This window comes from Odocoileus virginianus, chromosome 13, assembly GCF_023699985.2.
Source record: "Odocoileus virginianus isolate 20LAN1187 ecotype Illinois chromosome 13, Ovbor_1.2, whole genome shotgun sequence".
NCBI lineage: Eukaryota > Metazoa > Chordata > Mammalia > Artiodactyla > Cervidae > Odocoileus > Odocoileus virginianus.
The window spans coordinates 10,206,599-10,278,687 of record NC_069686.1 but is presented as its reverse complement, the minus strand read 5'-3'; the positions used below and the strand labels follow the sequence as shown (position 1 = coordinate 10,278,687).

Here is a 72,089-nt window from a genome sequence, read left to right as displayed (position 1 = left end):
TTCACTTTAATGCACTGGAGAAGGAAATGGCAACCCACTCCAGTGTTCCTGCCTGGAGAATCCCAGGGACGGGGGCGCCTGGGGGGCTGCCGTCTATGGGTTTGCACAGAGTCGGACACGACTGAAGCGACTTAGCAGCAGCAGCAGCAGCAGTCTGATTATTATCAGTTATCAGACATAACTTGTGCATAAATTTTTTTTTCTCCCCTAAATCGATAGAGTTCCTAGAATACCCAAATTCTTGCCATGTTGCTGTCATTCTAGATTTTGCCATTTTGATCCATATGAGGGGGCAAAAACCATTCAATAGACTGCGGGTATTTCCCTGACAGGTGCCAGGACTCAGGGGCTGCCAGGCATGTGAATTCCCCCAAACAATGAATCTTTGGACTAATTTAAATGATAGACTCTCTGATTTTTGGGTATATGACCATGCTTCCATCTTACTACTAAGCAAGACAACAGTTTCTTAAAATATGCTTTTGTGCAAAACCTTAATTCTCTTTTAAAAATTAATTTATTTTTTATTGAAGAATAATTGCTTTACAGAATTTTGTTGTTTTCTGTCGAACCTTAACACGATCAGCCATAGGTATACTTAACTCCTCCATGAGACTATCTTGTTGGATTCCAGTAGCATAATATGTTGCCAATGTCACCTCTGAGAGGATAAACTGAATTCAATTATCACTATTTCAGAGAATGCTTTGATGATGGAGATTCTAGATTCCAAAGTAAGTGGTATGACTTCATGAAGGGATTTCCAGTCTCAGACAAGAGCTAGTGTGGAGCATTTAAAATAAGTAATAGAGACAGGGGAATTCCAGAAAGCCATGGAAATTTTTGTAAGTGACAGTAAGTAAGCAGTTAAGTGAACACTGGCAAAGGTGATAAATGCAGTGAGAAGACAGGAAAAGATAAGCATTAGGAAATAACAACAATAAAAATTAGAATTGGGGAGTGGAAAACCAATAAAACATTTGCTTAGGTAAATGTTGTACCCATTCATCCACCAACATTTGCTGATTGCCCACTCTGACTGGGCCAACAGCTGTGAATAAAATGCTACCTCAGAATTAACACTCTAGAGTGGAAGACAAGTTAAAAAATATTGAAGATCCAATATATTAAGCACTGTAATAAGGGTATAAAAATTCTGTGGGAAGACAATGGAGTGAGTAATTAATTCTCACCACAAGGATTAAGAACAGATCCACAGGATGGCATTTGACCCCAATCAAAGATAAAGAACAAAGATTATTTGAGGATAATCACTGAGCAAGTAATATATTCTTATAAATATTAGCCTTTTATACTTACTAAAGATTCCTTATTCTAGAGTGATCTCTGACTGATATGAATATGAAAATTATTTTAAAAAAGCAATTATTGTGAGCTAACTTCACTTTTTCTGATTCTTTTGATGGGAACCCAATTTTGAAAGATGACTTCTGCTCATATAATTCTTATAAAGATGTTTGACCAAATTTCCCTAAATTGGCCTAAACAAACAAACAAACAAACAAAAAACTCACTGCTCTTTTAAAGACCAAAAAATATATTTTTTCAAAAATAAGATTAGTTGTATTTAAATTTAACAACTCCTAGGGCATGACTCCAATCAATCCAGCATAATTTTAATTAATGCAGTTTGAATCTAAAATTCATAATATCATACTATTATCTCAGTTAAGCTTTGAAGATAATAGAACAAGTGATCAAACTACTTAAAGATAAAGACGTTATCATACAGGCTAATGCTTAGCACAGTGACTGGCAGGCCATAAATGTTTTCTGATTAAATATATAAACTAGAATATATCAACATGAACAATTTAATCATTTTAAATGAATTTACTATATTAATTGAGAATGAAATTGGTCAATCTACTTACTGAAATGAACTGATCATTTGTCTGGGTAACTCAAATAACTAGTCAGATCCTGTAGTCAAAACAATTTTCTATGTAGATGAAGATTTAGTCTCTATCTCCATGTAGAAAATAAGCACAGACAATAATGAACATTAATGGAGTCTTCCAGCGTGGGAAGGAGAAAAGCTCAAATCTTTTCTGAAAACCGGCACTTTGGTTCTCTAGTCCTCATCAGTTCGCTGCTGTTTTAAAAACCATTTACTTTACATCATCCAACTTAGAGGTAAATAAAGTAATAGATAATAAGCTAAATTTTCCCCATGATAAGAGCAAAACAAAAGAAAAACACACAGGAGTTCTTGGGAAAATAAAACTAACACAGAATAGAAAATTTAGAATGGTGTAAAGGTGTATGAGAGGATGGTGTAAGATGCTGGAATCTTTCTTTATATAATTCAATGCCTGTTTTCATTACAAAAGCAGATATTATGACAATTTCAGAACTCCCTTTGAAATCAAAGCCTAAAAGCTTCAACTTGAGCTTAAAATTTTGTTCCTCCAAGTTCCTTTTAGAAACAGAAAATTTGAGTCCTGAGCCGTTACTTGTTTCCAAATTGTATTTCAGTGTCCCAGCAAAGGAAAAAGGAGGGGAGAAAATTTATTTTCCAGAAACCATGACTGTTTGAACAGTTTGATGTTGCTGTTAATGACAATGAAGGACTGTTTGTTTAAGAGATACACAAGTATGCAGAAGCCGCTGAGAAGTCAAAGTCACCTGTCAGGAGATGGTCTTAATACCATCCTCATACAAAACAGCTGCTTCAGAGCACAGAAATATAACAATATACGTGTTTGGTGACATGAACAAGTAGTAGAGTTTTATTTTATCAATGATCTTAAGCTGTCTGAATGTTTTGAAATTTTAGAAATGGATCTGTAACAAATATTTATGTGTAATTTTGTTTGATCATGAAACTGAAGGACTGGAGAAGGAAGGAGTAGAATTTTTATTCCTCGTTCTGTCTAGAATCAGATATATGACCCACACAAAGCAGGTCAGTCAGATTTCTACAATGCTGTATCAGCTGCCTTCCCACAGATGTAGGTTAATGATTGTCAGGCTCTTGGTGAAAGCAACAGAGCCAACCAGCTGTCAGGAGTGAAAAGGAATTATTAGAAAAAGATAAATCCTGCAAATTGGAGGGAGGTTGTTCTGGACAATGTGGGAGACCCAGAGGGATTCTAGAAGTTAGGTGGCATGGATTTTCTGGCCAAGATGCTAACACTGCACACCAAATGTGCACACAACATTTGGACACTCGTTGTCATGGCTCACCACACCTTCATTCAAAGCCCTAAAATGTTTAGTTCTGTCTGCCGAGAGATGGGGAAAGAAAGAAATTTTCCCATTCAGCCTCCATAGCAGAAGCAGGATACCAATCCCACTGATACTACACCCAGTGCAGTCTTCCTACATAGGAAGATAGATATTGGGTTCAGAAACAAAAAAAGATAGTAAGAGAAAAAGATTTATAGCATTCTCATTCCCTCTTCTTCTCTAAGAAATATAAAAGATGGCGATAGGAGCGAGAGATGGAAACACTTCCTGTTTTGGCCATGTCTGATTATTAATACTGTCCTAGCCCTGGACCCAGTATGCATTTTAAAGACTAATTTAAATGACTGCAGTGCACTGGAATGTCTTAGATGAAAGACAGTTTCAAAATATCATTTCAGTCAACTGAAATTGCAATGAAAACTCAAGCATAATCTGTTTATACACATTTTGTAAATGACATGACACTAAACTGCTGGATAAAATGTGAAAGAAGCAATAAACTAACAGATGTTGTGTTAACATGGTGTCTAAATTTTTGGAAAGGTACAGCATGACTTTGAGTATGATACCTTATCTTAGGGAAAATCATTGTCACTGAAATAAATCTCTGATTTGTAGACATAAAAGATGGCAACATGAAGAGGTTAAATTCACAGGCCAAATGCATTATAATAAATAACATAGCCATCAAAATTGCTTTATGACAGGTAAAGTAAAATGAAAATCTAGTACAGCTGGAACCCTCTGGAATTAGTCAAAAAAGAAATCAACCCTTAGAAATTTTCAGTTTTTTTTTTTTCTCATTTCTCCATAAGACTGGTTTAGATGCCTAAGCTTGAAAATCTCAGCCCGGAATATAAAATTCAATCCATTTTCCACACAGGAACAAAAGTGAACTTTCTAAGACACAAATTGGAGCATGTCCTTTCTATTTCTTAAACTTTCCAGTGTCTTCTTATGTTTTTTAGAACATAACTCAGCACACCAGAGCCTGCAGTACCTTCTGCCTTCTGCCCTCAAAGCCTCACCTATGGCCAATTCTCCCCTTGTCTGTCTCCTGCACTCACTGACATTTCAGGTTCTTGAGCCAGCCCAAGCTCTTTCCCACTATAGGATCTTTGCCTACCTTGTTTTCTTTGTTTACAATGTCCTTGCTCTTCCCTCTCTTCCCTCCTCATGGCTAGTTATTTCTCGATCATCAAATCTCAGTATAAATGAGTACTGCACCCCCACAACATTTAGCAAAATGTAGAACCTTTATTTATTTAATGTCTAGCATCCACACAGGACTATATACATTTTGAGGATAGTGGACAAGCCCCACCACCCCCCCGCAACACTACCCTGCACATTTCACAGTACCTGACATGTAGCAAATAGTCAATTAATACTGGTTGTACAAATTAATGAGTGTTGAATAAATATATGATTCTATTATTTTCAACTTTTCAGAAAGATCAAGAATATTTCATATGAAATATTTTGTTGTCTTGTTCACATGAATTCTTTTTCAACAGATAAGACAAAAATATGAATTATCAAGTTCACAGGGCAAACTAGTCGGCTGCAGTTTCAGAGTAAGGAGATATCCTATAATTAAGACAGAGTTCTTAATGATATGGTTGCTAAGAGAGGAGCCCAAGAAGATAGGCTGATTGGGTTGGAATCCAGGCTAACCTATGTATTAGCCATAGAACCTTAAATAAGCTTCTGAAACTCAACTTTCTCATCTGAAAAATGGGAAAAATAATCCCCTCATTGGGTTGAGTTTAGGATTAGATAAAACACCATAAAAGAAGCATTTGAAATAACACTTGACATACTGTGAGGAATTATATCCAAGTAAAACCTCTAGGTTCAGTGGACCTTAGTGTATTGAAAATTGTAACATTTTTCATGGTCATTAGACCTCAACCCTTCCTAGTTACTTGCCTAGTTGCCATAAGTGATGAAAATCATTTTAGAGTTTGTGTTAAGCTACCTTTCTAACCTCGTGCCAAAAAAGCTCTGGTTACAGGGAACTTCATCAGTTACTTGAGAGCATCTGCCTTAGCCAGTTATTCTGATCTGTTTCCAACTTTAACATATTTTGGTTATTTCAAATGTTGACGTCAACATTTTTAAAAAGAAATTGAACCTTATCTGCACCTGGCATTATTTATTACTACAAATTATTTAAATCTGATCCAACTTCAAGCCCCCATCTGTAAAAAGTGCTGGCAAACAGAGAAAAAACATATGAAATCATTACTTGTTATAATATACTTTCTCTTCCTCTCAAGCTCTCATCCCCATGACCCATAGAATAATTTCAAAGTTATGTGGAACATAGTATCAATCTAATTATCACCTACTCATTGTTATTAAATGGTTTTCAGGAAATAGCAATAGATTTATGATATAAAAACTAAGGAAAACAGACTGAAAGGTGCCTTTTTTAATGAAAAATGAAATGGCTCATTACCTGAACTCCTAACAGATGATCATGGTTAGTAAAGATATATATATATATAACTACATATGCATATTAATAGCCCCTTGTAATCCTTGTCAGTAAGAGTTCTATAATTATTGCATCTTCTTTGCAAATACTCTGGAGCCCTCCTCCAGCTTATATTTAGTCTTATTCTATGTACTCAGCTGTTTCAACCAGGAACTTATTAGCAATATTATTAAACAAAACACTGTTAACCTGTATCCTTACACTTGAAAAATACCTATATATAATTTTTTACTTGTGAGTAAGGAAAGAAAATTGTAGAATCATAAAATGTGGACTTCAGTGGGGCCTTGAAAATATTCTAACAGCCTTTTAGAGACTTTTGTACAAAGCGCTCACAACTTACAGCATTACTCACTCTATTTGTACACATTTTTGCCAATGGAATTGTTTGGTTTTAATTAGATTCAAATGTGCTTCCTAAAACTTTTGTATCTGCCCCAGAGAGCTTCACAGATTATATCTAATCCTCTTCCTATATGACATCCCATAAAAAAGAGAAGTTAGCAATTGTATCACCCCTGCCCTCCAAAATATTTTAGTCAGTGTTTGAAATATTGGATTTATTATCTTCAAAAAAAAAAAAAAGATGGACTCAGTCTGCACCCCCTGAGTTTCCAGTTTTCATTTCCAGGATCTCAAGATCTTTAGGTCTTTTTGTTGGTTGGCAGTTCATTCATATTCTTGCCTGTCATTCAACAAGTGGAGTTAAAGAAATAAAATCTATTTAGGTTAATGTTATTTCTCCTTTATTTTCAGAAATCTGTATTATTAGAGTTTGTATCGGCTCTTTTTGGCACCGCAGAAGATAGGTACCCATCCTAACCCCTAAAGCCAGGGAAGGTGACTTCTTTGGAAAAGGGGATTTTGCAAATGGAATTAAGTTAAGGATATTGAGTTGAGAGCAGCCAAGATTTAGAGTGGGCCCCGATTCTAATGACCCGTATCCTTATAAGGGACACATGGAGAGAAGAGATGGCCCAGGAGAAGTCATGAGAAGACAGGGGCAGAAATTGAAGTGATGCCGACATAACTCAAGGAAAGCCTGGAGCCACCAGAAACTGCAAGAGGCAAGAAAGATTTCTGCCTTAAACCTTCCTAGGGATCATAGCTATTTCAAACTTCTAGACTCCAGAACTGTGAGAGATTAAATTCCTGTTATTGCAAGCCACCCAGTTTGAGGTAATTTATCAAGGCAAACCTAGGAAACTGACACAAAGTTGTCTCTCATTCTGCATTTCCAAATCTATTAACAGAGCAACTGCCAAGTGATGGTCTGTTCTTCTTTTGTCTCAGAATAACTTTATCTCACCTCCCCCTGGTTTTCATTTAAAATTGATTTATTTCTGATTTTTAATCTCATTTTTAATGCTTGCTATGGGGAAACATTGAAGAAATACCCTTGAATTCAAGATGCTGACTAAAGCTCAGATGAATCTGGAAAGTCAAAGCTGTATGCTCTGTGTCATAAGATGATAAGCATTCATGAGCTGAAGGTATCATGAGAACCCAACAGTTACAATTAAAATGTGACAAATGTCAGATTAGAGGCTCATTTTTTCCCATCTCTCTTGATTACGCTTCTGCCACTAATTATGAAAAGTGGGTTATTAGAGAAGGAAATTTTGAAACTGTGCAAAAAAAAAATACATATATATGCCAACAGATGCAAACACACACAATTTTATATACACTTTTATGCATCAGTTATTGACCGAACAAGAGTCAATAGCTCTGTATTAGTTTGTCAGGGCTGCCATAACAAAGTCCTATAAACTGGGTTGCTTAAAGAACAGAAATTTATTTTCTCACAGTCTGGAAACTAGAAGTCCAAGATCAATGTGTTAGCAAGATTGATTCCTTTGAAAACAGTGAGAGAGAAACTATCCATGCCTCTTTTCTAGCTTCTAGTAGTTTGCAGGCAATCTTTAGCATTTCTTGGCATGTGGAAGAATTACCCAATCTCCTCCTTTATCTTCACATGGTGTTTTCATTATGTGCTGTCTATTCCCAAATTTCCCCTTTTTATAAGGACACCAGTCTTAATGGATTAGAAGTCCATCTACTTCACTAAAACCTCCACAATGACCCTATTTCCAAATAAGATAGAACTTAACATATGAATTTAGAGGGGACACAACTTAACTCATAAAAGTCCCCCAAATTAAATACCCTGGAAATATGAACTGTGTGTTCAGAATTACACTCCTTGTCATATGAAGCAGAAAGAATGGTGCCATGATCTCTATTCTCAAAGGATCTCCTTGAAAAGGCATGTGAAACAAAGATTGAAAAAAATAAAACTATTTAATTTGTGTAACATGAGAACAAATACTCTATGATTCCACTTGGATCAGGTATCTAGTCAAATTTATACAAATAGAAAGTAGAATGGTAGTTCCCAGGGCTGCAGAAGGGGTCAGTAAAGAGGGAATTGTTGACCTGTTTAATGGGCATAGAGTTTTCAGTTTGAAAGATGAGAAAGCTCTGGAGATCTGTTTCACAATGATGTGAATATATTTAACACTACTGGGCTGTACACTTAAAAATGGTTAAGATGATAAATTGTATGTTATATATTTTCTATAAAAATAAAAAATAATATAACTGAAGCAAAAAACTGAGAAGCTGGGTGCATGAATAAATAAGACTGAAGTATGAGGAAAAAGTAGTAAGAGTGACAAAAAGTAAGATTTCGTGAAAGTCATGATAGACAAGAAAAAATTGAGGAAATATTAAAGGCCAGAGACGAGTGAAGAGAAATCACTCCCAACTTCAAGGGAGATTCTGTATCAGAAAAAGAACATTAGTGCAAAAACTGGTAAATAAAATTAATTACTGTTTAAAAATAAGTTTAGTTAATAATATTGTCCCAAAGTTACATTCCTATTCTTGATAATTGTTCTACCTAGTGGCTCAGACGGTAAAGAATCCGCCTACAGTGTGGGAGACCTGGGCTGGATCCCTGGATTGGGAAGAAACCCTGGAGGAGGGGACGGCTACCCACTCCAGTATTTCCTGGAGAATTCCATAGACAGAGGAGCCTGATAGGCCCAGTCTATGAAGTCACAAAGAGTAGGACATGTCTGAGTGACTTTCACTTTCTGTTTCAAGGTCAGATTAGTTAATGTTAGAGAAAAGAGGGATTAGAGCTATAAATTCCTCCTATGACTTATTTTTGCATTTTTTCTGTAAATCTAAAATGTGTTCATAATTTTTAAAACATAGACGTCCAACACAGTATAAATTGTTGTATTCAAATTTGTTCAATTGTATTCAAATCCTTCATAGATGTGTGAATTTGAGAAAGTTACTCAACCTCTCTGGCACTCATATTCCTTATATGTAAACTGAGAATACTACAGATACACTTTGCTTGATTGTTATGAATACTAAATGAGTTAATATTAGTACAGTGTCTGGCACATAACAAACACTATGTAAGTGATACTATAAAAAAATTAATTACTGCTAAAAAGAGGTGCTGGCTGGTTAAGAACGTTATTAAATAAACTTGAAATTGGTTAATAAAACATCCAGCGTCTCTGAAAAGAAGGCAAGGAGAAACAAGTCATTGAGTCTAAGAGACTTGGCTTTGCACAACATGTGTGTGTGTGTGTTAGTTATTCAGTCACGTCTGACTCTTTGTGACCGCATGGATCCATCAGTCCCCTCTGTACACAGAACTCTCCAGGCAAGAACACTGCAGTGAGTTGCCATTCCCTTTTCTAGGAGATCTTCCCCACCCAGGGGTCAAACCCGGGTCTCCTTGCCTTGCAGGCAGATTCTTTACCATCAGGGATCTCATTGAACAACATAAAGGATACTTTTTCCACTGAGGCTGGAGGAGAGACTATGGGAGGGTATAAAATAATGTTTATCACTGAAAATAGGAAGACAAAGGACTTCCCTACCTAAAAGATGTTTACATATTTTATAAAACAAAAATGAGAATTCTTGACTAAATATGAAGAGGTAGAAGAAGTTAGAACTGTTGGCCTGTGTGTGTTTATAGCTATGGATGGAGGAAACTTCTGGGGAAGGAAAAAAGTCAGGTGATCCTTGTGGAAATATTGATAGCAGAACACCTTGTCAATAGATCAATGATATTTGCTAGGAGATCCCTTATCTTTGGGATTCTTTTAACAGGATGTTCCTATTTTAGGATTGTTCATGAAAAACAGACCTAGGTTGTATGGATTTATGGAGCATAGCTCTCTGGAAAATTTTACGCAGCAAAGTGACTACTTGGGGTCCAAAGTGTAGCTATTTTGTAAATGAAATGCTCCTACTTTATGAAGTAATAATCCTTGAGCATTTATTAGAGACCTCATCTATTACTCTGGACCACATACTGCATGTCTAACGCAGGGATGATGGACCTTGAGAGCTATGCAGGATGTCTTAGACCACTCCAGGCTTCCCCTATGCCTCTTGATTGCTTATATTCTTGAAAATTTTAGTAAAGCTTGATACTAGAGAAGATCTCTCATTTAAGTGAGCCAATTTGATAATCAAACCTTTTAGTTTAGCTCAATGAATAGGAAATAATGGTGCAGGAGGTATAAGGAAATTAAATTTGGAACACAGAGGAGAGGTGATAAAAGACACATAACTAAAGTGTTCAAGGCCCAGCTGGGACTAGAGACAACGAATGGGTAGTGTTACCAGTCCTCATGGACATGTGTTTTCTCCAGGAGTGTTGGCAACCCAGATATCTATATATCCTATATAGATATCCTACATCTATATATCTATGTATCTCTCTATATATCCTATATATATCCTATATAGGATATCCTATATCTCTGTTCCAGATATAGGAACAGAGATGGTGGATGGCTCAGCTAATGAAACTGTATCATTTTAAGGAAGGAGCTGACAAAGGTGGAAGATAAAGGAACTGAAGGCGTTGGAGAAGGTGGGGAAGAGAGAGAGAGATTGAAGTAAGGTATTATAAGGTCAAGGTTGAATATGGAAGGGAGTGGAAACAAGAGCTGTATGGGATGGGTTGTGGAGGAACTAGACCTGAATTTGAATCATTATCTTGCTTCTCTTAAACTTCAATTTCCTCGTGTGAAATGGAATAATAATTCCTATTTCATAGGCTTGGTGTGTGGTTTAAATGAGATAATATGGTAAAGCACTTAGGACAGTATAAGTGCACAGTAAATTGTCATTTTTACTGAAGGTTAGTTGAAAGAGGAGAGTCAAGGAGATCAAACCTCTGATGAAGTTAAGATGTGATTGGCAGGAATACATAAATGAAAGGATTGAAAAAACTCTGAGGTTGTTCAGAGAATGGAATGTTAGAGTTTACAATTTCAAGGATGAAACAATCCAAGGGAATAGAAAGGTGGAGGATGGGGACTCAGGGTCACATAGGTAGTTAACATGCATGAGTACAGTGGTCACTGACTTTAATGGAATCCCAAAACTGTGAGGCTTCTAAGACAGATCCCAGAAGAGTCAGTTTTATCATTTTTGCTTTTCACTAATGTAAGCATCATGAACCTATAATTTAGCCTTATAAATTCTTAAATAACACTAAAATTTGTGTTGAAAATATACTGATTTGTTTTTTTTTTTTTCCATTTATTTTTATTAGTTGGAGGCTAATTACTTTACATCATTACAGTAGTTTTTGTCATACATTGAAATGAATTAGCCATGGATTTACATGTATTCCCCATCCCGGTCCCCCCTCCCACCTCCCTCTCCACCCGACTGATTTGGTTTTGATTCTTTTCTATGTAATGAAAACACCAGTGAGGAAAACCGTGCCTCTCTTATCCTGTTAACCTTAGTGCATCTCATTCTGCTGTTTCCCCATGAACAACACATTATCTGAAGTCCATGAAGCAACAAGGACAATAGAAGCACTATTTATGTAATGGCACTTTTCATTTAAACTATATTATAAACAATATTCCATTTGGCTAATTTACAAGATCAAAGCATAATTATTCTACACAGTTTCTAAAGAACAAGTCAGTCCAAATCACTAGCAGATTTACTGAAATTGGTTATGTAATATAGTGTTTTAGCAAAATAAATGATTTAAGCTAATATAGCTTGCTGAAGTTAATAATAACCCACTTGAGAATAATTCACAGAGATGTTTACTCAAAGGAAAACGTGTAAAGATGGAAACAGACAAGGTTAGAAATATACTAACATTAATACTAATGACATCAACATTATTCTTCTATATTTTAGTAATATAACTAGTCCAGAACACATATAATAACCAATAACTAGAAAGAAATTAGAATTTACGATAGCACAAGTGCTCTTGAATATAATTGTGAGAAATTATAAAATGACAGGTAAAGCTCTAATCCTAAATATTATATCCATGTAATTTAAGTTCAGACTGGGATCCTATTCAGAAGAATAATTTTATTTCTATTTTGAGTTTTCAAAAATGTTACACTATATATACAAATAAGATTTTTTTTCTTCAATTTAGCCTATTCTGCAAAATAACAAGTATTCAAATATTGAGGAACATTGATATGGCTGATTTTTTTGGTTTAACATAATGGTAAAGTATAATAGAGTATATACATAAATGTAGTAATACAATATTACAGTTTTATGTTTCATGAAATTTTAGTTGGTAGGTTTTTGTCATAAATTTTCATCAGAATGGTTGCTTCTTTCCAAGTGAAAAAACGAATGGTCTGACAGCTATTTCTACTATCATTGTAGACCAGTAACCAAATCCATTCTAAAGTTACAGTGAAGATAAGGTTTCTGTCGTTTAAATCTGTCAAAAAATAGTATGTATTTGTATAACTGTGAGTAATTCATCTCAAGGGTTTAAATGCACTTAATCTTCTTCTCTCACATCTGTGCCTTTAGAGCAAGATTTGGCCAAGGTCCTATTCTCTGGCTTCTATTTTCTCTCCTCTAAAATAAATTATTGCAATCAAAGTAATGCATTCTTATTACAACTACTCAAACTATCGAAAAAAGCATGATGGAAAACAACGGTATCCCTCTACTTTTCTACCAATGTCACTTCTATTCCTCAGGACGAACTCTTAGCAATTTCAATGTAATAACTAAATAATATGCTTAGATAAGCTTTAAGTTTATTGATTTGACAACTCTGTACTACTGATTCAGCACTATGAATTTTGAGATTTAGCATATTTATACTCTCTTCTTTCTTTCAATGTTTATAGTTAGATCATTATCTTTAATACTCCTATTGCTTGCATTTATTACATTAACTAATATCCTTGAAATTCTGTCTCTTGTTCTATTAATTTCAGGCAAGATCCCCTAACTCTCCACTTAAAAAATAAAGATATTTGGCTCCATACCCTTCCTTACGCTTTTCCTCCATCTACCATGTACTGCGGAAAATGAGTATTGGGGGATATATAGCATAAGAAAAAAGGCATGACAGCAAGAGTCAGAAAAATAACTTGGAAAATTTTGTTGTGTGATGTGGCTGAAGTTGTATATGTATGGAACAATATAGAAGGAAGTAAGACTATAAAGCAAGGTTAATAAAAGCATTAAATAAGACTATGAAGCAAGGTTAATAAAAACAAGGTTAATAAAATTAATAGAACAAGAGACAGAATTTCAATTTGCAATTCTAACTTTTATACTATTTTATTAAAAATCAATACTTGTGAATATGTGTGTATATATAAAAATGTATATAAATGGGTATAGTTTTAAATATAAGAGCCCATAATGCATATATGCTTTTAACACATACATTTTAGGATATTAGGTAGTAGCACTATTCTAAATAACTATATATTCTATTTGAAGAGACTTAATATACTTATAAGTCACTTATAATATTTAACAGTCTGTTTATGCTTTTTAGTATTTTCAAATGTAACATTTTTGAGAGTAAAAGTAGCTCAGTTTTTCTCTTAAAATCATGGTAAATAGTGCTGAAGTTCTTCTAACTCACTTCTCTTTGTTATAACACTCAGCATCTTTCAAATATTGATAAATCTATTGTGAACATGTTTTTTTCATATGTAAGAAAAACTAAGTGAATTTTTTAGCAGCAAAAATCAGGTCATGGGAGAAAGAGGAAAGATACTGATACAGTCATCCTAAAATGGCAAGGCAAGTGTAAAGGAGAAAGTAGAAGGTTATGTAAATGAAGGAGGTTAAGACCCAAAAGGTTATGACACAGTTGGATCACTCTCATTACAGAAACATTAACACAGATGAGTGCAATCTGCAGACCAGCTAAATCCAAATTGCACAACAGTACCCAAGGGAACTGAAATGATTTCAATAGTTTCCTTAAACATAGAGCTAAACAATTTGAGTTTGAAAGGGTTGCTAAGTTATTTAGAAGAACTGTTTAATCTTTAACTGTGAAATATTAAACCAGAGAGATTTTTTTGATCTATTACTTATTTCTAGAGCACAGTAAATTTATTATTCACATATTCTGAATGAGCTTGCTTCAATCACTATAAGACATTCTATCAAATTCATCTTGAAAAATGAAATGGCAAATGCATTTAAATTCAAGAAAGCCAATTTGGAACAATTGACTATAATTAAGAATGTTCACTGGGATGAGGTCTACTAGACTCATGAATATATAGAAAGAACCTTGAAAACACTAAAAGTTAAACACCAGTACAATCGACTAAAACACAAGCAGAGTGTGGTGAATGCTGAAAACTAGATTCAAAGGCATGGGTGTTCAATAAAGGCAGAGAATAAATATATTCTCACTTCTTTCACCTTCTGCAGTAATAATATGCTTCCAGTGACCTGCTCTTTCCCCCACCACCCTCCATTTCAGGGCTCATTCCTTTCCTGCCCAGCACAGACGTCAGTCTCTGCACCATCAATTTCTTAACCTTTTTGTCTCTTTACTATGTCCACTCTGCAAATTCTTTACTAGGCAACATTCCAAACTTCCAGTGCCTCTATTCCTAAAAATAGACATTCCTTTTTTTTTTTTAATTGAAGTATAGTAGATATACAACATCATGTAAGTTACAGGTATACAATATAGTGATTCACAATTTTTAAAAATCATAGTCAGTTTATAGTTGTTATAAAAATATTGACTATATTCCTTGTGTTGTATAATATATCCCTATAACTTGTATTATAAATAATAGCTTACACCTCTTCATATCTTTAATAGGTACAAACTGTTCTGTATGAAATAAGCTATTCCTATCATGCCCTTCCCCCTTCCCTCTCCCCAGTCGTAACCACTAGTTTCTTCTCTGTATATGTGAGTCTGCTTCTTTCATGTTATATTCATAAGTCTATTGTATAAAAATAGGTGTTCTTGACGGAGAACTGCGTGTAATTGTAGAGAATCACTCCACCATTACAAAATTAAGATGTCTAACCTCAAATAGGCCTTTAGAACAAGTTATTAATTCTTTGATTTTCTTTAGCAACTTCTCCTCTCATTGTTTTCAGCAAATATACAGAACCTCTAGGAGTCTCTGTAAATCTTCTATTCAGTTCCTCACCCTCAGCAAGGTTGTCTGAAAACACAGAATCAAAGTCACTGAGTGTATTTCCTCAGGTTCTGGTTCTCATTCTTGCTTCCTAAGGATTTTTTTCTTTTTTTCTGTCATACTTTCCTATCCAGGCCTAATTTCCTCATCAATGCTCTAGAGCTCAATCAGTCTCCTCCAAAACCTTCCTTCAGCACTTTTTAGTCCTTCTCATCTTCAATTGGTTCTTCTCCACTGATTTTTTCCTTTCAGCCTGCAAACCTATGTAAATCTTTCCTTCTTTGCAAATAATCTTCCACAATACTGTGTGCCTCTTAATCTTTTGACTACACTTCATTGCTTTTTTTCAGATTGTATTAGTTCTCTACAGAATATTTGAAAGTTCCAGAAATGTGTAATGAAATATAATTTCTCCATAAATTATTTTAGTTAACTCTAACATGTTGGTATAGTCCTTTCAGTATTTCATTTTGTGCATTTGTATGTCTGATTTGTTTTATTTTTTTAACACAATTTTAATTTGATTTTAATAGAGGTTAAATCCTAATGTTTTCACCTTATTATATTAAGAATATTGTCTTTATCACCAAGTATTTCTTGAGAAATAATTTTAATGGCAGCATATTGGTCCATTCATTGATGTAGCATGCATTTATTTTTCCCACACTGTGGCATTTACAAACATTTTATAATAGCTATGTTTAGTGGAAAAATAAATACTTATTTATCTAAATATGTGAGAATTTGATCATTGGAAATATGGATATTATTTTATCTGTGGCCATTTTGTCTTTAACAAAATGCCTGTTGATGTTTTTGCCCGCTTTTCTATTTGCAATTTTTTAAATTTTAGAGTATTAACTCTTTGTCATATGCATACTAATATTTTTCTCACTGTTATGTACCTTAATTTTTTATTTTTAATTAATTTTTATTGGAGTACAGCTGCTTTACAGTGTTGCGTTAGTGACCGCTGGGCAGGAAGGTGAATCAGTTATACATACACATGTATCCCCTCCGTTTTGGGTCTCCTTCCCATTTAGGTCACCACAGAGCATGGAGTGGAGTTTCCTGAGCTCCACGGTAGGTTCTTGTTAGTTCCCTATTTTCTACAGAGGACACAGACATAGAGAACAGGCGTATCTTAATTTGTATGGTGTTATCTTAAATTTAAAATTCCAGAGTATTTTTCAGATTTCTTCTGTTGCTTTTATGCACAATAAGTCATTCCCCCCCTTCTAAAAATCTACACAATTTTCTTTCTCATAGAGACTTACATTTAACTGTTTCATACTTCTATAATTTATGTGGAGCTATAGTCTGAGGTGAAAGCTCAGTTTAACTTGATAGCTTTCATGGTATAAGTAACAATGATATGAGTAGCAGTTATTAAATAATTATTCCTGTCCCCACTGACTTGTCATGTCCTCTTTATTCTAGGTATACATCAAACAGAAATATGTATACATGTTCACAAACAAACATGTACAAGAATGTTCCCACTGCCCCTATTCATAATATTCTTTGTCTGGGAACAACCCAAATATTCATCAAAAGAGAAAGAGACAAATTGCATTACATTCATGTAATGTAACATAAGAATGAAACGTCAAATTACTGAAATGACTCAAATGTAATGTTGAGTAAGAGAGCAGGCACAATAACAATATACTGCTTGATTCCATTTGTATAAAGTTCAAAGATGAGTAACATTAAGCAATTTTGAAAAAGTCACAATAGTATTTACCTTTGAGGACTTACGATTGGAAAGGGACTTGAAGGAGGAATGATTTCTGCACTCTTTTGTTTGTGTGATAAATTTTCATTTTAGAAGTTTAAAAATGTATAAGGTAGATCCATATGTATTGACGTAGAAAGATATCCAAGTTATGCTGCTAAGCTAAATAAAAGAGTTACTGGAGTGTACATAAAGAAAGAGTCCATATGTGTTAAAAAAAAAGAAAAGATTATTATATATGTGTGTGTACGTGTGTATGTATTCACACATGAATATATGTTTATACACACACACAAGAGAAAGTAAGAGAATGAGAGACTTGATTCTCCCCAAAAAAGATGAACTATTTTTATAATAAAAATTATTAATAAAAATTCAATGAAATATCTGTGCTACATTGTACTGAAACTATAAATTAATTTAGGAAAATAATTCTGATAATGTTGTTTTCTTCGCTAGAAATATGGTACATCTCACCATGTGTTCATCTCTTTCTCTACACTCTCCAGTCAATATCCTTAACTTTCTTTCCATAAGCCCTGCATGAATCTTAAGAGGTTATTCCTATGTGTTATTTATTTATCATTGCTCTTATGAATTAAGCTGTTTAATAACAAAGTTTCTCAAAACAGAAATCTAGCCTTCCATTTCCTTACTTCCCGTTCATTTCTAACATGCTCAACCATAATGAAGCTGTTTTGGCAGAGATTATCAGTTGCCAAGTACAACAGATGGCTTCCATTTTTTAGCATGAAACTTTCAGACAGTTATTATTTCATTAATTCAATAAATATTTGTTGATCACTTGATGTATGCTAGACACAGTGCCGTGGAGAATCTTCTCCATTGTGACTGGAGGGAAGGGAGGCAAGAGAATGTGGCAGGAGCTGGGAGATTTGCAAATTTGGGGGAAGGAGTTTGAGGAAAGTTCCCTCTGACATTGTCTATTTTCTCTGTAAATTGTCTGCTTTGAGTGAAGAGTGGGACAGAGAGATCAAAGGTTTGAGGAAATGTTGAAAAAATGTATTATGGAAATTAAAAAAAAGAATGATTAGAGGAACTCAGAAAATATACCAGGTAGATTTCAAGACCCAGTTCTTCCTGAAACTGTCAATTTGCCAGGCCATCCATCTATTATTTGTGCAAATTTCCTCTAGCAGTACTTAGTAGCCCAGGAAGGAGAATGGAGAAAGTGGGCAATGAAATAGGGTGACATTCTGGTTTTGCCTGTGGATACAGGGGAAGGGAAAGTGGCAAGAGTTGAGAGAAACGGCAAGAAAATGTTGCTGAAAACTGATTTTTGGTGGGTGTCAAGCCAAAAGACACAACTAAGCCAAAGGAGCAGAGAAGAACGGATTTATCATTTGCAGCAAGTAAGCACTGCTTCCTAGAACAGCAAAACTGGGGAATTTTTAAGCTAAGGGTATGTGCATATTCATGAAGGGCCTTGAGCAGACAACAGAGTCCAAGCTTTAGTTGATTGAAGTCATCGGAGTCAGTAAAGGTCAGCAGCAGCATCCTTTAGGTTCCAGTTGATCTGGTGATTGAGCATTTCAGGCTAATCTTTATCAGTGAAACAGAACTGGAATCTTTACAACCAATATAGTATCTTTACTGTACTTCTCTTGCCTGACAACAGTCGCTTGTTTTTGCATTCTTTTGTTCCCTTAAGATTGTTAACTACTAAAATCTGTTCAAGGTCAAGTATTGTGGCCAAACTTAGATCACAAAGTGGCTTAGGGCAATAATGACTTCTCTTGTATCAGAAAAGCCATGCCTGGTTCTCTCTTTCTGGGGACCCCTTATCCTATTTGGTTACAAAAAAGGGTTCAAAGGGAGCATAGACAGCAAATAAAGTGAAGAAAGGAGGGAACCATGGATTAAAAATAAAGGGAACAAGAAATTGTAGATTGTGATGAGGTTGTGAAAGAGTGGTGAGAAGAACCAGAAGGATAAAAGTTTGTAATACATGGTCACATTGGTGAACATAATTCTAAAATAAAATATTGGCAAAAAGAGATTTCAAAAATATCACTGCATCCCATAGAAGATAATCACGTTGAAAAGGTTCCAGTTCTAAGCCCAGAAGAGCTTGAAGCAATCAAGAACCCAGGTTCTATAACCAATCAAATTGCAGTTTTGGAAGCCCAGTGTCATGAAATGAAACCCAATCTTGGCGCCATTGCAGATTATAAAAAGAAGGAAGAATTATATTTACAACGGGTAGCAGAATTGGATAAAATTACTAATGAAAGAGATAATTTTAGACAGGCATATGAAGATCTTCGAAAACAAAGACTTAATGAATTCATGGCAGGTTTTTATATAATAACAAATAAATTAAAGGAAAATTACCAAATGCTTACTTTGGGAGGCGATGCTGAGCTGGACCTTGTAGACAGCATGGATCCTTTCTCTGAAGGAATCACATTCAGTGTTCGACCACCTAAGAAAAGTTGGAAGAAGATCTTCAACCTTTCAGGAGGAGAGAAAACACTTAGTTCATTGGCTTTAGTGTTTGCTCTTCATCACTATAAACCCACTCCCCTCTACTTCATGGATGAGATTGACGCAGCCCTTGATTTCAAAAATGTTTCTATTGTTGCATTTTACATATATGAACAAACAAAAAATGCCCAGTTCATAATAATTTCTCTTCGAAATAATATGTTTGAGATTTCAGATAGACTTATTGGAATTTACAAGACATACAATATAACAAAAAGCGTTGCAGTAAACCCAAAAGAAATTGCATCTAAAGGACTTTGCTAAATTTGCTTAATCTGAAGATTTTTCAAAATCTTACCATAGATTCAACATATTGTATTTACTTTCTATTTGTAAAGGATATAAATTATATAAAATACCTATTAAATTTTATCATAGTTTCTATTTTATGCTCTTAATTAAGAGATGTTACAAGTTTAATAAAATATTCTCCATATGCCTGTTTCTAGGAGATTGTAAGAATCTGACAATTTTGTACTATGGAGAAAATAAGATGCCTGGACAGTCAGATAACTTCCCCTTAGTTCCACAGTGCTACCTGCAGAGTTAAAAGTACATTCTTGATGAATAGTACAGTTGTAAACTAAATCTTGTTAAACCAGTCATTCTGAATTGTAAGAATGAGAATTTGAGTATTATACATTCTTAAACTAATGTGCTTGACTATTTAAACACTTGTGAAAGGGCCAGCAAATGTCTGAAATAACTTGAGTGGGTTGAAAAGGAAAAATACCCACTATAGTTGCTTCAGAAAAAGAATGATTTAAGTGTATAAGGGTTAATTTCTTTTGTATAAATGGAAATTAGGTTGCAGTACTGTTTGTCCATCAAGTTGTCAGAAGGCTTTCTTGTTACTGTTACACTGCATTAGCTCAAGAATATACTACTGGAAATATGATGGCAACCACTTCATTTTCAGAAAAAATCCTGGTATTGAATCAGAAGTCTGGTCTAAGCTATTCAGTTTCTAGATAGCCTGAGAATTAAAATTTAAAATAACTTTGTAAAAATAACCTTGTTATTCATAGTGCATTATTGTTTAGGTACTAAAACCCAACAAAGACAGTCTGTATCATAATCAGTAAGATGTAAATACATTAGCATGGACTTAAATAAAGTAAGATCTAAAATTAAAAAAAAAAAAAAAAGTTTGTAATACAAGAGCAAGTTGTGAATATTTCAGAAATGGAGCACTTCCTGGTAAAGTCTGAGTTGGGGCATGGAAGTGGTGCCCTGAAATGGTGTGAATGTGATTATCGGTGTAGGGGACAATAGGCTAACAAGAAGTGAGGCTGTCCTCTGAAAGACCCAATGATCACTGCAGTTAATGCCAGAAAACAACAGGATTAGGATTAGAAAGAGCAATGCATCAGATGCCAAATGTATAATGAATGAAAGTTAGTGACCTGGGAGCTTATGACAACGTAATGTATGCTGTAAAAGTGTCATGAACCTCCAAGGAGGAGTGAGATGAAGAATTATAAGATGTCTGGATGTGGCATTGAGGTGTGAGTATTTTGAGCCTACACCCACCTCCCTAGCTTGGAGTGAGAAAATGGGAGTACCCAGATAGAGAAGCCAGTTTTCAGTGAGGGTCAGAGAGTGGGGTCAACTGTCTAATAGATGGTAGAGATGTGGGAGAGGTAGATTATGTAATAGGCATTGTGGAGGAAAGTTGGGAATGGGGAGAATTGGTGGGATAGAGAAGTCCCTTCATCCTGAGGGTGAGAATATGGAAAATACGCAGTGAAACACTTTAAATTAGATGCAATGACCATAACTGACACAAACCTGAAACATGATGAGATTCACCAACCCTCATTTTAAACACTTCATGCCTGAACTACAGTAATAAACTCCTGACTGGCCACTATGCTTCCAGCTTTGCTCTTATAAATATATTTTTCATTTTTTGAATACATCTGGATTAGATTATATAAAATGTAGTTCTAATCCTGTCATCCATCTCCCTGATTAAAATCCTCCTCTGTTTTCATCCATCTCCAGTGCTAATTGCAAACTCCTAAAATCAGGAGTTTTATGCACATCTCTACAGTTGTCTGGCTCCAATCCATCTTCCTAGTCAGACCTCCTTGGAGGCCCTCAAATGGACCTTGTCCCTGTTTTTCAATGAAAGTGTCCAATTCTTTGTGACCCCATGGGCTGTGGCCCCACCAGGCTGCCCTGTGTCCATGGAATTACCCACGCAATAATACTGGAGTGCATTGCCATTTCCTTCATGAAACTTCCCCAAATTCCACACATGCTAAGTGGAGATATGAGAAAAGAAAAAAAACAAAAGAGGCATTCCAGGTGGAATAAACAGTCTGAAGAGAGATATAGAGATGAAGGCATTGAGAAGGTCAAGAGATACAATTTAACTGGACTCCAAAATATAATGAGATGATAAGACATGAAAAGTAAGAATTGTGCATAGCTATGATTCTTGAAAAAAGTATTGGTTCTTTGAAATGTGTTAGAATGTAGATTGTTTTTAATTTTTCTCAAGGAGTTTAATTTTATACATCTACTAGGTTAAATATTTTTGATTAAGATACACTTGTGTGATACTATAATTAATAATTACAATATACATGACATTTTTCTCATCTTTCCAATTATTATAGAGTCAGAAATTTTGATGTTAAGAGACATGCTGGTTCAGAGGTACTTTTCACAGCATGTAACTCATAACAGACACCTTGCAAAAATGTGTGTGAGTTTGTATATTTCTCAAAGATAATGAGGAGAAAGATTTAAAATCTGTTCAAACATTTTCTGGCAAAATGTACATGAATCGTGCCAAAAGGAATTGCATATTGCATGCCTTCAATCTGTTTTTGAAATATTTGTAGATACAGGCAACATCTGTTCCACTGGACAGAGATATACTACAAGTGCTAATAACTTTGGAAAGCCCTGATTTTAAAAGTTTGGACTTGAAAATTAAATATTTTTAAACAGATACATGCTGAAGTTCTCTAGGTGAACTTAAAAAATTTTTAATCACACAATTATAAAGAAACTGTTTTACAGAATAAACCAGTCTAAAACTTAAGGATCTTTCTGAATGGTCTCATTATGTCTCCAAAATCACTGCAGACAGTGACTGCAGTCATGAAATTAAAATATGTGCTCCTTGCAAGAAAAGCCATGACAAACCTAGACAATGTATTGAAAAGCAGAGACATCACTTTGCCAACAAAGGTCCGTAGTCATGTATGGATGTGAGAGTTAGACCATAAAGAAGGCTGAGCATCAAAGAATTGATGCTTTTGAACTATGGTATTGGAGAAGACTCTTGAGAGTGTCTTGGACTGCTAAGAGATCAAACCAGTCCATCCTGAAGGAAATCAACCCTGAATATTCATTGGAAGGACTGATACTGTAGCTCCAATACTTTAGTCACCTGATGTGAAGAGCTGACTCATTGGAAAAGACCCTGATGCTGGGAAAGATTGAGGGCAGGAAGAGAAGTGGGGGAAAGAGGATGAGATGGCTGGATGGTGTCACTGACTCAGTGGACATGAGTTTGAGCAAACTCCGGGAGATAATGAAGGACAGGGAAGCCTAGGGTGCTGCAGTTCATGGGGTCACAGTCAGAAATGACTGAGCAATTCAGCAGCAACAACAGGCAAAATATAATATTGCAATCCAGCTCTATGAAGCCTAGATGGCTGTGGGGTCAGGTGGTAAGGGAAATAACTGAGGGAAACATCTACAAATATGTAGGAGATCCCAATTTGGGGCAAAAGCAAAACCTATGTAGTCTTGAGAGAACATGAATGTGAGTAAAAGCAATAAAATCCAAGTGTAAAGAAAGTGTTGAAAAAATATCACTGGACTGCAGATAAAAGGAAGGAGGGAGTGATTTTGGTGGAAATTTCTGCTCTTGCCAGCACAAGTAAAGACTGGACCTGGTTTAGAATTAGTAAATAATATAACCACTGGTGCACCAGCAGTGACAAAATTGTCAACTGCAATAACATTGTTTCAGAAAAGTATAGGTATGAATTAAAACAAATGAAAGAAGCAGTAGACATTACTTTTTATGGCTATTGAACAAACATCTTTGACAATGTACTGATTGTCATTATACTATAGTTTTTGAATTTCAGGAAGCCTTACGTTAATGAATCATGAAATCCATTTGTGTGGATCATAACACTTTTTAAATGAAAAATAAAGAAAAATAGGACATTGCATCACATAGCATAGGGATAAAAATTGTTTCAAATGTGTATATGTGAGAAAGATAGGAAATACACTTCTCATTGTAGATCACAATCTTTAAAAAAGGCTTGAAAACCTTTTTTCAAAGGGTTTTGCAAAGGGAACAGGGAAACTCTTTGGAGGCAAACCTAGTTGCACTTCGGTCTTAAGAGCAGATCTAAATCAGAGAAGATCCTCGGCCAGATAAAGTCTTGGAAATTAGACTCCTCTGAGGGCTAGAAGTACAAAGAGGCCACCTTAGCCCGGAAAGAGTCTAGGGGAGGTGACAGAGAGATTGGTGGGATCGCAACAGTTATGCTTCTCCTGTCCTTACAACTGGGAAAGCCCAGACTGGGCTTTGGATAAAGAAGGGTGCTTCTGTGCTATTCTATGAAATATTAACCCATTTCTTTGGTGCACATAAGGAAATAATAGTAAGGGAATACACAGCTGGTTTGATAATCAACAAAGAAAGTGCACCTTATTAACATTGTGGAATCAGTAGTTCAGAGTCCGTAGGTATAGGTATTGGTCCCTCAGAAACTAAATATCTCATGTGATTTAGCAATTCACATACCTAAAACAGAAAAAAACCTGCATAGCTCATGAGTTGAAAAGTTGTTGTTGTGTAATTGAATGACAAATATCCAATATTTTTCTTATCTAGCCTGATCAGAAATGAGACATTGAAAGACTAGTAAGGAAGTTAATCTGGGGAGAACTAGGTGGCCAGGTGATTAGGAAATAAATTAGGAAGGACACACTTTTCACTGCACACACTTTTGCAGCTCTTGCATTTTAAACCAAGTGCATTTTATCAGCTTAAAAAATTACTATTTGTATTTGGGAAAATAAAGTAAAATAAATATCAAACATTAGTGAAATTTTCAGATAAACAAAATTAGTTCTGTATGGAACATCTTATAGGTTGTTTAGCCAATAGGCATTCTCCTGGGTCCTTTTGTGAGAAAAAATCCCTGATTTTCTTCTGGTGTTAACACATCAAAGTCCCAGAAGGTGAATCAAGGTTAGCCTACATCAGTCAAGTGATGTCAGGAAAAATCAAACCAGAGAGGGGTGTTGCTTCAAACTTAGGAGCATGGATAGCCAGCCCAAGAGAGGAAGCTGAGGCAGTTAGGAAGCTGTAAAGATGCTTGTAAGAAGAAAAGTATTAAACCACAGCTAAAGCAATAAATCTAGACACACACACACACCTATAAATGAAGGCAATGGTAATCAAAATTAGCTTTCATGGACAGGTCTTCTCAAATATACAAATATGAATACTATGGAAAAAAATCACAAAACATTTGAAGGAAAATCATTATGAAAGGAAACAACAAATAATTTAAAGGAATAAAAATATTTAATGGGGGATATGAAAAACTATCTCATTCATGAAAGAAATAATGGGCTGAATTGTAAATTCTGAAAATAAAAGATATATGGTCATTGGTACTGAAGGAAAAAAAGGACTGATGGGCTGAATAATAGAATGATTACACCTGAAAAGTGAATTAGAGAGCTGTCACAGCAATGGCTTCTGAAATACAGCTAGGTGGGAATGGGTGGGGGGGAGCGGGGAAGGGGACACAGAAGAGAGACCCAGAACATCCAACATTTAACCAGTGTGAATCTCTGAAAGGACTGATGGGATGAAACCGTCAAAAATAAAATGGAATAAGGGATGCTCAAAACTGAAGAAATATAGACATTTTCTGTTTAGAATAGACCATTCAGTCTAAGCAGGATAAATAAAAAAGGCAACCACCTGGAAACACTTAGGAAAATGCAAAAGAGAAAAGACAATTTGAAAATCCTTAAAACTTAAAGAGGCAAAGGTAAAAATTTTAACTACAAAAGAATGCAATTAAGATAATAGACTTCTCTTTGGTATTAAAAGACAATAGAACAACTCTGAAAAGTTCTAAAGGGGAAAAGAGTATGAAACTAAAAGTTTATGCTAATGAAAACCTTTCATATTAGAAAGAAAATGTTGAAGTAATGGATAATAGGGGAGAAAAAATATATATATACAAAGAAGTTTTGAAAAATAGAAACCTTCAAAAAAGTATGGCAAGAAAAGTCCAGACACACCAGTTAAGAATAATATAAATGAGATAGATGTGTGCTGCTATTTAATGAAAGTCAGAGATTTTTCAAATTGGGTAAAAATAAAATATATTTCTAAATACATCATATTTATAAAAGATTTATCTAAAGCAATATGATATAAAAATATTTGAAAAGAAAAATAATGGAGAAAATTGCTAACAAACAGAAAGCAGATGTAAAAATGTTAGTAGTAGACATAATAGAAATCAAGACAAAGTATGAAAAAGAAAATATGATTTTATATAGTGATGAAAGGAACAATATAAAAATAATAAATGCTCTAAACTTTACCTTAACAGAAAAAATATATAGAACAAAAATGGAAAGAAATATAAGCAAAATTAATAAACGCACATAAAGTTTTTAATATCTTGCTTGTAAGTGGACAGATCAAGTAAACTGAAAGTAATTATAGCTATTTAGAATTCAGTAGCACAGACAATTCTCAACATTAGCTTTATAAATAATGAATATATAAAGAACTTTGTACCCAAGAGAACATTCATTAAAATTTACCAGTGTTTAGCTGTCAAAAGAAATCTCAGCAGGCAAAATACTCTGATTTCAAAGCAGTAAAATCATAGAGCCACTCATATTTATGAAGTGTTTATTATGGTTGCCAGATTTAGCAAATAAAGTTATGGTTGCCAGATTTGTTCTAAGCTACGGCTGCCAGATTTAACAAATACACGATACCTAGTTAAAATAGAATTTAAGATATACAAAGAATAGTTTTTTATAGATTTTTAGAAATCTTAGAAAATTTTAGAGATAAACTTTCAAAGCATTGTGGAAAAAATAGAAAAATCTTTCTATGTCCTTCTAAGATAATTTTAAACTTTGATACCTAAACTAGACAAGCATGGCATAAAAAGTAAAACCACAAGCCAAATTTACTTTTAAGTATAGCTGCAAAGTTTCTTTAAAAAGTTAATAGATTAAATATACCAGTGTATTAAAAGCTGTTTGATGCCAGAAATGCAAGGTAAACACTATACAACGAACACTATAAACAAACAAACACTATAAAACACTATACAATATTTTAATGCAATTTACTTTTTAAAATATTAAACAGAAAAAAGACAAAATCATTTTAATAAATTCAAAAGCCCACTTATTAAAAATGACTCCTATTTATGATATTTTTTATTTGGCAAGTATGTAAGCAAGAAGAAATTTTTCTAACTTGATGAGGCATACCTATCAAAGCATCAGCAATAGAAAGTTTAGAAAATGTAAAGAAAAAAGAGTTAGTCATAATTGAAAATGATAGAAAATTCCTAATACATGAACTGGGAACTTCCAGATGTTCAAGCTGGTTCTAGAAAAGGCAGAGGAACCAGAGACCAAATTGCCAACATCCACTGGGTCATCGAAAAAGCAAGAGAGCTCCAGGAAAGCCTCTATTTCTGCTTTATTGACTATGCCAAAGCCTTTGACTGTGTGGATCACAATAAACTGTGGAAAATTCTGAAAGAGATGAGAATACCAAACCACCTGACCTGCCTCTTGAGAAACCTGTATGCAGGTCAGGAAGCAACAGTTAGAACCGGACATGGAACAACAGACTGGTTCCAAATAGGAAAAGGAGTATGTCAAGGCTGCGTATTTTCACCCTGCTTATTTAACTTCTATGCAGAGTACATCATGAGAAATGCTGGGCTGGAGGAAGCACAAGCTGGAATTAAGATTTCCAGGAGAAATATCAGTAATTTCATATGTGCAGATGACACCACCCTTATGGCAGAAAGTGAAGAAGAACTAAAGAACCTCTTGATGAAAGTGAAAGAGGAGAGTGAAAAAGTTGGCTTAAAGCTCAACATTCAGAAAATGAAGATCATGGCATCCGGTCCCATCACTTCATGGCAGATAGATGGAGAAACAGTGGAAACAGCGGCTGACTATTTTTCTGGGCTCCAAAATCACTGCAGATGGTGATTGCAGCCATGAAATTAAAAGAGGCTTACTCCTTGGAAGGAAAGTTATGACCAACCTAGATAGCATATTAAAAAGTAGAGACATTACTTTGTCAGCAAAGGTCCATCTAGTCAACGGTATGGTTTTTCCAGTGGTCATGTATGGATGTGAGAGTTGGACTATAAAGAAAGCTGAGCACCAAAGAATTAATGCTTTTGAACCATGTTGTTAGAGAAGACTTTTGAGAGTCCCTTGGACTGCAAGGAGATCAACATGTCCATTCTAAAGGAAATCAGTCCTTGCTGTTCATTGGAAGGACTGAAGCTGAAGTTGAAACTCCAATATTTTGGCCACCTGATGCAAAGAGCTGACTCACTGGAAAAGACCCTGATGTTGGGAAAGATTGAAGGCAGGAGGAGAAGGACAACAGAGGATGAGATGGCTGGATGGCATTACCGACTCAATGGACATGAGTTTGGGTAAACTCCGGGAGCTGGTGATGGACAGGGAGGCCTGGCATGCTGCGGTTCATGGGGTCACAAAGAGTTGGACACGACTAAGCGACTGAACTGAACTGATGTAGGAATAAAACCTATGCAAATGTGCAATATCCATAATAAAAATATTACTGTAAGATATAAAATGAGGTATAATTAGTTATAGGAACATATCCTATTCTAAATGGAAATAAAATTTACTAAAAGTAGTTATTCTTCACTAAATAAGTTACAAGATAAATGCAATGTTTCAAAGCCTAAAAAGATTTTTAAATGAAACTTGACAGTTTAGTTCCCAGAAAAGATACAAAATAGCCAAAAAGAACTTTATCAAAAGAAGGAAAGAGAGAATTTACACTATCAAATTTCAAAATATGTTATAAAAATATAACAGAATTATATGACACTAATACCTTAATATACATATAGAAATGGAGGAGAACAGAATCCAAACTGCTGAGAACAGGACTGAACAAATGGAGATTTAAAAAAATGGTTAGATTCCTAACTTGGTGCCAAGACAAAAAGCAACATATATTTGAGGTAGATTGAAAGCATAAATATCTATTGAGTATAAACCTGTGGTTGCCAACAGTGGATTGGGAGTTTGCGAGTAGTAGATGCAAGCTATTGTATATAAGAATGGATGAACAATAAGGTCCTATCATATTGCACAAAGGACTTTATATTCAATATCCTATAATAAACCATCATGGAAAAGGAAATGAGAAAGAATATGTGTGTATAACTGAACCACTTTGCTGAATACCAGAAACTAACACAACATTGTAAATCAACTATACATCATTAAAACATAATATATCTAAAATAAAGCTACAAAAGCTTCAAAAAATATATTTGCAGTCTTAGAATATAGAAGAACTTTGAAAGATATAAAGTACAAAGCCATAAAAGAAGCTATCCATAAATTTGACATTAATATTTAAAACATGTGCATGAAAGAAAGAATAATACTCCTACCAACATTGTTCATTTTTACCATAAGGAAATTTAGAATTTTCGGAAGAAATGGCTCAAAACTAAGAAAGTTAAAGAACCGCCAAATGTTCAAGGCCTACTCAGTAATTGACTGCATGCTGGGGGTTTGACAGACTACCTCATTTAATCTCAAGGAATCCTCATCAAACCTAAAAGGATGTATTACTATCATCATGTTGCTGAAGAAGAAACGTGTCTTTAATCACATATCAAGCAATTGGATGAAGTGGAATTCTAACCCAATGCATTCAGCGCCATCTTGACTCCATGCTAATAAGAAGGTATAAGGAATTATACAGTAACTTACATGAGTGCTAAATGGCCTGTGAAAATAGTGAATCAATTAGGATTGGTAGATTAAGATAAAAATAATTTAAATGCACTCGAAGTTAACAGTTATTTAGTATATCATGTGGAGGAAACAAAGGATAAGAAGAAGGAAGTAGGAAACTCACTGAGAGGCTGTTGAGATGGTTTAGTAAAACACTGAGAGCCTGGACCAGTCAGTCTTCCAAGCCATGAATCCATAAAATGTTACAAAGTGCTGAAAAACAGCACATTAACACCAGATTCAGCTGTAAAAAAAAAAAAAAAAAATCATTTTAATCTCCTTCGAAGGTTCTAATGAGATGGCTGATGCGCTGACAGCACTGGTACTGTTTGCTGGTAAAGAGCAGGGGTGGCTGGCTAAAAATATGACCAAAGACTGTCTCTTGTGCATGCATGCTAAGTCACTTCAGTTGTGCCTGACTCTTTGCGACCCCACAGACTAGTTCTGTCCATGGGATTCTCCAGGCAAAAATAATGAAGTAGGTTGCCATTCCCTCCTACAGGGGACCTTCCCAACCCAGGGATCGAATTGACATAGGTAGTAACTCTATGACTTTGGACAAGTTACTCAGCCAATATGCCCAGTTTCCTCATGTAGACAATGATTACACCTATTTTGTTGTCAGAAAGATTAAATAAGTTAATAATCAAAGCATCTATATGTGTTCATGTAAGAGCAATTCCTAGTATAAGAGCAATTCTTCCTTTTTATTTTCCATTATAGTTTATTGCGAGATTAAATATAATTCTTTCTTGTCATTTAGTCAGTAAGTTATGTCCAACTCTTTCGTGACTCCATGGACTATAGCCTGCCAGGGTCCTCTGTCCGTGAGATTTCCCAAGCAACAATACTGGAGTGAGTTGCCATCTCCTTCTTCAGAATCTTCCCCACCCAGGGATTGAACGCTGCTCTCCTGCATTGTGGCTCAGACGGTAAAGTGTCTGCCTACAATGTGGGAGACCCGGGTTCGATCTCTGGGTCAGGAAGATCCTCTGGAGAAGGAAACGGTAACCCACTCCAGCACTCTTGCCTGGAAAATCCTGTGGACGGAGGAACCTGGTGGGCTACAGTCCATGGGGCTGCAAAGAGGCGAACACAACTGAGTGACTAAATTTTCACTTTCACTACTGCATTTTAGGCAGATTCTCTACCACTGAACCAGGAGGGAACCCCTAGGTCATGTCAGTTATCACTTATCCCCTTAAATCTCGGTTCTGGGTATTAGGTTCAGAAATCTTGGGTCTTGCGTCTTTCTGCTAAGTAGAGAAAATAAAAAAGGCTTATCAAGAGGGATCTCTGAGAAAATGTTCAGAATGTTTACTGATTTGAAAACGACAGAGTCTACTTAAAGAAGACAAGATCCTTTTATTCAAGTTAGCAGATGATAAGATTTCAGCTTTTTTTTTTTTCCCCTACTGATAGGAATAATTCTGAAGTACTTCAGGTTCCCATATTGAACTTCAGCTGGAAGAGGCAAGTCCAGTCTCAAAATGGAGGCTCATGATCCCAAGGAACCAGAGCAGTTGACAAAGCTGTTTACTGGTGGTCTGAGCTTTGAAACTACAGATGATAGCTTAAGAGAACATTTTGAGAAACTGGGCACACTTACACATTGTGTGGTGATGAGAGACCCCCAAGCAAAACGTTCCCGAGGCTTTGGTTTTGTGACTTACTCTTGTGTTGAAGAAGTGGATTCAGCAATGTTAGCTTGACCACACAAGGTTGATGGGTGTGTAGTGAAACCAAAGAGAGCTGTTTCTAGAGAGGATTCTGTAAAGCCTGGTGCCTGTCTAACAGCGAAGAAAACTTTTGTTGGTGGTATTAAAGAAGATACAGAAGAATATAATTTGAGAGACTACATTGAAAAGTATGGCGAGATTGAAACCATAGAAGTTATGGAAGACAGGCAGAGTGGGAAAAAGAGAGGATTTGCTTTTATAACTTTTGATGATCATGATACAGTTGATAAAATCATTGTTCAGAAATACCACACTATTAATGGGCATAATTGTGAAGTGAAAAAGGCCCTTTCTAAACAAGAGATGCAATCTGCTGGATCACAAGAGGTCGTGGAGGTGGGTCTGGCAACTTTAAGGGTTGTTGGAGGAAACTTTGGAGGTGGTGGAGGTAACTTTGGCCGTGGTGGAAACTTTGGTGGAGGAGGAGGCTGTAGTGGTGGAGGTGGAGTTATGGAGGAGGTGATGGTGGATATAATGGATTTGGAGGTGATGGTGGCTACTCTGGCGGTGGTCCTGGTTATAGTAGTAGAGGAGGTTACGGTGGTGGCGGACCAGGATGTGGAAACCAAGGTGGTGGGTATGGTGGCGGTGTTAGAGGAGGAAATTTTGGAGAAAACTATGGTGGTGGTGGAACTATAATGATTTTGGAAATTATAGTGGACAACAGCAATCAAATTATGGACCCATGAAAGGAGGTCGTTTCGGTGGAAGAAGCTTGGGCAGTCCCTATGGTGGTGGTTACGGATCTGGTGGTGGAAGTGGTGGATATGGCAGCAGAAGGTTCTAAAAACTTAGAAGGAAAGGGCTACAGTTCTTAGCAGGAAAGAGAGCAAGGAGTTGTCAGGAAAGTTGCAGGTTACTTTGAGACAGTCATCCCAAATGCGTTAGAGGAACTGTAAAAATCTGCCACAAGAGGAACGATGATCCATAGTCAGAAAAGTCACTGCAGCTTAAACAGGAAACCCTTCTTGTTCAGGACTGTCATAGCCACAGTTTGCAAAAAGTGCAGCTATTGATTAATGCAATGTAGTGTCAATTAGATGTACATTCCTGAGGTCTTTTATCTGTTGTAGCTTTGTCTTTTTCTTTTTCTTTTCATTACATCAGGTATATTGCCCTGTAAATTGTGGTGGTGGTACCAGAAATAAAAAATTAAGGATTTTTAACTTTTCAATATTTGTGTAGTTCAGTTTTTCTACATTTTAGTACAGAAACTTTAACAAAATACAGTTTTGAAGGTGTCTCCTTGTGAGTTAACAAGTAAAGAAGATCATTGTTAATTACTATTTTGTATGAATTTTGCTAAAGTTAACTGTAAAGAAACACCTGTTGACTTTCAGTTTAAGGGGGATCTATTCTCCCCATTTCCAAACCATGAAATGAATGGCTCTGACATGTGGAGAGAATAGATATTTATATGTTTGCAATGTGTGTTTTAGAATTGGGTATTTAAATTAGCATGTAAATAGCATCAAGAATTTAATAGCATTTAGATTTACCTTCAAATGAAAAAACTCAAACTTAAAAAAAAAAAATGAAATACTTCAGTTTAGTCGCTCAGTCGTGTCCAGTTCTTTGCGACCCCATGGACTGCAGCACACCAGCCTTCCTTGTCCATCACCAACTCCCGGAGCTTGCTCAAACTCATGTCTATCGAGTCAGTGATGCCATCCAACCATCTTATCCTCTGTCATCCCCTTCTCCTCCTGCCTTTTATCTTTCCCAGCATCAGGGTCTTTTCCAAGGAGTCAGTTCTTCACATCAGATGACCAAAGTATTAGAGCTTCAGCTTCAGCATCAGTCCTTCCAATGAATATTCAGGACTGTTTCCTCTAGGATGGACTGGTTGGACTGTCCTTGCTTTCCAAGAGACTCTCAAGAGTCTTCTCCAACTACACAGTTGAAAAGCATCAATTCTTCTGTGCTCAGTTTTCTTTATAGTCCAACTCACATTCATACATGACTACTGGAAAAACCATAGCTTTGACTAGACGGACCTTTGTTGACAAAGTAATGTCTCTGCTTTTTAGTATGCTGTCTAGGCTGGTCATAGCTTTTCTTCCAAGGAACAAGCATCTTTTAATTTCAAGCCTGCAGTCACCATCTGCAGTGATTTTGGAGCCCCCCCCCCAAACAAAATAAAGTCTCTCATTGTTTCCATTGTTTCCCCATCTATTTGTCATGAAGTGGTGGGACCGGATGCCATGATCTTAGTTTTTTGAATGCTGAGTTTTAAGCAAGCTTTTTCACTATCCTCTTTCACTTTCATCAAAAGCCTCTTTAGTTCTTCTTTGCTTTCTGCGATAAGGGTGGTGTTATCTGCATATCTGAGGTTATTGATATTTCTCCTGGAAATCTTGATTCCAGCTTGTGCTTCATCCAGCCTGGCATTTTGCATGATGTACTCTGCATAGAAGTTAAATAAGCAGGGTGACAATATACAGCCTTGACATACTCCTTTCCCAATTGGAACCAGTTTGTTGTTCCATGGACGGTTCTTAATGCTACTTCTTGACCTGCGGACAGATTCCTCAGGAGGCAAGTAAGGTGGTCTGGTACTCCCATCTCTTTCAGAATTTTCCACAGTTTGCTGTGATCTACACAGTCAAAGGCTTTGGCGTAATCTATAAAGTGGAAGTAGATGTTTTTCTGGTATTCTTTTGCTTATTTGATGATCCAGCAAATGTTGGCAATTTGACCTCTGGTTCCTCTGCCTTTTCTAAATCTGAAGTACTTTTTAATTTAAAAATATTTAAAAAATATTTTAAATAATATCAATCCCTACTCTATGTCAATCTACTACATTAACACTACCACATACCAAACTCCTTCAGTTCACTAGGTCCTTTCAAAGTCCTGCAGTGGTTTAAGAACACTGGTGAGCTTTGTAATGAATATGGGCATTCAGATTATAGGATTTGGAATGCCTGGAGTAAGGTCCTGGCCCCCAGTATGCCAACTAAAATATGAAACCTTGCCTAGTAATCTCTCCCCCATACACCCAGTTTACATGACCTAATGTCTGCTTTCAATTTTTGCTTGCTCTCATCCTGTAAAAAATGACAGCACCCATCTGGCTTGAGTGTGATATGTGCATGGCTCTTCCCAGACTCTTAGGAAGCTTAATTCTGCTTCTGGAGCCATGGGCAGCAGATAGATTGACTTTAACATGAACCAACAGCCTGGAATCTAAGTACTGCTGGTCCCAAACTGTTTCCATATTTGCTGAGCTCCCATGGCTGATGAGACTTAGAATGATAGTCCAACTCTTTGAAAAGAAACATGCTTCACAATGTGAACAATCCTCCATCAGTAAATTAGGGAAAAATAAAAATCATTGCCTGAATTAAACAAAAAGGGGAAATTAAAATGTTACTGTGTTATATAATATTACCAAATTGGAAAATGTTTATTTTGATGGATGGGTAAAATTTTCTTTTTCAATTTATATCGTTTGTTATGGCAAATAAAATTATTAGCTGTTTCCACTTTAGACATTTGAGTTAAAATGTTAACATTTGGTGGTAAATATTATTTTGGTCATATGAAGACTGCTGCCTTGTATAAGCTGAAACAGTTTTCCACTGGAAAAAAAATTGGAAGGTAAATGTAAAGCAATGTGCCAATACATTAGTGAGATTTAAGCCATCTAAAAAAATGAGGAAAGAATGACTCTACACTTTTATCCTCCTATTAAAAAAGCCTATAAACTAGAGATTCCTTTGTTTTACTTTTTGAAAATACAGTCTAGTGCCTTGAGTGGCTTGTTTCTCAACACACAATTGATTCTTGGAATGACATTCACTTTGAGTGTGGACAGCTGTGCCTTTGGGACAGAAGCAGTTGTTTCACCTTTTTCGTTTTGTACAACAGCTATGGTAGGAGAACTGTTTTCTCCCCCAAATTACCACTTAAGAGACCTAGAAAGCTAAACAATGTCATTTTGTATGTTTATAAAAGACAAAACAATCTTTCTACTCTAAACCACATAGAGGAAAAAGGCAATTGAACTAATGGTATCTTTTTCACAGGGAATATACCACAAGCCATTAAAAATAGAGATGTAGAATATTTAAGGATACAGTTAAAATAGTGGTACATTGAAATTTTTAAAAAGGATAAAGATTTTTTCACTGCAAAATACTAACGAAAATTTTTAAGAAGACTATAGATATAAAAAGTTTTTCAATGTGTTTTTCTTATCTCATTCGTTTTTGAGAAGACCTTGCATAAAAGATGGAACAAAACATGCCTCACATGACTAGTGAATGCTGGAATAGATAGTTTATGAATTTGTTACTAAGTGACTTTTGCTCTTGGCTCTAATAATAAATCACCATTGTTCTTTACCGTTTGATTTGTAATTCTAATAAGCCAAGATGGTGTATTTATCCAGCTGCAGATAAAAATTCAGTTATATAACATCAGTGAACCAAATGTGAACCACGTAAACATCATAATTGGAAAAAAATCATAAACTAAGGCTCAGTTAAGTATAATTTAAGTATAAATATATACCCAGTGTTGTACATATATTTCTTCCTTTTTCTTCCTCCAGGTTTGCAGGTGGATTTAGTGATTATGAAGTGAATATGATTAAAAAAGTCCTAAACCAGCAAGTGTACTACAATTAAATATATTTATAAGCAATAAATTTCTACAGTGCTCTGATGAGAATATGTACCATTTTCTCTCAAACTAAACTTCCATTAAACACAAAATTTGATAGTACTGTATTTGCTAACCTACATATAGTAAAGCATTGTTATTTTTATTGCTTATTAATATTTTATCAAATTTCTTGCTTAGAATGTTCTGTCATTGCCTTCAAGTTGGAATTCTAATCTATACACTACAGTTTTTTTCAAATTGTCCCCTATCACTTTTATTAACACTTTATCAGTATTCCAAATGCTCAGAAACTTCCAAACTTAGCCTTTTTAAACGTGAAATTTGTTGAGAATTCCCTGGTAGTCCAGTGGTTAGGACTCAGCACTTTCACTGCCAAGGGCCCAGGTTCAATTCCTGGTCAGGGAGCTAAGATTCCACATGCTGCATAGCCCTTCTGAATTAAAAAAATAGAAATAAAAAAGCCCTGAAATTTGTTTACCGATGTACTTGAGCAGAAAAGGGGGGCTATTATTGTGTTGGCCAGAATTTTTAACATAATTTACAAATATTATTTATAAGGACTTAATTAGAATATTGACCTTCCTAAAGTTTAAAAGTTTAATCACAAACTACTATAGCTTTCTTTAAAACTATTTTCAGGGAATTGTTATATGGTTAAATATAAATACTATGAGAAAAATAATGGATTAAGCTTTAACCTAAATATATGAGGTGTTAAAAAGTAAAAATACCATCCATAAAAGAATGTATTATAAATTTCCTAAAAATTTTTCCTATTGTGTTTCTAATTCAACCTGAAAAAATCAATTTGCACACAATTTTTAGAAGTTCAGCTATTCAATGATGTATCATAAATATGTATTTTTCTCATATCTTGCTCACAAAATGAGCAAGAGTCATTATATCCCCTTTATGCATAAGAGAAAATGGAAATCCAATGAGGTCGTGCCTCTGCCTCATCATTTAGATACAAAATAGCTTCATTGTCCATGTTTCCCAGTTTACTGATATTTTCACTTCAAAGAAACTCATATTCACAGTTTCATACCTGAAATAATCATAGTCTAGAAGAAAGTTCAAATGGAAACGACCTTTAATATTGGTATTATACTTCCAGTGATCACCATCATTAGGTGCATATCATTTTCACAGGGACATGTGAATAGTTTACAGGCTGGCAAATATTTTTTGTTGAGAGAAAATTACCTTAAACCTATAGACAAAATATTTATATTTTACTCAATGCTCTTCTTCTATCTCTAGATTATTTTTAATAACAAAACTTAAAGTACATAATATGTGGCAATGTAAACATCTCTTGATATATGAATCAACTAGAAAAGGTTATGTTTGTGCCTGGTAAGCTAAACTTTTCATTTTTAAGCAAAAAGGAAAAAAGACAAGTTTAAGTCAATTTTAAGGAGACATGTGAAGGAAAATATTTGCAGAGGTTAAGTGGATATCCATATGTGAGTGTGCTGGTTGAATGTAAGGTAACTGGAACATCAGTTCAGTTCAGTTCAGCCACTCAGTCGTGGCTGACTCTTTGCCACCCCATGAACTGCAGCATGCCAGGCCTTCCTGTCCATCACCAGCTCCTGGAGTTTACTCAAACCCATGTCCATCGAGTCGGTGATGCCATCCAGCCATCTCATCCTCTATCGTCCCCTTCTCCTGCCCCCAATCCCTCCCAGCATCAGGATCTTTTCCAATGAGTCAACTCTTCGCATGAAGTGGCCAAAGTATTGGAGTTTCAGATTCAGTATCAGCCCTTCCAGTGAACACCCAGGACTGATCTCCTTTAGGATGGACTGGTTGGATCTCCTTGCAGTCCAAGGGACTTTCAAGAGTCTTCTCCAACACCACAGTTCAAAAGCATCAATTTTTCGGTGCTCAGCCTTCTTCACAGTCCAACTCTCACATCCATACATGACCACTGGAACATAAAGTGGACACATAAGAAATAATGAATGCATATCCCACTTAAAAGATTTAAACACTAAAATTCCTGTGATAGTCATTGACCCTTGCTTAGGTGGGATTTAGAAAACACAAGTCAGTTTGAAGCATTTATTCTTTGTTTTCAGAGTCTTTGGATCAGCCCCTTTTATTTTACAAATGCCAGTTTACACACACTACTCCTGGGAAAGAATATAAAGCATCTATTTTTTGCTTTGATGAAGGCTGCTGGTCCTAATAACCCCCTTGAAATTGAGAACATCACAGGGAGAAAGAAAAGTTTCCTAGCAATAGAGAAAGCTACTAGAAACAAAAGGATTTCAACCTAGTTTATGCTCTGTGCTCGGGATTAGAGTTTCTGACTGGGGTCATTGGAAGAAAACACTATGAATGACTGCAGAATGAATTCTTTGCAGAATCTTGCCACGCTTAAAACAGAGAATCTTAAGAGAAGGACTGCCTCATCATTAGGAGCTAAACAAGTGTTCTGCACACAAATGTGATTGACAAAGCTACAACCTGGGTACAAATCAGATATCATGACTGAATGGAAAAGAGTAATCCTTGCTGGGTGCAAAGGAGCAGATTACGACAGCAGCACACAGTGCTGAAAACAGAGGCAAAGGCATTCATATATCAGGGACTTACACGGAGCTGATCGGAATGCTCCACTGCTCACCATGCTTGAAAACAGCTCCAGCAACTGTGCATTTTACTAAGTGAACCCCAGGAATCTTGGACAAGCGGCCCAATGATATCCTAGAGCGAGATTCTGGTCTTCTGCCTTCCATGGCTAAGATACAGGAGTTCATTTCAGTCGCTCAGTCTTGTCTGACTCTTTGTGACCCCATGGACTGCAGCATGCCAGGCTTCCCTGTCCATCACCAACTCCTGGAGCTTGCTGAAACTCGTATCCATCGAGTCGGTGATGTCATCCAACCATCTTAACCTCTGTCTTCCCCTTCTTCTGCCTTCAATCTTTCCCAGCATCAGGATCTTTTCCAAGGAGTCAGTTCTTCCCATCAGGTAGCCAAAGTATTGGAGCTTCAGCTTCAGCATCAGTCCTTCCAATGAACACCCAGGACTGATCTCCTTTAGGATGGACTGGTTGGATCTCCTCGCAGTCCAAGGGACTCTCAAGAGTCTTCTCCAACAACACAGTTCAAATGCATCAATTTTTTAGTGTTCAGCTTTCTTTATGGTTCAACTCTCATATTCATACATGACCACTGGAAAAACCATAGCTTTGTCTAGACAGACTTTTGCTGGCAAAGTAATGTCTCTGCTTTTCAATATGCTGTCTAGGTTTGTCATAGTTTTCTTCCAAAGAGCAAACTCCTTTTAATTTTGTGACTGCATTCATTATCTGCAGTGATTTTAGAGTCCAAGAAAATAAAGTCTGTCACAGTTTCCATCATTTCCTCATCTATTTGCCATGAAGTGATGGGATGAGATGCCATGATCTAGTTTTATGAATGTTGAGTTTTAAGATAGCTTTTTCACTTTCCTCTTTCACTTTCATCAAGAGGCTCTTTAGTTCCTCTTTGCTTCCTGCCATAAGGGTGGTGTCATCTGCATATTTGAGGTTATTGATATTTCTCCTGGAAATCTTGATTCCAGCTTGAGCTTCATCCAGCCCAGCATTTCTCAAGATGTACTTTGCATAGAAGTTAAATAAGCAGGGTGACAATACAAGCCTTGACATACTCCTTTCCCAATTTGGAACCAGTCCATTGTTCCATATCTGGTTCTAACTGTTGTTTCTTGACCTTCATACAGATTTCTCAGGAGGCCGATGAGGTCGTCTGGTATTCCCATCTCTTTCAGTATTTTCCACAGTTGTGATCCACACAGTCAAGGGCTTTGGTGTAGTCAACAAAACATTAGATATATTTCTGGAATTCTCTTGCTTTTTTGATGATCCAATGGATATTGACAATTTTATCTCTGGGCCTCTGCCTTTTCTAAATCTACCTTGAACATCTGGAAGTTCTTGGTTTATGTACTGTGGAAGCCTAACTTGGAGAATTTTGAGAATTACTTTGCTGGCGTGTGAGATGAGTTCAATTGTATGGTAGTTTGATCTTTCATTGGCATTGCCTTTCTTTGGTATTGGAATGAAAACTGACCTTTTCCAGTTCTGTGGCCACTGCTGAAGATAGAGGAGAGGTCAAGTAGTTAGCTAAGAAAAATAGGAAAGATATCATATTTGTAGTCCTGTCTGGAAAAGTGGATCTTTCTGGTTTATTAAGAAATCAAAGACTTATGTGTACATTGTTCAGGTAGAGAATTCAAATTCAAATTCTTATCTAGAGCTTGTAGTTATATGGTTCCCTTTTGAAATAAAACTACACATATTCAACAAAGTATAGACATTTACCTTTAGAATATTTTAGCTATCTTTAATAAATAAAATCTGGTAGTGAAGATATGATTTCACATTTGCATTACATATCATTTTACTTACTTTCTCATTTCAGCTTCACTGCACCACTGTGACTTAGACCACATTCCAAAATTACAGTTTTGGAATTCAAGACCAGAGGATAGATTAAGTCTTTTGGACCAAATCACTATGCATACTATAGCAGAGAACCTCGAATAAATAACCAAGTACATTAAAGAATATTAAGATCAAAAGTATAAAGGTAGTTGACATTTCTCTTTACCCACCCAGTGTCCATTTCAGCTACCTACATCTTTGTGTTTGGGGAACAGAAAAGAGAAAGAGAAAGATGGCACTGCTATTTGCCAAAAGAGGAACCAGAAGGATATCTCCTGATTCTCCTTCCCCACCTTTCCTAAAGTGTCGTCAAAGGGCTCTTGCATAAGAGAAACATGGGGTCTTGTTACCAACAGAGAGCCCCAGGTTCACCTCCAGAACCTAAGCCTGAGATCTCTCAGGTGACCTATGGCGATCTTCATTTTTAATGCCTTCTCTTGTGCTTAGTCTGTATATCAATGTGTGTTGGGACCACTGCCTGCTCCATGCAAGAGGTGCCTTCCTTATATAATTCCTAGTGTTAAAGCTATTTGAAGACTTCCCTGATGGTCCAGGGGTTAAGACTCCACACTTTCACTGCAGGGAGCACAGGCTTGATCCCTGGTTGGGAAACTAAGGTACTGCATCTGCAGAGGTCAAAAAAAAAAAAAAAAAAAAGGTATTTGATTAATAACATTTTCAATATCACACAATTTGGGTCTTGATTTAAAGTCATTATGAATTTCAGAAAATTACTCTTTGCATTTTTTTTAACCTCCTATAGCTAATTTACCAGAAATTAATTAGCTTAAGAATTGGCTTTTGCTCATGGACTGTAGCCTGCCAGGCTCCTCTGGCCATGGGGATTTTCCAGGCAAGAATACTAGAGTGACTTGCTGTGCCTTCCACTAGGGGATCTTCCCAACCCAGGGATCAAACCCAGGTCTCCCACATTGCAGGCAGACCCTGGTATCTCTAATCTTTTTCCAAGGGATCTCCAATCTTTCCCATTCTATTGTTTCCTTCTATTTCTTTGTGTTGATCGCTGAGGAAGGCTTTCTTATCTCTCCTTGCTATTCTTTGGAACTCTACGTTCAGATGCTTGAATCTTTCCTTTCCTCCTTGCCTTTCCCTTCTCTTCTTTTCACAGCTACTTGTAAGGCCTCCTCAGACAACCATTTTGCCTTTTTGCATTTCTTTTCCTTGAGGATGGTCTTGATCACTGCCTCCTGTCACAATGTCATGAACCTCCGTCCCATAGTTCTTCAGGCATTCTGTCTATCAGATCTAACCCCTTGAACCTATTTGTCATTTCCACTGTATAATTGTAAGGGTGATGTCTGTGTGTCCAGTCATCTCTTGTGTTGTTGGAAGAGGGTGTTTGCACATCCACAAGTGGCCATTGTTTTCACTTTGGCTCCATCTCTTCATTCTTTCTGGAGTTATTTCTTATAATTTTTGAGTGGTATCAGTTTTCTCTAAGATTTCATTGTTGGTTATGGCTGATGTACAGATTTATTTTCACATGCTGATTTTTTTTATATTTGGGGATCCTTTTATACTCTTTTTAGTTCTAACATTTGTCTGCATATTTTCTTGGACTTGATGTATATTTTGTCACCTACAAATGAAAATCACTTTGCTTCCTCCCTCCCTGTCATTATTCTATTTTTAAAAAAATTTCTACTTTTAATGCATCAGTCAGATTCTTCAGTAAAACAGTGAAAAATAGGCTGATCGAATATATTCTTTTCTGACTTGAATCAAAATGTTTCTAAATGTTTGTCACTAAGTGTAGGGGATGTTGGTAGTAGTCCTTTATCAAGTTAAGATAGTTCTTTTCTATCCTTAGCTTGCAAAGAGTTTATATTTAACATACAGTACCTTTTACCAATTTCTTCTTTGAAAACTACTGAGGTGTTCTCTTTAACCCTTTAGTCTGCTAATATGATATTTTGCTCTATTCTTTTTTCTAATGTTAAACTGTTTTCCTACTTCTAATATAAACTTTTTACCATCATGCCTTATTTTTTATTTTTTATACCATCATGCCTTATTTTTTAATACTGGTAAATTTTATATGGTAATGATTTATTTTCCTTTTCATAGACAGATTAACATTAGAAAAAATAATACAGCAGTAATCACAGTAATCCAAGTCTATGCCACAACAACTGATGCCAAAGATGCTGAAGTTGAATGGTTTGATGAAACCCTACAAGACGTTCTAGAGGTAATACCAAAAAAATGATATCCTTTTTACCATAGGGGACTGGAATGCAAAAGTAGGAAGTCAGGAGATACCTGGAGTAACAGGCAAGTTTGGCCTTGGAATATAAAATGAAGCAGGGTAAAGGCTAACAAGAGTTTTGCCAAAAGAACACATTTGTCATAGCAAATACCCTCTTCCAACCACACAAGAGATGACTCTACACATGAACATCACCAGATGGTCAATACCAAAATCAGGTTGATTATATTCTTTGCAACTTAAGATGGAGAAGCTCTATACAGGATCGGGATGGGGAATACATGTAAATCCATGGCTGATTCATGTCAATGTATGAAAAAAACACTACAATATTGTAAAGTAATTAGCCTCCAACTAATAAAAATAAATGGAAAAAAAAAGAAGACCAGGAGCTGACTGTGGCTCAGATCATGAACTCCTTATGGCAAAATTCAAACTTAAATTGAAGAAAGTAGGGAAAACCACTAGGCCATTCAGGTACCAGTTCATTTCAGCTCAGTTCAGTCGCTCAGTCATGTCTGACTCTTTGTGACACCATGAATCGCAGCATGCCAGGCCTCCCTGTCAATCACAAACTGCCGGAGCTTACTCAAACTCATGCCCATCGAGTCGGTAATGCCATCCAGCCATCTCATCCTCTGTTGCCCCCTACTCCTCCTGACCCCAATCCCTCCCAGCATCAGGGTCTTTTCCAATGAGTCAACACTTCGCATGAGATGGCCAAAGTACTGGAGTTTCAGCTTCAGCATCAGTCCTTCCAATGAACACCCAGGACTGATCTCCTTTAGGATGGACTGGTTGGATCCCCTTGCAGTCCAAGGGACTCTCAAGAGTCTTCTCCAACACCACAGTTCAAAAGCATCAATTTTTCTGTGCTCAGCTTTCTTTATAGTGCAACTCCCACATCCATACATGACCACTGGAAAAACCATAGCCTTGACCAGATGGACCATTGTTGGCATAGTAATATCTCTGCTTTTTAATATGCTGTCTAGGTTGGTCATAACTTTCCTTCCAATGAGCAAGCGTCTTTTAATTTCATGGCTGCAGTCACCATCCACAGTGATTTTGGAACCCAAAAAAATGAAGTCTGACACTGTTTCCACTGTCTCCCCATCTATTTCCCATGAGGTGATGGGACCAGATGCCATGATCTTAGTTTTCTGAATGTTAAGCTTTAAGCCAACTTTTTCACTCTCCTCTTTCACTTTCATCAAGAGGCTTTTTAGTTCCTCTTCACTCTCTGCCATAAGGGTGGTGTCATCTGCATATCTGAGGTTATTGATATTTCTCCTGGCAAACTTGATTCCAGCTTGTGCTTCTTCCAGCCCAGCATTTCTCATGATGTACTCTGCATAGAAGTTAAATAAGCAGGGTGACAATATACAGTATTGTATATTGTCAATACTTGACTTGATGTACTCCTTTTCCTATTTGGAACCAGTCTGTTGTTCCATGTCCAGTTCTAACTGTTGCTTCCTGACCTGCATACAGGTTTATCAAGAGGCAGGTCAGGTGGTCTGGTATTCCCACCTCTTTCAGAATTTTCCACAGTTTATTGTGATCCACACAGTTGAAGGTTTTGGCATAGTCAATAAAGCAGAAATAGATGTTTTTCTGGAACTCTCTTGCTTTTTTGATGATCCAGTGGATATTGGCAATTTGATCTCTGGTTCCTCGGCCTTGTCTAAAACCAGCTTGAACATCTGGAAGTTCTCAGTTCACATATTGCTGAAGCCTGGCTTGGAGAATTTTGAGAATTACTTTACTAACATGTGAGATGAGTGCAATTGTGCGGTAGTGTGAGCATTCTTTGGGATTGCCTTTCTTAGGGATTGGAATGAAAACTGACCTTTTCTAGTCCTGTGGCCACTGCTGAATTTTCCAAATTTACTGGCATATTGAGTGCAGCACTTTCACAGCGTCATCTTTCAGGATTTGAAATAGCTCAACTGGAATTCCATCACATCCACTAGCTTAGTTCGTAGTGATGCTTTCTAAGGCCCACCTGACTTCACATTCCAGGATGTCTGGCTCTAGGTGAGTGATCACACCATCATGATTATCTGGGTCCTGAAGATCTTTTTTGTACAGTTCTTCTGTGTATTCTTGCCACCTCTTCTTAATATCTTCTGCTTCTGTTAGGTCCATACGATTTCGGTCCTTTATCGAACCCATCTTTGCCTCAAATGTTCCCTTGGTATCTCTAATTTTCTTGAAGAGATTTCTAGTCTTTCCCATTCTGTTGTTTTCCTCTATTTCTTTGCATTGATCACTGAGGAAGGCTTTCTTATCTCTCCTGGCTATTCTTTGGAGCTCTGCGTTCAAATGGGAATATCTTTCCTTTTTTCCTTTGCTTTTCACTTCTCTTCTTTTCACAGCTATTTGTAAGGCCGCCTCAGACAACCATTTTGCCTTTTTGCATTTCTTTTCCATGGGGATGGTCTTGATCCCTGTCTCCTGTACAATGTCACAAACCTCCGTCCATAGTTCATCAGGCTCTCTATCAGATCTAGTCCCTTAAATCTATTTCTCACTTCCACTGTATAGTCATAAAGGATTTGATTTAGGTCATACCTGAATGGTCTAGTGGTTTTCCCTACTTTCTTCAATTTCAGTCTGAATTTGGCATAAGAAGTTCATGATCTGATCCACAGTCAGCTCCTGGTCTTGTTTTGGCTGACTGTATAGGGCTTCTCCATCTTTGCCTGCAAAAAAATATAATCAATCTGATTTTGGTGTTGACCATCTGGTGATGTCCATGTGTAGAGTCTTCTCTTGTGTTGTTGGAAGAGGCTGTTTGCTATGACCAGTGTGTTTTCTTGGCAAAACTCTATTAACCTTTGCCCTGCTTCATTCCGTATTCCAAGGCCAACTTTGCCTGTTACTACAGGTGTTTCTTGACTTCCTACTTTTGCATTCCAGTCCCCTATAATGAAAAGGACATCTTTTTTGGGTGTTAGTTCTAAAAGGTCCTGTAGGTCTTCATAAAACTGTTCAACTTCAGCTTCTTAAGCATTACTGGTTGGGGCATAGGCTTGGATTACTGTGATATTGAATGGTTTGCCTTTGAAATGAACAGAGATCATTCTGTCATTTTGGAGATTGAATCCAAATACTGCATTTCGGACTCTCTTGTTGACCATGATGGCTACTCCATTTCTTCTAAGGGATTCCTGCCCACAGTAGTAGATATAATGGTCATCTGAGTTAAATTCACCCATTCCAGTTCACTTTAGTTCGCTGATTCCTAGATGTTGACATTCACTCTTGCCATCTCCTGTTTGAGCACTTCCAATTTGCCTTGATTCATGGACCTAACATTCCAGGTTTCTATGCAATATTGCTCTTTACAGCATCAACCTTGCTTCTATCACCAGTCCCATCCACAGCTGGGTGTTGTTTTTCCTTTGGCTCCATCCCGTCGTTCTTTCTGGAGTTATTTCTCCTTTGATCTCCAGTAGCATATTGGGCACCTACCGACCTGGAGAGTTCCTCTTTCAATATCCTATCATTTTGCCTTCTCATACTGTTCATGGGGTTCTCAAGATACCCCACATCCGAGGTAAGAGAAACCCAAGTAAGATGGTAGGTGTGAGAGGGCATCAGAGGGCAGACACACTAAAGTCATAATCACAGAAAACTAGCCAATCTAAATTTTTTAGGGCTGCTCAAATGTCACTTCATGAATGAAACCATCACTAATAATACTATATAGAATAACAGCTCCTTTGCTATTCATTTCCTCCACTTAATTTTTCTTCATAACACCTGCCATTACATGACATAGTTTATATTTATCCTTGCGTATTTATTTGTGGCTGATTTTCCGATAACTAAAATGTGAGTTTCATGAGTCAAGGATTGTATTTATTTTGTTTTTCCTTTTTTGTATCCCCATATGTAAACATGCCTGGACCATAGTAGGTGTTCAAGAAAATTGGAGATACAGTTTTATTTGGTACCTACTTGTGGTACCTGCATGAAGAAGTAGTATTCATTCATTCAGTAAATAATTGCTCACTTCCAATGTGATGAGGCTTGTGCCAGACAATAGAATGTCCATGCTCAGGCTTCCGGCTTCTGCGAGTGACTGAGCCCACTCTCACTAGGAGACGGCCAGCTACTCAGTTACTAGCCTCTGTCAAGGCAAACGGTGCTTTTGAGCATTATTTTCAGGCAAGGCAATCATTTCATAATCCTGGCTTCGTCCTAGTATTTCAGCTCTAACTCTTGATTCCAAGGAGACTTCAAGCAGGACTCCTTTTCCTCTCAAGCATAAGACCAATAATCCACCCTCATTTCCCCCCTTGCCCAATCCTTCCATCACAGCCTATGCTTTGTTTTATTTTTATATCACCTAGCATTTCGCTTCAGTTCCTGCTCACTCTGACCTGAGATTCTTTATCTTTGGCACATGGGGATTTTATTACCAGTAGGCTATTTATTCAAAACATTTGTCAGCTTTTAACTAGTAAGTCCACGTATTGGTGACAAGAGACACAGCCTTTTGCATTGGCTAAAATTTTGTTGTGGAACTGAAATCTTCTTAAATGTCTGAGAAAGTGCTTACAACTCTGAATATTATGAGTGATGAATAATCATGTAAATTCATTTCTGTGGCAATGTGCCCTGAGTACTCTGTTCAAAAATGAAAATGCTAGTTCTTTCTATATTGATTTTTCACTTCATTGTTCCTAAAAATATGATTTTAAATGCCCTATCCTAAATCTTCTATAACTCTTCCATGATTTTTTTTTTGAATCGTTGGTATTTCATTGCCTTATGAGTATAAATTATCGTTTCAGAGACCCCATGTCATATTCATTATATCACACTGGAGTCTTAGGCTTGGGTTATTTTACTGCAAGTCAAGGTGCCAGTAAAATATTCTCAAGAAAGTTCACACCAAAGATACCTTAGTATGCTGCTGCTGCTAAGTCGCTTCAGTTGTGTCCGGCTCTGTGCAACCCCATAGAAGGCATCCCACTAGAATCCTCTGTCCATAGACTTCTCTAGGCAAGATTACTGGAGTGGGTTGCCATTTCCTTCTCCATTACCTTAGTATAGAATCTTTTAATATGGGCAAAGCTAAAAATAGAGAAGGTGGAGAGGCACAGCAGAGCCCCAAACCAGAGAAAGAATGTATTTATAATGGAGTGACTTTTATAAAACTCAATAAAAATTGACCAGAGGGATTGTCTCCCTGTTTCTGCCAGGCCAATTCCGCAGTGCCACTATAAGAAATCCTTTCCTGAAGAGCCTACATCTCCCCATTGCATTAAACAGTTGGCTGAATGTACTCAACATTTTTAGATTAATTTAGTCATCTTTCTTTGAAAGGGAATTCTCTTCCAAAGTTTCTTCTTATTATTATTTCTTTTCATTTTTTAGTTTTTTTTTTTTTTAGATTTTTTATTGGCCTTATATCAAGAATAATAACTATGAGGGAAAATATCCAGGCATTTTTTCCAAACAGCACCCTACTTTGTACACAATGCTAAAACTAGCATGTTTAGATTTAACAATCAATCACATGGCTTATGTCTACCTAATGCTAAAGTAATAAGTTAAACAAACAAGTTCCCCCTAAAACTAATTTGTGTTAATTTAAAAAATACTTGAAATTACCTTTATCATTTGGTATAGGCAAAAAGCTGCCTAAGTGACTCAGCTTACTAGAAAGTCTAAAGATGGCCTTACCATTTGTATGGAGGATATGTTAGAGTATTCTCTTAGTTTCAGAAGTAAAATCATGGTTTGAAATACTAATGATTATTCATAATAGATAGTAGCAATCCAGAACAAAAAGAAATGCATTTGGGCATTCTCTGTTCAAGTTTAGTAAAAGACAAGATCAAGTACTAGTTCAAAACTCAAACTCCAATGCCAGGTTCTCTTGGGTTCAGTCCACTTACTAGCTGTGTGACCTTGAGACAGTTACTTCATCCGTGAAAAATTTCCTTTTGATTATAATGGTGTAAGACTTTTATAGGACAAAATAATTATAGCTATATATAAAATGCTTAAAACAGGGCCTGGCATATATAAGTACAGTATAACTGTGAGCTCACTCACTCTTTCTCTCTTATCCACAAATTATGGTCATAAAAATTATGTTTCTCACAACAGGGCTACATATATACATAAACATAGCCATGAGATCACATTTATTTTATCTTTACTCACAGTTCCTTAGAAGTGGGTATCCTTACGAAGTGAATATCTTTAGATTTAAGTTGTATTAATCTAATAAAAGCCGACTCATTGGAAAAGTTCCTGATGCTGGGAAAGATTGAGGGCAGAAGAAGAGGACATCGGAGGATGAGATGGCTGGATGGCATCACTGATGCAGTGGTCGTAAACTTGGGCAAAATCCTGGGAGATGGCGAGGGGCAGGCAGGCCTGGCGTGCTGCATTCCATGGGGTCACAAAGAATCAGACATGCCTGGATGACTGAATAGCAGTAAAGACCAGATTGGATTCAGGCTTGTCTAATAGTGCTCTTTCTAGATTAGAGTATTGATAATCCAAACTTAAAGTGGCTGTAAGAGTCGATTATTGCTACTATATATATGTACACAAATACACATATTTAGTGGCACATATATAGGGATTCCCTGGTGGCTCAGATGGTAAAGAATCTGCCTGCAACGCAGGAGACTTAGGCTCAACCCTTGGGTCAGGAAGATTCCCTGGAGAATGGAATGGTTACCCACTCCAGTATTCTTGCCTGGAAAACTCCATGGACAGAGGAGCCTGGCAGGATACCATCCATGGGGTCACAAAGAGTAGGACATGACCAAGCAACTAACACACACGTACATATTGGTCATAGAAAAGAATGAAATTTTGCCATTTGTACCAATATTGATGGACCTGAAGAGTATTATGCTTAGTGACAAAGTTAGACAGATAAATAATATAAATACTGTATGTTATCTATGTATGTTATCTACTGTATGTAGAATCTAAAAAATGAACAAATAGGTGTAACAAAAAATGAACAAATTTATAGATACAGTGAACAGATTCATGGTTACCAGTGGGGATAGGGAAGTGGGAAGAGGTCAAATAAGGGCAGGAGACTAAGAGATACAAACTACTATGTATAGATTAGATAAGCAACAAGGATATATTATATAGTACAAGGAAAATAGAGCCATTATTTTATAATAACTTTAAATGGAATATGATCCATAAAATATTGAATATAAAGCAGAAGGAGAAGGACCCGACAGAGGATGAGATGGTTGAATGGCATCACCGACTCAATGGACATGAGTTTGAACAAACTCCAGGAGCTGGTGATGGACAGGGAGGCTTGGAATGCTGCAGTCCAAGGGGTCACAAAGAGTCAGACACAACTGAGTGACTGAACTAAACTGAACTCATGCTATATACCTGAAACTAATATAATATTGCAAATCAACTATACTTGAATAAAATTTTTAAAAATTTATTCAACATAAAATATGCTAAATATTTCATTTCTGTCTTTTTCAAGACAACATAGAAATATGAGTTTTCTAACTCAAAATAGTTATAGAAATACAACATAGTCAGCATATATTCTTACTCGATTTAAGCTTGTTGCTTATAATCAATTATGTATTACATAGAGCAGATAGATAGGTTTAATTTACATCTCTGCATAAATCCTCAAAATAGATTCTCTGGAATTTGTTTTATATCGTTGAAAATTTTCTCACGTGTGAAAATATTTTTATATGATCCAAACTCTGAAAGTAAATATTTTTTCCTATATATTGAGGCAATTTTTTCCCCCTTCTTCTCGCAAGATATCTTTCATTTGTCCCTGTAAATACCCTCTCCACTCTTCATCCTGCTCTCTGCTCTGGAAGAACATTTGTGCAAGATAATGGCTCCCTTGCCCACTGGCTTCCTAATGGGTGTGGTTAATGAAGAACACTGGCATGAGATCAGAAGGAAAAAGGAGAGTGAAGTCATGGTATTTATGCCACAGACTGACTGATCCCTCAACCAAGTCACAGCTGCTGCCAGGCAGACCTCACCACCAGCCTCTGTGTCTCTGGTTTTCAAGTACCATTCTCTTCCCCATGTCCCTTCTTACATGGGTGATAATCTGGGCTTCCCACACTGTCCCCTCCCTTTGTCCCCTCTTGCCTGGAATCGTGACAGCTGTTACTAACATTGTTTTCTGCAGTATCTCTTGCAGTTTTCCCACACTCTGCCCACAATAAATACTCCCTTTATTAAACTATTGTCAAAATACAACATGAGTATGCCATTTCATCACACTCAAGGAGACACTCAACTAAATTTTCCTGCCAGCACCAAGTCTGATAACCTTACCTAAAAGTCCTAGGAGAAAACCCAAAATAGATGCTTAATTTTGTTCTAGAAAACAGAGCTTACTCTGCATATTTGAGTTCTGTTTATTTTTAATACCTCTTAATATTTCCACCTTTCTTCCCCTTGGTTGTTCCAAGGTATTCAATTCTGGGCCCTTATATTGCCTCACCCCCTTTACTAAATCAATCATCCAGCAGTGCTTCATATCTGGAGCTTGTCTTCTACCTCCACAGCATCTACATTTACCTATCCTAGCTCCATTTCCTTAAGTATCTGCTTATAAGTAAAAGCTACTGAACTGTGATGACATGATAATTGGTTGGCTAGCATATTTTCAGGTTAATGGATCTTTTCTGGAAGCAACATCTTAATTCAAGAAATTGTAGGCAGAAAACAAGATGGTGGAGGAGGAAGAGGACATAGAATAGTTCTCTCTCCACAGATACATCAGGAACACACCTTCAGATACAGAAGTGCATGCAGAACATCAGCTGAGAGTGAACAGGAGTACCTGACCAGAGAAAAAGAATACATAGAACCACCCAAAACTCGGTAGGATGAAGGAACTAGGGAGAAAAACAGGAGTGTTAGTAGGACTGGACCTGCCCTCGGCAGGTGGGGGAGCTGAAGCAGGGGTCCGATCCCCACATCAGGGCAACTGTCTGAGTCAGAGGAGAAGCATTTAAGGCTGAGAGTGAAACAGCTGATCTGTGGCAGCCTAAATGGAATGAGCATCAGACAGTCCTTGCTGCAGCCGTACGTACCCCGGACAGGGACGCTGGTCTCCTGGAAGGCCACAGCAGCTGAGAGCTGGAGTTTAGGAACTGTGGAGCAATCCTGGGGTGAGGGCTGCTGTTGACTGCAGAGACACAGATCCAAGGGATGTGAAAGAGGAGATTGTGGTGGGAAATGCCTGTGGAGGAACGCCAGGCAGTCATGGAAGCAAGGTGATACTGCTGAGTCACGCGTAGCGGGTGGAGCCATATCCACAGCCTGTCTCACCCCACACGCCAGCATTGGCAGCTGAACAATAGAGAGGCTGGCCCATCAAATGCCAGATACATTGCACTACAGAGCAGGGCCACCCAGGGTGCTCCTTTAAGTAACTGATGCGCCAAACTGCAGACAAGGACCCCACCCGGGTGCGGGGGTGGGGGTGGGGGGTGCTTTATGTGCCTGATGCACCAAACAACAGAGAAGGACCCCAGGCAAAGGAGCCCTTTAAGCACCTGAACAGGCGGAGCTGTGGAGAAAGATGGGCCAAAGAGGTCTTCTGATCACCAGTTACAAGAGGCTCGAAAAAAGACTCTGCTAGGGCCATAACTCCTGCAGCGGAGGCAGTCCGTGTCCCTGCACACTTGGCACCGCCAGTGTCCCCGCAAGCCAAGCAGCTGCGCCACCTTCACGCTCAACTCTCACTGGGGCACAGCTGCCACAGGCAAAAAAAGTCTTGCATCTATGCGCACAGGGTCACTTCGGTTGTGTCCAACTCGGTGACCCTGTAGACTGTGGCCCACCAGCCTTCTCTGTCAGGGAGGGGGGTTCTCCGGAGTGTGTTGGCCAATACTGGTTGCCATACCCTCTAGAGCACATTTCCTGCTGCTCTAGCCGCCGACTCCTTTGAGTACCTGGTGCTGCCAGAACGCCTGCAACCCAGGCACCACCTCCACACCTGGCCCTCGCTGGGGCAGACCCAAGGCCTCCAGGGCAGCCCCAGGAGCAAACCCCAGTGGACGACCCACATGCAGAGGTGGAAGTAAAACCACATTGAAACCCATGGGCAGTATGGCTAAGGAAGAAGACCCAAAACCTTCCCACCAGCTGTACAAGTGGCTGATTAAATCGCACACAATCAACTAGCCAGACTCTGTCTATGGAGTATATAAAAGGCCATTGAGAGCTCCCACAAAAGAAAACGGACTAGTTCTGATAGCTGGGCACATTGGGGGCAAGAACACACAGGAGTAGGACCAGATTAGAACCTGAGCTGCCCCCGCAGCAGGTCCAGAGATCAGCACAGTGTTGAGGGCATCCAAGGGAGGTGTCGTGGACTGTGACTCCCAGCAAGGGAGAAGACTCTGAAAACAGTGACTCAAGGAAAACATTTATTATTTTTATGTTTGACTTGTTCTGTAGATTCTTTTGGATGTTTAATTTTATTTCTTTCCTCCCCCCACCCCCATTGTAGTTGGTGATTTTATTGGCACTATGAAGTCTATTTAAGCTTTTGAGCTTTTTTTCTCTCAGTCACATTTTTTATTGTTGTTACAAACCTCTGCCTCTACGTTGGGCTTTTGCAGTTCTGTGGAGTTTCCTTTTTTTTTTTTAAACCTTTTATTATTTTTTCTACATTTATTCCTTTGTTTGCTTTTCATACTATTCTTTTCCCCTTGAAGTTAATCTTTAATGTGTATTAATCTTCTTTATCTACCTCTGTTTAACTTTGCATATCTATTCTTTCTTTCGTTTCTTTCCTTTCCTCTCAATGTATCTGTTAGTTTTATTTTCATTGCTTTATTCCCTAATTGGCATTTTTCTTTAGTTTTTTTTTTTTTTTCCAGTTTGTGCTTTACTTAGTCTTGTTCTGGTAGATATAATTTTTGGTTTCTTTTGTTCTTTGGTTTCTATTGTACTTTATTTTTGTTGGGCTGTTTTGATTTTGCTTATGGGTGTATATGCATATGTGTATATTCAGTCACACTTTTTATTGTTGTTATAAACCTCTGCCTCTACCTTGGGCCTTAGCAGTTCAATGGAGTCTTCTTTTTTTTTTTCTTCCTTTTCTCTTTCTTCTTCCATTTTTTTCTCTTTTTCTTTTCTCTTTTTTATAATTTTAATTTTTTTAACCTATTATTTTTTTCTACATTTATTCTTTGTTTGCCTTCCCTACTGTTCTTTTCCCCTGCAGTTAATCTTTAATACATATAAATCTCCTTCATCTACCTCTATTTACCTGCATATCCTTTTCTTTCTTTCCTTTCCTCTCAACATATTTGTTAGTTTTGTTTTCATTGCTTTATTCCCCATTTGTCACCTTGCTCTCATTTTATTTTACAGTTTCTGCTTTAGTTAGTTTTCTTCTTAATTGATAAATATAATTTTTGATTTCTTTTGTTTGCTGGGTCAATCTACTGTATTTTATTTTTCTTGGACTGTTTTGACTTGGCTCATGGATATATATGTGTATGTGTATATTCCATTATTTTAATTATTATTTGCCTGATTTTGCAACTGCCATTTGCCTGGGGTTCACCTTTGGCTTCTCATTTTGGATATTTGTTTGAATCTCACTTAATGCCATAACAAACCACTTGTGGAATCTTTGATGCTGTCGAGATCAAGCCCTGAGCCTTTGGAGTGGTAGTACTGACTCCAAGACCCTAGACTACTAGAGAATTAACCCTCAGTTCAGTTCAGTTGCTCAGTCATGTCCGACTCTTTGTGACCCCATGAATCAGCTCGCCAGGCCTCCCTGTCTATCACCAACCCCCAGAGCTTACTCAAACTCATATTCATTGAATCAGTGATGCCATCCAGCCAACTCATCCTCTGTCATCCCTGTCTCCTCTTGTCTCCAATCCCTCCCAGCATCAGGGTCTTTTCCAAAGAGTTAACTCTTCGCATGAAGTGGCCAAAGTATTGGAGTTTCAGTTTTAGCATCAGTCCTTCCAATAAACACCCAGGACTGATCTCCTTCAGGATGGACTGGTTGGATCTTCTTGCAGTCCAAGGGACTCTCAAGGGTCTTCTCCAACACCACAGTTCAAAAGCATCAATTTTTTGACCGTCAGCTTTCTTCACAGTCCAACTCTCACATCCATACATGACTACTGGAAAAACCATAGCCTTGACCACACAGACCTTTGTTGGCAAAGTAATGTTTCTCCTTTTTAATATGCTATCTAGGTTGGTCATAACTTTCCTTCCAAGGAGTAAGCATCTTTTAATTTCATGGCTGCAATCACCATCTGCAGTGATTTTGGAGCCCCAAAAAATAAAGTCTGACACCCCTTCCACCGTTTCCCCATCTATTTCCCATGAGGTGATGGGACCAGATGCCATGATCTTAGTTTTCTGAATGTTGAGCTTTAAGCCAAGTTTTTTACTCTCCTCTTTCACTTTCATCAAGAGGTTTTTTAGTTCCTCTTCACTCTCTGCCATAAGGTGGTGTCAACTGCATATCTGAGGTTATTGATATTTCTCCCGGCAATCTTGATTCCAGTTTGTGCTTCTTCCAGCCCAACGTTTCTCATGATGTACTCTGCATAGAAGTTAAATAAGCAGGATGATAATATACAGTTTTGAAGTATTCCTTTTCCTATTTGGAACCAGTCTGTTGGTCCATGTCCAGTTCTAACTGTGGCTTCCTGACCTGCATATAGGTTTCTCAAGAAGCAGGTCAGGTGGTCTGGTATTCCCATCTCTTTCAGAATTTTCCACAGTTTATTGTGATCCACACAGTCAAAGGCTTTGGCATAGTCAACAAAGCAGAAATAGATTTTTTCTGGAACTCTCTTGCTTTTTCAAAGATCCAGCAGATGTTGGCAATTTGATCTCTGGTGCCTCTGCCTTTTCTAAAATCAGCTTGAACACCTGGAAGTTACAGTTCATGTATTACACGCCGGCTGTGACAGACCGGGCAGAAGCGTGGCCATGAGGAGCTACCCCTCGCCCGAGGCCAGGGGCCGCGGCTAAGAGGAGCTACCCCACTTCCAAGGAGCAGTGGCTGCGTGGGCGCAGGAGGGCCGAGAGGAGCTACTCCATGTTCAAGGTCAGGAGGGGCAGCTGGTGAGGAGGTACTCCTCATCCAAGGTAAGTAGGAGCAGCTTCGCTTTGCTGGAGCAGACGTGAAGTGTTACCCGACGTCCAAGGTAAGAGAATCCCAAGTAAGACGGTAGGTGTTGTGAGAGGGCATCAGAGGGCAGACACACGAAAACCATAATCACAGAAAACTAGCCAATCTGATCACAGGACCACAGTTGTGTCTAACTCAGTGAAACTAACCCATGCCGTGTGGGGCCACCCAAGATGGTTGGGTCATGGTGGAGAGGTCTGACAGAATGTGGTTACTGGAGAAGGGAATGGCAAACCACTTCAGTATTCTTGCCTTGAAAACCCCATGAACAGTATGAAAAGGCAAAATGATAGGATATTGAAAGAGGAACTCTCCAGGTCTGTAGGTGCCCAATATGCTACTGGAGATCAAAGGAGAAATAACCCCAGAAAGAATGAAGGGATGGAGCCAAAGAAAAAAACAATACTCAGTTGTGGATGGGACTGGTGATAGAAGCAAGGTCCGATGCTATAAAGAGCAATATTGCATAGGAACCTGGAATGTATGTCCATGAATCAAGGAAAATTAGAAGTGGTCAAACAGGAGATGGCAAGAGTGAATGTTGACATTCTAGAAATCAGCAAACTAAATTGAACTGGAATGGGTGAATTTAACTCAGATGACCATTATATCTACTACTGTGGGCAGGAATCCCTTAGAAGAAATGGAGTAGCCATCATGGTCAACAAAAGAGTCCAAAATGCAGTACTTGGATGCAATCTCAAAAACGACAGAATGATCTCTGTTCGTTTCCAAGGCAAACCATTCAATATCATAGTAATCCAAGCCTATGCCCCAACCAGTAATGCTGAAGAAGCTGAAGTTGAATGGTTCTATGGAGACCTACAAGACCTTTTAAAACTAACACCCAAAAAAAGATGTCCTTTTCATTATAGGGGACTGGAATGCAAAAGTAGGAAGTCAAGAAACACCTGCAGTAACAGGCAAAGTTGGCCTTGGAATACAGAATGAAGCAGGGCAATGGCTAATAGAGTTTTGCCAAGAAAACACACTGGTCATAGCAAACAGCCTCTTCCAACAACGCAAGAGAAGACTCTACACATGGACATCACCAGATGGTCAACACCGAAATCAGATTGATTATATTCTTTGCAGCCAAGGATGGAGAAGCTCTATACAGTCAGCAAAAACAAGACCAGGAGCTGACTGTGGATCAGATCATGAACTCCTTATGCCAAATTCAGACTTAAACTGAAGAAAGTAGGGAAAACCACTAGACCATTCAGGTATGACCTAAATCAAATCTCTTATGAATATACAGTGGAAGTGAGAAATAGATTTAAGGGACTAGATCTGATAGACAGAGTGCCTGATGAGCTATGGATGGAGATTCATGACATTGTACAGGAGACAGGGATCAAGACCATCCCCATGGAAAAGAAATGCAAAAAGGCAAAATGGTTGTCTGAGGAGGCCTTACAAATAGCTGTGAAAGAAGAGAAGCAAAAAGTAAAGGAGAAAAGGAAAGATATTCCCATTTGAATGCAGAGTCCCAAGGAATAGCAAGGAGAGAGAGATAAGAAAGCCTTCTTCAACGATCAATGCAAAGAAATAGAGGAAAACAACAGAATGGAAAAGACTAGAGATCTCTTCAAGAAAATTAGAGATACCAAGGGAACGTTTCATGTAAGATGGGTTCAATAAAGGACCAAAACGGTACAGACCTAACAGAAGCAGAAGATATTAAGAAGAGGTGGCAAGAATACACAGAAGAACTGTACAAAAAAATCTTCATGACCCAGATAATCATGATGGTGTGATCACTCACCTAGAGCCAGACATCCTGGAATGTGAAGTCAAGTAGGCCTTAGAAAGCATCACTATGAACAAAGCTAGAGGAGGTGATGGAATTCCAGTTGGGCTATTTCAAATCCTGAAAGATGGTGCTGTGAAAGTGCTGCACTCAATATGCCAGTAAATTTGGAAAACTCAGCAGTGGCCACAGGACTGGAAAAGGTCAGTTTTCGTTCCAATCCCAAAGAAAGGCAATCCCAAAGAATGCTCAAACTACCACACAATTGCACCCATCTCACATGCTAGTAAGAACTAGCCCTAGGGAGTATCAAATAGTGAGAACTCACATAAAAGAAACCACTTGAATACATGAACCAGCCACACCCAACCACCAGTAGCACCCTGTGCAGGACACCTTATCTAAACAGCAAACAAAAATACAAACCCAATCATCAGTAGACAGGATGACCACCTCAGTCAGCCTTGACCATCAGAGGAAAAACAAACAAACAAACAAAAACTCAGTACAAATCTCACTCTATAGGAAGCTTACAAAAACCGCTAGACCAACCTTAGGAGGGCAGAAACCAAAAGGAAGAAAGAATTCAACCTTGAACCCTGGGCAAAGGAGACCTCAAACACAATAAGTTAAAAAAAAAAAGAAAAGCTAATGAAATACTACACAAATGAAAGAACAAACTAGAAGCACAGAAGTCAAAATAAATGAATAAGAAATAGGCAAATTGCCTGAAAAAGAATTCAGAATAATGATAGTAAAGATGATCAAAAACCTTGAAAACAAAACAGAGAAAAGGCAAGAATTAATTAACAGAGACCTAGAAGAACTAAAGAATAAACATACAAACAACACAATTATTGAAATTAAAAATACTCTAGAAGGAATCAATAGCAGAATATCTGAAGAAGAAGAATCAGTGAGCTGGATGATAAAATGGTGGAAATAATTTTTGAATGGCAGAATAAAGTAAAACGAATGAAAAGAACTGAGGACAATCTCAGAGACCTCTAGGACCATATCAAATGCACCAACATTCGAATTATAGGGATCTCAGAAGAAGAGAAAAAGAAAGGGTATGAGAAATTTCTGAAGAGATTATAGTTGAAAATTTCACCAATATGGAAAAGGAAATAGTTAATCAAGCTCAAGAGGCACAAAGAGTCCCATACCAGATAAACCCAAGGAGAAACACGCCAAGACACATAATAATCAAACTAACAAAGGCTAAACACAAAGAAAGAATATTAAAAGCAGCAAGGGAGAAGCAAACGTAACATACAATTGAAACCCCATATGTTTAACAGCTAATCTTTAAGCAGAAACTCTGCAGGCCAGAAGGGAATGACAGGATATTTAAAGTACTGAAAGGGAAAAATCTAAACCAAGATTACTGTACCCAGGAAGGATCTCATTCAAAATTAATGGAGAAATAAAAAGCTTTTCAGAAAAGCAAAAGTTAAGAGAATTTAGTGCCACAAAACCAACTTTACAACAAATGTTAAAGGGACTTATATGTCGAAAAATACAAGAGAAGAGAAAAAATCTACAAAATCAACTCCAAACAATTAAGGAAATGGCATCAATAATAACTTTAAATGTAAATGCATTAAATGCTCCAACTAAAAGACAGACTGGCTGAATGAATACAAAAACAAGACCCATATATATGCTGTCTACAAGAAAACCACTTCAGACCTCAAGACACATATAGACTGAAAGTGAGAGGATGAAAAAATATGTTCCATGCAAATGGGAAGCAAAAGAAAGCTGGAGAAGGAATCCTCATATCAGACAAAATAGACCTTAAAATAAAGATTACAAGAGATAAGGAAGAACACTACATAATGATCAAAGAATCAATCCAAGAGGAAGACACAACAATTGTAAATATCTATGCACCCAACATAGGAGCACCTCAGTAAATAAGACAAATACTAACAGATGTAAAAGGAGAAATTGACAGTAACACAATAATAGTAGGAGACTTTAACACCCCACTCACAACAATCAACAGATCATCAAAACAGAAAATTAACAAGGAAACACATCTTAAATGATACATTAGATGAGATGGATCTCATTGATATCTTCAGGACATTCCATCCAAATACAGAAGAATACACCTTCTTCTCAAGTGCACATGGAACATTCTCCAGGATAGGTCACATCTTGTTTAACAAATCAAACCTCAGGAAATTTTAGAAAATTGAAACTGTATCAAACATCTTCTCTGAGACTAGATATCAATTACAGGAAAAAACTGTAAGAAACAAAAGCACATGGAGATTAAACAACACATTTCTAAATAACCAACAGGTTACTAAAGAAATCAAAAGGGAAATCAAAAAGTTGCTAGAAACAAATGACAATGAAAACATGACAACTCAAAACCTATAGGATGCAGCAAAAGCAGTTCTAAGAGGGAAGTTTATAGCAATACAATCCTACCTCAAGAAACAAGAAAACATCGAATAGACAACTTAACTTTACACCTAAAACAACTGGAAAAAGAAGAACACACACACCAAAAAAAAAAAAAAAAAAAACCCTAGAAAGATGGTAATGATAACCCTATATGCAAAACAGAAAAAGAGACACAGATGTACAGAACAGAGTTTTGGACTCTGTGGGAGAAGGCAAGGGTAGGATGTTTCGAGAGAACTGCATGTATATTATCTATAGTGAAACAGATCACCAGCCCAGGTGGGATGAATGAGACAAGTGCTCGGGCCTGGTGCACTGGGAAGACCCAGAGGAATTGGGTGGAGAGGGAAGTGGGAGGGGGGATTGGGATGGGGAATACATGTAACTCCATGGCTGATTCATGTCAATGTATGACAAAATCCACTGCAATGTTGTGAAGTAATTAGCCTCCAACTAATAAAAATAAATGAAAAAAAAAAGACTATGTGGATACAGAAAAAAAAAATTAGTAGAAGGAAAGAAGTTATAAAGATCCAAGCAGAAATAAATGAAAAAGGAATGAAACAAACAATAATAAAGATTAATAAAACTAAAAGCTGGTTGTTTGAGAAGATAAACAAAATTGACAAGTCTTTAGCCAGACTCATCAAGAAAAAAATAAAGAATCAAATCAACAAAATTAGAAATGAAAAAGGAGAGGTTACAACAGACAATGCAGAAATGCAAAGGACTATAAAAGACTGTTTTGAACAACTACATGGCAATAAAATGGATAACTGGTAGAAATGGATAGAATCCTTAGAAAAGTTCAGTCTTCCAAGACTGAACCAGGAAGAAGTAGAAATTATGAGCAACCCAATTACAACCACTGAAATTGAAGCTGTGATAAAAAAAATTTCCCCAAAAAACAAAAGCCTAGGAGAGATGGCTTTACAGAATTCTATCAAACATTTAGAGGAGCACTAATGCCTATCCTTCTAAAACTCTTTCAAAAAATTGCAGAAGAAGGAACACTTCCAAACTCATTCTATGAGACCACCATCACCCTGATATGAAAACCAGACAGAAATAACACAAAAAAGGAAAACTACAGGCCAATATCACTGATTAACATAGATGCAAATATCCCCAACAAAATTTTAGCAAACAGAATTCAGCAACACATCAAAAAGCTCATACACCATGATCAAGTTGGGTTTATTACAGGATTGCAAAGATTCTTCAATATACACAAATCAATCAATGTGATACACCATATTAACAAATTGAAAGATAAAAACCATATGATAATCTCAATAGATGCAGAAAAAGCCTTTGACAAAATCCAGCATCCATTTATGACAATAATGCTTCAAAAAATGGGCAGAGAAGGAACCTACCTCAACATAGTAAAGGCCATATATGATAAGCCTACAGCAAACATTATTCTCAATGGTGAAAAACTGAAAGAATTCCCCCTAAGATCAGGAACAAGACAAGGGGCTCCACTTTCACCATTATTCAACATAGTTCTGGAAGTCCTAGCTACAGCAATCAGAGAAGAAAAAGAAATAAAAGGAATTCAGATCAAAAAAGAAGTAAAATTCTCACTGTTTGCAGATGACATAATACTATAAATAGAAAACCCTAAAGATAGTATCAAAAAATTACTAGAGCTAGTCAGTGAATTTAGCAAAGTTGCAGGATACAAAATCAATACACAGAAATCACTTGCATTTCTATATAGTAACAATGAAAAATCAGAAAGACAAATTAAGGAATCAATCCCATTCATGATTGCAACAAAAAGAATTAAATATCTAGGGAATAAACTTACATAAGGAGACAAAGAACTGTACACAGAAAATTATAACACACTGACGAAAGAAATCAAAGATGACATAAACAGATGGAGAGATATTCCGTGTTCCTGGGTAGGAAGAATCAATATTGTGAAAATGACTGCACTACCAAATGCAATCTACAGATTCAATGCGATACCTATCAAATTACCAATGGCATTTTCACAGAGTTAGAAGAAAAAATTTCACAGTTCATATGGAAACACAACAGACCACAAATAGCCAATGCAGTCTTGAGAAAGAAGAAGGGAGCTGGAGGAATCAACCTTCCTGACTTCAGACTATACTACAAAGCTACAGTCATCAAGACAGTATGGTACTGGCACAAAAATAGAAATATAGACCAATGAAACAAGATAGAAAGCCCAGAAATAAACCCATGCACCTATGGGTACCTTACTTTTGACAAAGGAGGCAACAATAGACAATGGGACAAAGAAACCTCTTCAATAAGTGTTGCTGGGAAAACTGGACAGCTACATGTAAAAGAATGAATTAGAACACTTCCTAACACCAAAGCCAAAGATAAACTCAAACTGGATTAAAGACCTAAATGTAGACCAGAAACTATCAAACTCTTAGAGGAAAAGAGGCAGAACACTCAATGACATAAATCAAAGCAAAATCCTCTATGACCCACCTCCTAGAGTAATGGAAATAAAAACAAAAGTAAACAAGTGGGACCTGATTAAACTTAAACGCTTTTACACAGCAAAGGAAACTAGAAGAAAGGTGAAAAGATAACCCTCAGAATGGGAGAAAACATTAGCAAATGAAACAACTGACAAAGGATTAATTTCCAAAATATAAAAGCAGCTCATACAATTCAATGTCAGAAAAACAACCCAATCAAAAGGTGTGAAAAAGACCTAAACAGATATTTCTCCAAAGACATACAGATGGCTAGCAAACACATGAAAAGATGCGCAACATCATTCATTATTAGAGAAATGCAAATAAAAACTACAATGAGACATCACCTCACACCAGTCAGAATGGCCATCATCAAAAGTCTACAAACAATAAATGCTGGAGAGGGTGCGGAGAAAAGGGAACCCTCTTATACTGCTGGTGAGAATGTAAATTTATACAGCCACTAGGAAGATGGTATGGAGATTCCTTAAGAAAACTAGGAATAAAACCACCATATGACCGAACAATCCCACTCCTAGGCATATACCCTAAGGAAACCAAAATTGAAAAAGACACATGTATCCCATGTTCACTGCAGCACTATTTACAATAGCTAGAACATGAAAGCAACCTAGGTTCATCACCAGATGAATGGTAAAGAAGTGTGGTACATATACACAAAGGAATATTATTCAGCCATAAAAAGGAATGCATTTGAGTCGGTTCTGATGAGGTGGATGAATCTATAACCTATTATACAGACTGAAGTGAGTGAGAAAGAGAAAGATAAATATTGTATTCTAACACATATATGTGGAATCTAGAAAAATGGTACTGAAGAATTTATTTACAGGTCAGCAATGGAGAAATAGACATAGAGAATAGACTTACAGATATGGGGAAAGGGGAGGAGAGGGTGAGAGGTATGGAAAGAGTAACATGGAAACTTACATTACCACATGTAAAAAAAGATAGCCAATGGGAATTTGCTGTATGGCTCAGGAAACTCAAACCAGGACTCTGTATCAACCTAGACAGGTGGGATGGGGTGGGATATGGGAGGGAGGTTCAAAAGGGAGAGGATATATGTGTACCTATGGCTGCTTCATGTTGAGGTTTGACAGAAATCAACAAAATTCTGTAAAGCAATTATCCTTCAATAAAAAATTAATTAATAAAAAAAGAAATTATAGTAGATTTCTGGAGAATATATTTTGGGATGAGCAAACTTTGCATGCTTCAAAATATTTCCCTAGAAGTGACCATTTACTTCGCCTAAAAATGGAGTCAGATATGTTATAGTCTGTAGATATTAGTTTTTAACAAAAACTTGAATATTATAGAAGAGAATGCAACAGTGATATTAAACATGTCCTAATAGGATATTGAAAGTATTTCTTTGAAAATAAATTTACACATGCATAGTTCAACAACACCATTCCACTAGTTAATGAGTGAAAATTCAATATCTATAATATATAAGGAACAAACTTCATGTTCATTATTTTCATAATATTAAAAATTTGAGAAGGATTTAATTTAAAAATATGTAAAACTTACAGCTTATTTTTATATAACTGGATTCTGTTGGTGGTCATTTTGTGGAGATAATTTTTTTTAGTAGGCAGTCAATTTTAAAAACTCCAAAGTTATTTTCTCAAGCTTAAAGACATTCCAAAAATATACTCTGATAGCATCATTTGTCTTTTCACAAGTAGTAGAATATCACAAACTATTTAAGTCACACCTAAAGGTAAAGTTTCCATCTCTTTGCATAAAATCACCTCCAATTTTTCAAGATCACAATTATAAAATGTCAGAGCTCTCATACCGGCTTAATAAATGAGCTACCTCTAAATATACAGTTTTAGGGCCTCCCTGGTGGTTCAGTGGTAAAGAATCCGCCTGCCAATGCAGGAGACATGGGTTTGATCCCTAATCCAGGAAGATTCCCACATGCCACAGAGCACCTAAGCCCACACACCACAAGTGTTGAGCCTGTGCTCTGCAACAAGAGAAGTCACCACAATGACAAGCCCATACACTGCAACCAGAGAGCAGTTTCCACCTCACAGCAATTAGTGAAAAGCCTATGCAGCAGTAAAGATCCAGCATAGCCAAAAATACAGAAATAAAATTACAAGTGTACAGTTTTCAGTTCAGTTCAGTTGCTCAGTCATGTCTGACTCTTTGCGACCCCATGGACTGCAGCACATGAGGCCTCCCTGTCCATCACCAATTCCTGGAGTTTGCTCAAACTCATGCAAGTCGGTGATGTCATCCAACCATCTCATCCTCTGTCATCCCCTTCTCCTCCTGCCTTCAATCTTTCCCAGCATCAGGGTCTTTTCCAATGTCAGTTCTTTGCATCAGGTGGCCAAAGTATTGGAGTTTCAGCTTCAGCATCAGTCTTTCCCATGAATATTCAGGACTTAGTTCCTCTAGGATGGACTGGTTGGATCTCCTTGCAGTCCAAGGGACTCTCAGGAGACATCTCCAATACCACCATTCTAAAGCATCAATTCTTCAGCTCTCAGCTTTCCTTATAGTGTACAGTTTTGAGTCATTGTAATTCAATTCCTAGCTCTACTTATCAGAACTGATGTTTATGTGATGATGAATGAGAGTCCCGATTGAATGATGAGAGATGGCTTTGAGAAAATGTCACAAATATAAACCTCAACATTGGTCAAAAAAAAAAAAAGCTATGAATAATTAAATATATATAGCAGTTATGTCATGCCAATATTTTGGAAATTATTGTGAGAAAGTAAAACTGTTGATCTATAAAGACAATTAAAATGATATTATATTAATGATAATAATAATCTTAGATTTCTCTTTGTCATTTTTCTCATCAAGCTTCAAATAATACTCAGATCCACAGAAGCAATATCTATATCTTGATAAGTGGAGATAAACCTGGCTTATGTTGAAAACATAGTAGAGATGCATTTGAGAAAAAAAAAAAGAGGAGTCAGATTTTAAACATGAAAAATAATGTACAGTTATAGGATTAGAAAGAAGAGAATATTTATGTTAACAGTCACTAGTTGGAAATATTTTTGGTTGGACAGTCTTGGGACTGATTTTGAATCATCTCTCCAAGACCAGGAGCCCAAATATGAACTTACTTGTTACAATCTGCTCCAATGGGTGTACTGATTTCTATGATTCCTAAGAAAAGAGAAGCTCATCAAGTGAGGCTCATAATTACACTGACTCTGCCTGAGGACCATTTCCTGACCTGGTAGAGAAAGCTTGCATTGAGAAAGAGCACGGGACTCTGACTGGACTAAAATGGAAGAAGTTAGAGTACAGGCCAGCTAAAACGATTGGAGTCTGCGCAGCAAGTTCCTGAAGAGGAGGAGGTAATGTATGGAGAAGGGCTAAAGTCATGCAGGAATGCCCCAAGAGTTTTTGCTGGTGGCTTGTTCAAGACTTCCACTTCAACAGAGTGGTTGGTCTGGAATTTAGAACAGAAGAGACACACAGAGGTCAAGCAGAGATGGAGAATACTGGAGATCTAGCCCACCAGAAGGGGGAAATTTCCTTAACACTTTGTGAACCCCTGAGATACGCAGCTGAGACAACAGAAATAAAAAGCCTTAGAAGTCAAAAACATGCCTCAGAATAAGGCTTGCTTTAGACCTGCCTTAGCAAAGCCTAAAACTATGCCCTGAAAAAAAATTCCCAGAGGAAACAGAGTTCAAAAATGTTTGAGTTTTACCAATATAAAGAGCTTGAGAGCCATTTAGGACTTTTACAGATTTGTCCTAACATAATAAAACAAGCCTATAAGTTCAGACTGACCAAGCAGTAATGGAACTAACTACAGAAGCAAAAATCAACACTCCTCAAAGTAAGATAATAGGATCCAGTCTCTACAAAATATCTCTGATGATGTCTAATATACAATTAAGAATTCTGAAGTCTTCAAAGAAAAGTGAAAATGTAACCCATAGCCAATTTAAAAATAGTCAATAGAAATGGAACCTGAGATAACCTGGATGTTAGATTTAGCTAACAGCTACAAGTATGTTCAAGAAATTAAGAGAAAATGTGTTTAAAACTAATATAAGATATAATTTTAATGAATGACAGATAACCTAAGCAGAGAAATGAAAACTATTTTTTAAAAAGAAGCAAATAGAATTGTTACATAAGCAAGTATAACAACTGTAATAGACATTTTACTGAATGAGTTTAACTGCAGACTGGAAATGTCAGAAGAAAGATATCTGATTGCAGATGTTGAGAGAGAAAAATGAGACAGAGTATGAAAAACCTGTGGAATAATATAAAATTGATAAACAGAGAAGAGAATAAGAATGAGGCACAAAAAATTGAAGAAATTTTCCTAAATTTTCTGAAAAAAAAATTATAGGTTTTAAGAAGCTCAGTCAACTGCGAGATGAATAAATTCAAGGAAAACTACACTTGAAATATGACTGTCTGTATTCTGAGAGCCACATAAAAAAAGAAAGATTTCAAGCAACCAGAGTTTATCTGGGCATGATACAAAGGGAACAAGAGGAATAACAGCCAACTTCTCAGAAACAGTAAAGTTCAGAAGGCAAAGAAGGACATCTTTAACATACTTTAAAAAAAGTTCTTAACCCAGAATTCTATCTATAGGAAAAATTATCTTAAACTTAGAGGGAAATAAAGACAATGTCAAGTACATAAATGTTAAACTTGTTGCCAGCTAACTTTCACTGAAAACTAAATGCTAAAGAATGTTCTTCAGACTGAATAGAAATCATATCAGACAGAAACTTGGATATACAGAAAGAAGAGTTCCATAAATGATAAAGAAATGGATAAATGTAAAGGATTGTGCTTTTGCTTCATGTAAGTTCTTTAAAAGACAACTGACAGTTTGAAGCAAAAACAACAATGGAAGGTGAGATTTACAACACATGAAAAGGAAAATAAGTGACAATGTCAGCATGAATACTCTGAAAGTTAAGTTGTTATAAGATTATTAATTTTGTGAAGTCTTAAGTAGAAAGTGTGAAGTGACCACTGTGAGATGGAAAGTTGTACCATACCATTTTGAGTATGAAATGACTTTGATGAGCCAAGGATGAATGTTACTAACTGAAGAACAACCATTAAAAATAAAAAAGATTATACCTAAGAAACCAATGGAGAAATAAAACAGAATACCAAAGATACTCTAAGTAAAGCAGGAGAGAAAAAACAGAGGAATAAAAACTTAAGTGAAAGGGAAAATGAATTGAAAAATAGAAGACTTAAACCCAAAAAAATCAGTAATTACATTAAATATAAGTAGATTAGCATTCCAATTACTTTGCCAACAAGGTCCACCTAGTCAAGGCTCTGGTTTTTCCAGTAGTCATGTATGGATGTGATAGTTGGACTGTGAAGAAAGCTGAGCACCAAAGAATTGATATTTTTGAATTGTGGTGTTGGAGAAGACTCTTGAGAGTCCCTTGGACTTCGAGGAGATCCAACCAGTCCATCCTAGAGGAACTAAGTCCTGAATATGCATTGGAAGGACTGATGTTGAAGCTAAAACTCCAATACTTGGCAACCTGATATGAAGAGCTGACACATTTGAAAAGACCCTGATGCTGGAAAGATTGAAGGCAGGAGGAGAAGGGGATGACTGAGGATGAGATGGTTGGATGGCATCATGGACTCAATGGACATAAGTTTGAGGAAGCTCTGGGAGTTGGTGATGGACAGGGAGGCCTGGCGTGCTGCAGTCCATGGAGTCGCAAAGAGTCGGACACAACCAAGTGACAAAACTAGCTGAACTAAAAAGTGGAGATTATCAATCTTAACATAAAGGGTAATCTACCCATATGCTTTCTACCAGGGATGTGCATACTTTAGAGATAAAGTCAGTACAACTCAGTCACTCATTCATGTCTGACTCTTTGTGACCCCATGGACTGCAGCACGTCAGGCTCCCTGCCCAACAGCAACTCTTGGAGCTTCCTCAAACTTATGTCCATTGAGTTGGTGATGCCATCCAACCATCTCATCCTCTGTTGTCCCCTTCTCCTCCCGCCTTCAATCTTTCCCAGCATCAGGGTCTTTTCAAATGAGTCCGTTCTTCGCATCAGGTGACCAAAGTGTTGGAGTTTTAACTTCAGCATCAGTCCTTCCATGAATATTCAGACTGATTTCCTTTAGGATTGACTAGTTTGATGTCCTTGTAGTTCAAGGGACTCTCGAGAGTCTTCTCCAACACCACAGTTTAGGTATAATTCAAATGACCATTATATCTAATACTGTGGGCAAGAATCCCTTTGAAGAAATGGAGTGGCACTCATACTCAACAAAAGAGTCCAAAATTCAGTACTTGGGTGCAATGTCAAAAATGACAGAATGATCTCTGTTAATTTCTAATGCAAACCATTCAATATCACAGTAATCAAAGTCTATGCCCCAACCAGTAATGCTGAAGAAGCTGAAGTTGAATGGTTTTATGAAGACATACAAGATCTTCTAGAACTAACACCCAAAAAAGATGTCTTTTTCATCATAGGGGACTGGAATGCAAAAGTAGGAAGACAAAAGATACCTGGAGTAACAGGCAAAGTTTGGCCTTGAAGTACAAAATGAAGCAGGGCAAAGACTAACAGAGTTCTGCCAAGAGAACACACTGGTCATAGCAAACACCCTCTTCCAACAACACAAGAGATGACTCTACACATGGACAACACCAGATGGTCAATACCAAAATCAGACTGATTATATTCTTTGCAGCCAAAGGTGGAGAAGCTCTATACAGTCAGCAAAAAACGACCAGGAGCTGACTGTGGCTCAGATCATGAACTCCTTATGCCAAATTCAGACGGAAATTGAAGAAAGTAGGGAAAACCACTAGACCATTCAGGTGTACCTAAATCAAACCCCTTGTAATTATACAGTGGAAGTGACAAATAGATTCAAGGGATTAGATCTGATACACAGAGTGCCTGAAGAACTATGGACAGAAGTTTGTGACATTGTAAGGAGGCAGTGATCAAGACCATCCCCAGGAAAAAGAAATGCAAAAAGGCAAAATGGTTGTCTGAGGAGGCCTTACAAATAGCTAAGAAAAGAAGAGAAGCAAAAGGCAGAGGAGAAAAGGAAACATATACCCATTGGAATGGAGAGTTCCAAAGAGTAGTAAGGAGAGATAAGAAAGCCTTCCTCAGTGATCAATGCAAAGAAATAGAGGAAACCAATAGAATGGGAAAGACTAGAGATCAATTCAAGAAAGTTAGAGATACTAAGGGGATATTTCATGCAAAGATGGGCACAATAAAAGACAGAAATGGTATGGACCTAACAGAAGCAGAAGATATTAAGAAGAGGTGGCAGAACACACAGAACTATACAAAAAAAGATCTTCATGACCCAGATATACATGATGGTGTGATCAGTCATCTAGAGCCAGACATCCTGGAATGCGAAGTCAAGTGGCCTTGGGAAGCATCACTAAGAACAAAGCTAGTGGCAGTGGTGGAATTCCAGTTGAGCTATTTCAAATCCTAAAAGATGATCCTGTGAAAGTGCTGCCCTCAGTATGCCAGCAAATTTGGAAAATCAGTAGTGGCCACAGGATTGGCAAATGTCAGTTTTCATTCCAGTCCCAAAGAAAGGCAATACCAAAGAATGTTGAAACTATCGCACAATTGAACTCATCTCACATGCTAGCAAAGTAATGCTCAAAATTCTCCAAGCCAGGCTTCAACAGTCCATGAACCATTAACTTCCAGACATTCAAGCTGGATTTAGAAAAGGCAGAGGAACCAGAGATCAAATTGCCAACATCTGTTGGATCATCAAAAAAGCAAGAGAGTCCAGAAAAACATGTATTTCTCCTTTATTGACTATGCCAAAGTCTTTGACTGTGTGAATCACAACAAACCAGGAAATTCTAAAAGAAATGGGAATATCAGACCACTTTACCTGCCTCCTGAGAAATCTGTATTCAGGTCAAGAAGCAACAGTTAGAACCACACATTGACCAACAGACTGGTTCCAAATTGGGAAAACAGTATGTCAAGTCTGTATATCGTCACCCTGCTTATTTAAATTTAAAGATACATAGTATTCAAAGAGAGAGCATAAGAAAGTTGATGTGTCTATATTAATCTCAAGACTAGTAAGACATAATAGGAATATTTCATAATAATGAAAGAGATAATTCAGTGAAATATAAAGGTTCTAAATTTTTATGCATCTGATAACAGACTCTCAAAATTCATGATGTGAAAACTGACGTAGCTGAAGATAAATTTTTACAAACACATAATCATATATGGAGATTTTAATAGCCCTCTTTCAGTAACTGAAAGAAAAAAATACAGAAAAATAATAAAGATATAAAATTTGAAAAACCTTATTCACTGTCTTGATCAGACAACTAAAGAATTCCACATCCCAAAACTACAGAACACACATTCTGAAAAGTGCAATAGAAAGAGTGTGCAGAGAACATTCACCATAATGCAGCACATGCAAGGCCATAACATAAGTCTAAATGAATTTCAAAAGATTGAAATCTGTGACCACAACAAAACCAACTTAAAAATCAATAACAATGAGAAATCTAGAAATTCCCCAAATATTTGGAAATTAAATACCATACTTCCAAATAACATGAAATTCAAAGAAGAAATCACAAGGAAAATTAATTTTTTTTCTAAATATTAACAAAAGCACAATATATAAAAATGTGTGTGAGATTTAGCTGAAAAAGTGCTTGGATGATATGTATAGCTTTAAATGCCTGTATTAGAAGAGAAGAAAGCTTTAAACTCAATGATAGAAGTTTCTAACTAAGAAGCTATAAAACACAGAAGAAATGTAATGCAAAGTCAGAAAGAAATAATATATATAAGAACATAGGCCAATAAAAATAGAATACCTAAAACAAAAGAGAAAACTAATCAAACCAAATGTTTCTTTGAAAAGGTTAATAAAGTTCATAAACTTTGAAAAAGTTAATAAAGTTTATATGCGCTGCTTAAAACTAATGAAGAATAAGAAGGCAGGAGAAGGACAAATTAAAAACATCAATAGTGATATGAAGGATATCATTACAGATTATGTGGCTATTAAAAAAGTACTAGTAGAGACTACAGATAATTTTATCCAATACATATGAAAATTTAAATGAAATTTTAAAATTTTTTGAAAAAATGTGACATACTGATAATGAGTAGAATATCTGAATAGTCTAAAACTTGAATCCATAATCAAAAACCATCCCAAAGGAAAATATCAGGTGCAGGTGACTTAACTGTTAAGATTTAGCAAATATTTAAGGAATATAGAAATAGTCTTACACAACAGGAGAGAGAACACTTTCTAATTCAATTTATGCCCCATAACACTCATAAAAACTTGACAAAGACATTAAAACAAAAGAAAATTGCATATCAATATTTCTCATGAGTACAAACACAAAATAATAAAATATTAGCAAACAAGTTCAGTAATATATGTAAAAGGGGAGGGCTTCCCTGGTGTATGCATATGTGCTAAGTCAGTTAAATCAGTTGGCAACCCCACGGACTATAGGCCGAGAGGCTCCTCTGTCCATGTGATTCTCCAGGTAAGAATACTGGAGTGGGTTTCCATGCTCCTCCAGGAGATCTCCTTGACCCAGGGACTGAACCCATGCCTCCTACATAGCA

The 72,089-nt window shown here is 36.9% G+C and overlaps 1 non-coding gene and 1 pseudogene across 1 annotated transcript; both read left to right on the top strand.

The window, feature by feature from the left end:
• Positions 1 to 31,005: 31,005 nt before the first annotated feature.
• Positions 31,006 to 32,070, top strand: LOC110146528 (heterogeneous nuclear ribonucleoprotein A3 pseudogene; annotated as a pseudogene).
• Positions 32,071 to 36,218: 4,148 nt separating this feature from the next.
• On the top strand, positions 36,219 to 36,291 carry TRNAE-UUC (transfer RNA glutamic acid (anticodon UUC)). The gene has a single exon. It is a non-coding gene; the product is annotated as a tRNA-Glu (tRNA).
• The last annotated feature ends 35,798 nt before the right edge of the window (positions 36,292 to 72,089 follow it).